Raw genomic sequence first — 72089 nt, 5'->3', positions numbered from 1 at the left:
GGAGTCCATTGACAGTATGGATCCCATTGATCCACGGGATATGGGTCTATTACTTGACAAGAGTGGAAAGAGATGTTGAGACATACAGAGATCTAGATGGGGCGGATGTCTATCCACATCTGCTCCTGAATTTCATAGATGTCGACATGTAAGGCAAACATAGTGATCAGGTTCATTCATACTCCTTGCTGTTTGTGCATAATAAAGCGTTTCCATATGATGGTTTATGATGGTGATTACCTAATGCTACAATTGGATGGGTTCCAGAGGGTGTTGTGGTTCATCAATCTTCAATATGTGCCTCAGTTATTGGATCAAGCTGAAAATGTGGGAGGTAAGTCGGCACACGGCTCACGTGGATGTATTATATGGCGGATGATAGTTACGTGATATTATATATAAGAAGGGCATACAAGGCCTATGTCATGGTAGATTTTGTAAAGAAGGATGAAGATCAACCAGAAGACCAAGTAGGCAACAACATGCATCTCGATACAGAAGCTACATATTGGTGTGAGAGATATTGTCTGGGAATTGGGACTAATGATGCCAATAAGATGACAGTACATTACCCAAAAAGCCAAAGACGCATCACATATGGTTGTCTACCATGGGGTCAATTAATAATTCTGGTGAGGATGGAATGAATGACCAGAGAGCACTAATAATTCACTTGATGAAGCTATTAAACGAAAGGACCTCACTGAGACCTCGGGGGTCCATGGATGTGAGTCTAAATACCCATTCCGCCTCTTTCTGTAGAAGCCTTTTGTCTACATCCCCTCGTCTCCCATGGGTTTTTATCCGTTCTAGGCCCTGGAACTTCAGATCCTTGATGTTGCCCCCGTGTACAAGCCACATGTGATGGGAGAGTGGAGTGGCCTCTTTTCTGTTACTATTGCCTAGGTGACCTTGTATCCGTCTTCACAGCTGTTGGGTGGTCTTCCAGACATAGTTTTTGGGACAAGTACAGGTGGCCATGTAGATCACGTTGTTTGTGACTGCCCTTGTGAAAGACGAGCTCCTCCGGATGGAGTCACAGGCTGACCGTCTCCACACGTAAACATCCCTTTAATCTCCATTTCTTCAGCCACATTTTGTCGGGCTGGCGTGGGACCAAATGACTCCGGACTAGCCTGTCCCTCAGATTTCTGCCTCGACGTGATAGACGCTGAATCAGGGATGAAATCGCGGATATCTTCGTCGTCCCTTAAGATGTCCCAGTATTGCTGGAGTACAGTCCTAATAGACCTAGCACCGGTGTCATAGGTGCCGATTATCCGAATGATATCTGTGGACTCTTTCTTACGAGGGACCAATAGTGTTGCTCTATTTTGACCTTGTGCGTGACGGAAAGCATCATCTACCACTTCCTTCGGGTAATTCCTTTGGGGGAATCTGTTGCCAAGTTCTCGGCTTTCTTCCATAAAGTCTGTCTCGTTGGATCAGCTCCTTTTAACCCTGAGGAACTGGCCTTGAGGTACACCTCATCGAAGGGGTGCCGGGTGGAAGCTCTCCCACCACAATAGACTGTTTGTGGCGGTCTTTTTTCTGTATAGGGTGGTACGGAGTCTGCCATCCTCCATTTTTTTTATGCCAATGTCAAGGAATGATATTTCCTCCTTTTGTATTTCAGATGTGACTTTCAATCCAAGGTCATTAATGTTCAGGGAGTCTACGAATCTGTTGAAGGAGATCTCATCAGTCCATAGAATGAGGATGTCATTGATGTATCTTAACCACAGCAAGATCTTATCTGTCCGTAGATGATTGGCCTCGGAAAATACCAATTTTTGCTCCCACCAGCCCAGGTACAGGTTGGCATAGGTGGGGGCACAAGGGGTCCACATCGCTGTACCCCTGAGCTGGTGGAAGTATTGGCCATTGAACAGAAAGAAGTTGTGTCAAGATAAACCTCAGCAGTTTCACCACAAAGATGTTGTGTTCCTCAAGTTTGTCCCGCGCTGCTGGAGATAGAATGCCACCGCCTGGATCCCCTCCTCATGGGGGATCGAACCATACAAGGCCTCTACGTCCAGACCAGCCAGATGTACGTGAGGGTCCACCTGGAGTCCGGCCAGAAGTCTCAGGACATCCATGTTACAAAGTGTCGTAAGATTTGATCCAGATATACGCTTGTGTTCTGCCTTTAATGGGGTGAAGTCCTTCATGATATGTGGGCAGGGCATAACAGCTAGCGATCCGGGGATGGCGAGGGGACATAGACTTACACTCTTTCTCATCGCTGACCTTCGCTGGTAGACCGTCCCTCACAATACTCTCCAGTCTTCTCTGATAGTGACGGGTCGTATCCCAGAGTCTGACAGGAGTTTCTATCCTCCAACAGATCCACATAATCTCTGTGCCTCAGAATAACGATACCCCCCCCCCCCCTTATCGGAGGGTTGTATGATGATGTCTGGGTCAGACTCAGGTGAGTGGAGAGGCGGACATGTTGGAGCGTTTGGAGACTCTTGGGGATGCTTTTCCAGTTCTGCTAACATCATTTTTTTTGTTTGTTTTATTATTTAGATTTTTATTGTAAATATGGCAAAAGGTTGTTTTTTTTAACTTTTATTACTTAAAAAAAATAATAATAAAACTTTATTGTTCTAATTTTTTTTATTTAAATTCTTTATTTATGGTAATAACTTGGGTACAAAAAGGAAAGAGGGGAGGGGGTGCAGAAAGTACAGCAGCTTGTCTTCATATAGTATTAGCCATAGCAGTTTGGAGAGATGAAACCAGATACAAGGTGAAGGAAAAGGGAAGCATTTAGAGATGAGCGAGCGTACTCGGATAAAGCCAATTACTCGAGCAAGTAGTGCTTTTCCGAGTACGCTCGCTCATCCCTAGTAGCATTACATTCTCTCAGGAGGAAAGCCAAATTATTTTATATAATTCACATTCTAGCTCATTTTCAGTAAAATACCAAGAATTGAATTACAAAATAATTTCCAGGTGGTACAAGACCCCAGAGTTGCTTCACAGAATTGACCCGAAATATCCCTCGACCAGCTGGAGATGCTCCAATGCAGTGGGATCGCTCTCACATATCTTATTCTCATGCCCATCTTTAACCCTTTCCAATCCAATTAGTATCCTGGTTTTCCTAGGGGACTTACTCTTTTTCTGCCATTATACGACAGCGCTATCTGCTGGCTAAAGCCAGTACTGCATGAGGTGACACGTTGGATAGGCTCCGACAGCAGAGAGGCTGGCAATATACAGTAAGAGAACCCCGACGGACGTCTTCCAACATCGGAGCTGTACAGTCTTAAATCATAAGGTCTTCAGAGGTCACACAGTGGATTGGAAAGGGTTAACCCCCTTCTGGCACGAAATACAGAAGATTCTAACATAATTTTTTTTAAAACGTCGATAAGTGGGGCGTGTACGGGGGGGGGGGGGGGGGGAGTACTAGGGGGGGGGGCGTGTACGGGGGGGGGGGGGGGGAGTACTAGGGGGGGGCGTGTACGGAGGGGGGGGGGGGAGTACTAGGGGGTCTCACATCTGTAAGTGGGGCGTGTACGGAGGGGGGAGTACTAGGGGGTCTCACATCTGTAAGTGGGGCGTGTACGGAGGGGGGGGGGGTACTAGGGGGTCTCACATCTGTAAGTGGGGCGTGTACGGAGGGGGGAGTACTAGGGGGTCTCACATCTGTAAGTGGGCCTACCCCCCCGTTTACCCTGGCTTTCAGATTCCAGGCTTCCAGTAGTTCGAGGCCAGGGAGCGCACTGACTTTGAGGCCAAGTTCTGTGGCCTTCTTTTTGTTTTTCCATCGTAGTTTGTGTAGGAAGAGGGAGATGTCCGCCCGAATGGATTGTATCTGGTCAGGGGACAACGGACAGCCTGCTCTCCAAAACAGCAGTCTCATCATCCGTCAGGATGCGTCGTCACAAGTTCACAATCTGCATCTTATTGTTATCGGAGGAGACTAACATCCCTCCCCTACATACAGTCCCATGTAACTAACATGCCTCCCCTACATACAGTCCCATGTAACTAACATCCCTCCCCCACGTACAGTCCCATGTAACTAACATCCCTCCACATACAGTCCCATGTAACTAACATCCCCCCACATACAGTCCCATGTAACTAACATCCCTCCCCCACGTACAGTCCCATGTAACTAACATCCCTCCCCTACATACAGCCCCATGTAACTAACATCCCTCCCCCACGTACAGTCCCATGTAACTAACATCCCTCCACATACAGTCCCATGTAACTAACATCCCCCCACATACAGTCCCATGTAACTACCATCCCTCCCCTACATACAGTCCCATGTAACTAACATCCCTCCCCTACATACAGTCCCATGTAACTAACATCCCTCCACATACAGTCCCATGTAACTAACATCCCTCCCCTACATACAGTCCCATGTAACTAACATCCCTACCCCACGTACAGTCCCATGTAACTAACATCCCTCCCCTACATACCCCATGTAACTAGCATCCCTCCACATAAAGTCCCATGTAACTAGCATCCCTCAACATACAGCCCCATGTAACTAGCATCCCTCCCCCACATATTGTCCTGTGTAACTACCATCCCTCCACATACAGTCCCATGTAACTAACATCCCTCCCCTACATACAGTCCCATGTAACTAACATCCCTCCCCTACATACAGTCCCATGTAACTAACATCCCTCCCCCTCATACAGTCCCATGTAACTAACATCCCTTCCCTACATACAGTCCCATGTAACTAACATCCCTCCACATACAGTCCCATGTAACTAGCATCCCTCCCCTACATACAGTCCCATGTAACTAACATCCCTCCCCTACATACAGTCCCATGTAACTAACATCCCTCCACATACAGTCCCATGTAACTAGCATCCCTCCACATACAGTCCCATGTAACTAAAATCCCCCACTTACAGTCCCATGTAACTATCATCCCTCCACATACAGTCCCATGTAACTAGCATCCCCCCCACATACAGTCCCATGTAACTAACATCCCTCCCCTACATACAGTCCCAAGTAACTAGCATCCCTCCACATACAGTCCCATGTAACTAGCATCCCTCCACATACAGCCCCATGTAACTAACATCCCTCAACATACAGTCCCATGTAACTAGCATCCCTCAACATACAGCCCCACGTAACTACCATCCCTCCCCCACATACAGTCCCATGTAACTACCATCCCTCTCCCACATACAGTCCCATGTAATCAACATCCCTCAATATACAGTCCCATGTAACTAGCATCCCTCAACATACAGCCCCATGTAACTACCATCCCTCCCCCACATACAGTCCGATGTAACTAACATCCCTCCCCTACATACAGTCCCATGTAACTAACATCCCTCCACATACAGTCCCATGTAACTAGCATCCCTCCACATACAGTCCCATGTAACTAGCATCCCTCCACATACAGTCCCATGTAACTAGCATCCCTCCACATACAGTCCCATGTAACTAGCATCCCTCCACATACAGTCCCATGTAACCAACATCCCTCAACATACAGCCCCATGTAACTAACATCCCTCCCCTACATACAGTCCCATGTAACTAGCATCCCTCCACATACAGTCCCATGTAACCAACATCCCCACTTACAGTCCCATGTAACTAACATCCCTCCCCTACATACAGTCCCATGTAACTAGCATCCCTCCCCTACATACAGTCCCATGTAACTAACATCCCTCCACATACAGTCCCATGTAACCAGCATCCCCCACTTACAGTCCCATGTAACTACCATCCCTCCCCAAATAAAGTCCCATGTAACTAACATCCCTCCACATACAGTCCCATGTAACTAACATCCCTCCCCCACATACAGTCCCATGTAACTAACATCCCTCCACATACAGTCCCATGTAACCAACATCCCCCACTTACAGTCCCATGTAACCAACATCCCCCACTTACAGTCCCATGTAACCAACATCCCCCACTTACAGTCCCATGTAACCAACATCCCCCACTTACAGTCTCATGTAACCAACATCCCCCACATACAGTCCCATGTAACCAGCATCCCTCCACATACAGTCCCATGTAACTAGCATCCCTCCACATACAGTCCCATGTAACTAGCATCCCTCCACATACAGTCCCATGTAACTAACATCCCTCCCCTACATACAGTCCCATGTAACTAACATCCCTCCCTTACATACAGTCCCATGTAACTAACATCCCTCCCCTACATACAGTCCCATGTAACTAACATCCCTCCCCTACATACAGTCCCATGTAACCAGCATCCCCCACTTACAGTCCCATGTAACTAACATCCCTCCCCAAATAAAGTCCCATGTAACTAACATCCCTCCACATACAGTCCCATGTAACTAACATCCCTCCCCCACATACAGTCCCATGTAACTAACATCCCTCCACATACAGTCCCATGTAACCAACATCCCCCACTTACAGTCCCATGTAACCAACATCCCCCACTTACAGTCCCATGTAACCAACATCCCCCACTTACAGTCCCATGTAACCAACATCCCCCACTTACAGTCCCATGTAACCAACATCCCCCACTTACAGTCCCATGTAACCAACATCCCCCCACTTACAGTCCCATGTAACCAACATCCCCCACTTACAGTCCCATGTAACCAACATCCCCCACTTACAGTCCCATGTAACCAGCATCCCTCCACATACAGTCCCATGTAACTAGCATCCCTCCACATACAGTCCCATGTAACTAGCATCCCTCCACATACAGTCCCATGTAACTAACATCCCTCCCCTACATACAGTCCCATGTAACTAACATCCCTCCCCTACATACAGTCCCATGTAACTAACATCCCTCCCCTACATACAGTCCCATGTAACTAACATCCCTCCCCTACATACAGTCCCATATAACTGACATCCCTCCCCTACATACAGTCCCATGTAACTAACATCCCTCCCCTACATACAGTCCCATGTAACTAACATCCCTCCACATACAGTCCCATGTAACTAACATCCCTCCACATACAGTCCCATGTAACTAGCATCCCTCAACATACAGCCCCATGTAACTAATATCCCTCCCCCACATACAGTCCCATGTAACTACCATCCCTCTCCCACATACAGTCCCATGTAACCAACATCCCTCAATATACAGTCCCATGTAACCAACATCCCCCACTTACAGTCCCATGTAACCAACATCCCCCACATACAGTCCCATGTAACCAACATCCCTCCACATACAGTCCCATGTAACTAGCACCCCTCCACATACAGTCCCATGTAACCAACATCCCCCACTTACAGTCCCATGTAACCAACATCCCCCACTTACAGTCCCATGTAACCAACATCCCCCACTTACAGTCCCATGTAACCAACATCCCCCACATACAGTCCCATGTAACCAGCATCCCTCCACATACAGTCCCATGTAACTAGCATCCCTCCACATACAGTCCCATGTAACTAGCATCCCTCCACATACAGTCCCATGTAACTAGCATCCCTCCACATACAGTCCCATGTAACTAACATCCCTCCCCTACACAGTCCCATGTAACTAACATCCCTCCCCTACATACAGTCCCATGTAACTAACATCCCTCCACATACAGTCCCATGTACTTAAACATCCCTCAACATACAGTCCCATGTAACTAGCATCCCTCAACATACAGCCCCATGTAACTACCATCCCTCCCCCACATACAGTCCCATGTAACTACCATCCCTCTCCCACATACAGTCCCATGTAACCAACATCCCTCAATATACAGTCCCATGTAACCAACATCCCCCACTTACAGTCCCATGTAACCAACATCCCCCACATACAGTCCCATGTAACCAACATCCCCCACATACAGTCCCATGTAACCAACGTCCCTCCACATACAGTCCCATGTAACTAGCACCCCTCCACATACAGTCCCATGTAACCAACATCCCCCACTTACAGTCCCATGTAACCAACATCCCCCACTTACAGTCCCATGTAACCAACATCCCCCACTTACAGTCCCATGTAACCAACATCCCCCACTTACAGTCCCATGTAACCAACATCCCCCACTTACAGTCCCATGTAACCAACATCCCCCACTTACAGTCCCATGTAACCAACATCCCCCACTTACAGTCCCATGTAACCAACATCCCCCCACTTACAGTCCCATGTAACCAACATCCCCCACTTACAGTCCCATGTAACCAACATCCCCCACTTACAGTCCCATGTAACCAGCATCCCTCCACATACAGTCCCATGTAACTAGCATCCCTCCACATACAGTCCCATGTAACTAGCATCCCTCCACATACAGTCCCATGTAACTAACATCCCTCCCCTACATACAGTCCCATGTAACTAACATCCCTCCCCTACATACAGTCCCATGTAACTAACATCCCTCCCCTACATACAGTCCCATGTAACTAACATCCCTCCCCTACATACAGTCCCATATAACTGACATCCCTCCCCTACATACAGTCCCATGTAACTAACATCCCTCCCCTACATACAGTCCCATGTAACTAACATCCCTCCACATACAGTCCCATGTAACTAACATCCCTCCACATACAGTCCCATGTAACTAGCATCCCTCAACATACAGCCCCATGTAACTAATATCCCTCCCCCACATACAGTCCCATGTAACTACCATCCCTCTCCCACATACAGTCCCATGTAACCAACATCCCTCAATATACAGTCCCATGTAACCAACATCCCCCACTTACAGTCCCATGTAACCAACATCCCCCACATACAGTCCCATGTAACCAACATCCCTCCACATACAGTCCCATGTAACTAGCACCCCTCCACATACAGTCCCATGTAACCAACATCCCCCACTTACAGTCCCATGTAACCAACATCCCCCACTTACAGTCCCATGTAACCAACATCCCCCACTTACAGTCCCATGTAACCAACATCCCCCACATACAGTCCCATGTAACCAGCATCCCTCCACATACAGTCCCATGTAACTAGCATCCCTCCACATACAGTCCCATGTAACTAGCATCCCTCCACATACAGTCCCATGTAACTAGCATCCCTCCACATACAGTCCCATGTAACTAACATCCCTCCCCTACACAGTCCCATGTAACTAACATCCCTCCCCTACATACAGTCCCATGTAACTAACATCCCTCCACATACAGTCCCATGTACTTAAACATCCCTCAACATACAGTCCCATGTAACTAGCATCCCTCAACATACAGCCCCATGTAACTACCATCCCTCCCCCACATACAGTCCCATGTAACTACCATCCCTCTCCCACATACAGTCCCATGTAACTAGCATCCCTCAACATACAGCCCCATGTAACTACCATCCCTCCCCCACATACAGTCCCATGTAACTACCATCCCTCTCCCACATACAGTCCCATGTAACCAACATCCCTCAATATACAGTCCCATGTAACCAACATCCCCCACTTACAGTCCCATGTAACCAACATCCCCCACATACAGTCCCATGTAACCAACATCCCCCACATACAGTCCCATGTAACCAACGTCCCTCCACATACAGTCCCATGTAACTAGCACCCCTCCACATACAGTCCCATGTAACCAACATCCCCCACTTACAGTCCCATGTAACCAACATCCCCCACTTACAGTCCCATGTAACCAACATCCCCCACTTACAGTCCCATGTAACCAACATCCCCCACTTACAGTCCCATGTAACCAACATCCCCCACATACAGTCCCATGTAACCAACATCCCCCACATACAGTCCCATGTAACCAACATCCCTCCACATACAGTCCCATGTAACTAGCATCCCTCCACATACAGTCCCATGTAACTAGCATCCCTCCACATACAGTCCCATGTAACTAACATCCCTCCCCTACATACAGTCCCATGTAACATCCCTCCCCTACATACAGTCCCATGTAACTAACATCCCTCCCCTACATACAGTCCCATGTAACTAACATCCCTCCCCTACATACAGTCCCATATAACTAACATCCCTCCCCTACATACAGTCCCATATAACTAACATCCCTCCCCTACATACAGTCCCATGTAACTAACATCCCTCAACATACAGTCCCATGTAACTAGCATCCCTCAACATACAGCCCCATGTAACTAGCATCCCTCCCCCACATACAGTCCCATGTAACTAACATCCCTCTCCCACATACAGTCCCATGTAACTAACATCCCTCCCCTACATACAGTCCCATGTAACTAACATCCCTCCCCTACATACAGTCCCATATAACTAACATCCCTCCCCTACATACAGTCCCATATAACTAACATCCCTCCCCTACATACAGTCCCATGTAACTAACATCCCTCAACATACAGTCCCATGTAACTAGCATCCCTCAACATACAGCCCCATGTAACTAGCATCCCTCCCCCACATACAGTCCCATGTAACTAACATCCCTCTCCCACATACAGTCCCATGTAACCAACATCCCTCCCCTACATACAGTCCCATGTAACTAACATCCCTACCCCACGTACAGTCCCATGTAACTAACATCCCTCCCCTACATACCCCATGTAACTAGCATCCCTCCACATAAAGTCCCATGTAACTAGCATCCCTCAACATACAGCCCCATGTAACTAGCATCCCTCCCCCACATACAGTCCTGTGTAACTACCATCCCTCCACATACAGTCCCATGTAACTAACATCCCTCCCCTACATACAGTCCCATGTAACTAACATCCCTCCCCTACATACAGTCCCATGTAACTAACATCCCTCCCCCTCATACAGTCCCATGTAACTAACATCCCTTCCCTACATACAGTCCCATGTAACTAACATCCCTCCACATACAGTCCCATGTAACTAGCATCCCTCCCCTACATACAGTCCCATGTAACTAACATCCCTCCCCTACATACAGTCCCATGTAACTAACATCCCTCCACATACAGTCCCATGTAACTAGCATCCCTCCACATACAGTCCCATGTAACTAAAATCACCCACTTACAGTCCCATGTAACTAACATCCCTCCACATACAGTCCCATGTAACTAGCATCCCCCCACATACAGTCCCATGTAACTAACATCCCTCCCCTACATACAGTCCCAAGTAACTAGCATCCCTCCACATACAGTCCCATGTAACTAGCATCCCTCCACATACAGCCCCATGTAACTAACATCCCTCAACATACAGTCCCATGTAACTAGCATCCCTCAACATACAGCCCCACGTAACTACCATCCCTCCCCCACATACAGTCCCATGTAACTACCATCCCTCTCCCACATACAGTCCCATGTAACCAACATCCCCCACTTACAGTCCCATGTAACCAACATCCCCCACTTACAGTCCCATGTAACCAACATCCCCCACTTACAGTCTCATGTAACCAACATCCCCCACATACAGTCCCATGTAACCAGCATCCCTCCACATACAGTCCCATGTAACTAGCATCCCTCCACATACAGTCCCATGTAACTAGCATCCCTCCACATACAGTCCCATGTAACTAACATCCCTCCCCTACATACAGTCCCATGTAACTAACATCCCTCCCCTACATACAGTCCCATGTAACCAGCATCCCCCACTTACAGTCCCATGTAACTAACATCCCTCCCCAAATAAAGTCCCATGTAACTAACATCCCTCCACATACAGTCCCATGTAACTAACATCCCTCCCCCACATACAGTCCCATGTAACTAACATCCCTCCACATACAGTCCCATGTAACCAACATCCCCCACTTACAGTCCCATGTAACCAACATCCCCCACTTACAGTCCCATGTAACCAACATCCCCCACTTACAGTCCCATGTAACCAACATCCCCCACTTACAGTCCCATGTAACCAACATCCCCCACTTACAGTCCCATGTAACCAACATCCCCCCACTTACAGTCCCATGTAACCAACATCCCCCACTTACAGTCCCATGTAACCAACATCCCCCACTTACAGTCCTATGTAACCAGCATCCCTCCACATACAGTCCCATGTAACTAGCATCCCTCCACATACAGTCCCATGTAACTAGCATCCCTCCACATACAGTCCCATGTAACTAACATCCCTCCCCTACATACAGTCCCATGTAACTAACATCCCTCCCCTACATACAGTCCCATGTAACTAACATCCCTCCCCTACATACAGTCCCATGTAACTAACATCCCTCCCCTACATACAGTCCCATGTAACTAACATCCCTCCCCTACATACAGTCCCATGTAACTAACATCCCTCCCCTACATACAGTCCCATGTAACTAACATCCCTCCCCTACATACAGTCCCATGTAACCAGCATCCCCCACTTACAGTCCCATGTAACTAACATCCCTCCCCAAATAAAGTCCCATGTAACTAACATCCCTCCACATACAGTCCCATGTAACTAACATCCCTCCCCCACATACAGTCCCATGTAACTAACATCCCTCCACATACAGTCCCATGTAACCAACATCCCCCACTTACAGTCCCATGTAACCAACATCCCCCACTTACAGTCCCATGTAACCAACATCCCCCACTTACAGTCCCATGTAACCAACATCCCCCACTTACAGTCCCATGTAACCAACATCCCCCACTTACAGTCCCATGTAACCAACATCCCCCCACTTACAGTCCCATGTAACCAACATCCCCCACTTACAGTCCCATGTAACCAACATCCCCCACTTACAGTCCCATGTAACCAGCATCCCTCCACATACAGTCCCATGTAACTAGCATCCCTCCACATACAGTCCCATGTAACTAGCATCCCTCCACATACAGTCCCATGTAACTAACATCCCTCCCCTACATACAGTCCCATGTAACTAACATCCCTCCCCTACATACAGTCCCATGTAACTAACATCCCTCCCCTACATACAGTCCCATGTAACTAACATCCCTCCCCTACATACAGTCCCATGTAACTAACATCCCTCCCCCACATACAGTCCCATGTAACTACCATCCCTCTCCCACATACAGTCCCATGTAACCAACATCCCTCAATATACAGTCCCATGTAACCAACATCCCCCACTTACAGTCCCATGTAACCAACATCCCCCACATACAGTCCCATGTAACCAACATCCCTCCACATACAGTCCCATGTAACTAGCACCCCTCCACATACAGTCCCATATAACCAACATCCCCCACTTACAGTCCCATGTAACCAACATCCCCCACTTACAGTCCCATGTAACCAACATCCCCCACTTACAGTCCCATGTAACCAACATCCCCCACATACAGTCCCATGTAACCAGCATCCCTCCACATACAGTCCCATGTAACTAGCATCCCTCCACATACAGTCCCATGTAACTAGCATCCCTCCACATACAGTCCCATGTAACTAGCATCCCTCCACATACAGTCCCATGTAACTAACATCCCTCCCCTACACAGTCCCATGTAACTAACATCCCTCCCCTACATACAGTCCCATGTAACTAACATCCCTCCACATACAGTCCCATGTACTTAAACATCCCTCAACATACAGTCCCATGTAACTAGCATCCCTCAACATACAGCCCCATGTAACTACCATCCCTCCCCCACATACAGTCCCATGTAACTACCATCCCTCTCCCACATACAGTCCCATGTAACCAACATCCCTCAATATACAGTCCCATGTAACCAACATCCCCCACTTACAGTCCCATGTAACCAACATCCCCCACATACAGTCCCATGTAACCAACATCCCCCACATACAGTCCCATGTAACCAACGTCCCTCCACATACAGTCCCATGTAACTAGCACCCCTCCACATACAGTCCCATGTAACCAACATCCCCCACTTACAGTCCCATGTAACCAACATCCCCCACTTACAGTCCCATGTAACCAACATCCCCCACTTACAGTCCCATGTAACCAACATCCCCCACTTACAGTCCCATGTAACCAACATCCCCCACATACAGTCCCATGTAACCAACATCCCCCACATACAGTCCCATGTAACCAACATCCCTCCACATACAGTCCCATGTAACTAGCATCCCTCCACATACAGTCCCATGTAACTAGCATCCCTCCACATACAGTCCCATGTAACTAACATCCCTCCCCTACATACAGTCCCATGTAACATCCCTCCCCTACATACAGTCCCATGTAACTAACATCCCTCCCCTACATACAGTCCCATGTAACTAACATCCCTCCCCTACATACAGTCCCATATAACTAACATCCCTCCCCTACATACAGTCCCATATAACTAACATCCCTCCCCTACATACAGTCCCATGTAACTAACATCCCTCAACATACAGTCCCATGTAACTAGCATCCCTCAACATACAGCCCCATGTAACTAGCATCCCTCCCCCACATACAGTCCCATGTAACTACCATCCCTCTCCCACATACAGTCCCATGTAACCAACATCCCTCAATATGCAGTCCCATGTAACTAGCATCCCTCAACATACAGCCCCATGTAACTACCATCCCTCCCCCACATACAGTCCTATGTAACAACCATCCCTCTCCCACATACAGTCCCATGTAACTACCATCCCTCCCCACATACAGTCCCATGTAACCAACATCCCTCAATATACAGTCCCATGTAACTAGCATCCCTCAACATACAGCCCCATGCAACTAACATCCCTCCCCTACTTACAGTCCCATGTAACCAACATCCCCCACTTAGAGTCCCATGTAACCAACATCCCCAACTTACAGTCCCATGTAACCAACATCCCCCACATACAGTCCCATGTAACCAACATCCCCCACATACAGTCCCATGTAACTGTCACCCCCTCCCCCACACAGTCCCATGTAACTAACATCCCTCTCCCACATACAGTCCCATGTAACCAACACCCCCCACTTACAGTCCCATGTAACTGTCACCCCCTCCCCCACACAGTCCCATGTAACTAACATCCCTCCCCCACATACAGTCCCATGTAACTAACATCCCTCCCCCACATACAGTCCCATCAACCTAACATCCGTCTCCCACATACAGTCCCATGTAACCAACATCCCCCACTTACAGTCCCATGTAACCAACATCCCCAACTTACAGTCCCATGTAACCAACATCCCCCACATACAGTCCCATGTAACCAACATCCCCCACTTACAGTCCCATGTAACCAACATCCCCAACTTACAGTCCCATGTAACCAACATCCCCCACATACAGTCCCATGTAACCAACATCCCCCACATACAGTCCCATGTAACTGTCACCCCCTCCCCCACACAGTCCCATGTAACTAACATCCCTCCCCCACATACAGTCCCATGTAACCAACACCCCCCACTTACAGTCCCATGTAACCAACATCCTCCACATACAGTCCCATGTAACCAACATCCCCCACATACAGTCCCATGTAACTGTCACCCCCTCCCCCACACAGTCCCATGTAACTAACATCCCTCCCACACATACAGTCCCATCAACCTAACATCCCTCTCCCACATACAGTCCCATGTAACCAACACCCCCCACCTACAGTCCCATGTAACTGTCACCCCCCTCCCCCACACAGTCCCATGTAACTAACATCCCTCCCCCACATACAGTCCCATGTAACTAACATCCCTCCCCCACATACAGTCCCATCAACCTAACATCCGTCTCCCACATACAGTCCCATGTAACCAACATCCCCCACTTACAGTCCCATGTAACCAACATCCCCCACATACAGTCCCATGTAACCAACATCCCCCACTTACAGTCTCATGTAACCAACATCCTCCACATACAGTCCCATGTAACCAACATCCCCCACATACAGTCCCATGTAACTCACACCCCTCCCCCATATACAGTCCCATGTACCTGTCACCCCTCCCCCATATACAGTCCCATGTACCTGTCACCCCTCCCTCACATACAGTCCTATGTAAATCCCCCTGTACAGATGTGATGCTTCTTGTATGGGCGGAGCTGTGCAGAGGCCCCACCCTTTCCGGTGACGTCACGCTGCTGGATGAGGGACGGCAGGACTGCTGTGAGCGGTGAGTGAGGCGGCTCTACTAGATCTCCCATCATGCAGCGGGGTGGACAGACCCAGCTATCGTTACCATGACGACAGCTCGAAGAGCTCCGTGTCTGCAGCAGCTGAGTGTATGGGAGACACAGGGTTAATGTGTAGCTCCGCCCCTCAGGAGGGCCCTGAAGGTCCTATAGTCAGTAACACATCCCTCTATAGTCACATGACTGTGATGTCACCAAAGGTCCTATAGTCCCTAGCATATCCGGCTATGATCACATGACTGTGATGTCACCAAAGGTCCTATAGTCCCTAACATATCTGGCTATGATCACATGACTGTGATGTCACCAAAGGTCCTATAGTCCCTAACATATCCGGCTATGAACACATAACTGTGATGTCACCATAGGTCCTATAGTCCCTAACATAAGCGGTTATGATCACATGACTGATGTCTCCAAAGCTACAACAACCTTAGGATGAAAGGAGTCTGCGCGAGCAGTATGGGTGGGACCGGTGCCGGGGGGCTCAATCACTGGCACCGCTGTCAGGGGGGCGACACGAGCCGTATCGGTGGGACCGGTGCCGGGGGGCTCAATCACTGGCACCGCTGTAAGGGGGGCGACACGAGCCGTATGGGTGGGACCGGTGCTGGGGGGCTCAATCACTGGCACCGCTGTAAGGGGGGGCGACACGAGCCGGACCGGTGCCGGGGGGCTCAATCACTGGCACCGCTGTAAGGGGGGCGACACGAGCCGTATCGGTGGGACCGGTGCCGGGGGGCTCAATCACTGGCACCGCTGTAAGGGGGGCGACACGAGCCGTATCGGTGGGACCGGTGCCGGGGGGCTCAATCACTGGCACCGCTGTCGGGGGGGCGGCGCTAACAGTATCGGTGGGACCGGTGCCGGGGGGCTCAATCACTGGCACCGCTGTCGGGGGGGGCGGCGCTAACAGTATCGGTGGGACCGGTGCCGGGGGGCTCAATCACTGGCACCGCTGTAAGGGGGGCGACACGAGCCGTATCGGTGGGACCGGTGCCGGGGGGCTCAATCACTGGCACCGCTGTCAGGGGGGCGACACGAGCCGTATGGGTGGGACCGGTGTCGGGGGCTTAATCACTGGCACCGCTGTAAGGGGGGCGACACGAGCCGTATCGGTGGGACCGGTGCCGGGGGGCTCAATCACTGGCACCGCTGTAAGGGGGGCGACACGAGCCGTATGGGTGGGACCGGTGTCGGGGGCTTAATCACTGGCACCGCTGTAAGGGGGGCGGCGCTAACAGTATCGGTGGGACCGGTGCCGGGGGGCTCAATCACTGGCACCGCTGTCAGGGGGGCGACACGAGCCGTATCGGTGGGACCGGTGCCGGGTGGCTCAATCACTGGCACCGCTGTCGGGGGGGGCGGCGCTAACAGTATCGCCGGGGCTGCGCGAGCCGTGTTGGTCCATCATACATATACAGAGGCGGCCGCGGTGATATTTCTTCCAGTTAGCATCCCTTATTCTCCGCAGGTGATACCAGCCACGTTTCGCCCCGACGTACGGGGCTTTCTCCAGCCGGTTTAAACATATCCTGTCATTAGCACATATAGCCCACAGACCCCGCCCCCAGCCGCTGTACCACATACCGTCAGGTCTGTCATAGGGCGGCTCGTGTTTGTATCTCCCAGAGCTCCATGCCGTTCATTCGGTATCCGGGCGTATGCGCGGCGGTCTCATCGACTGCACAAGGCTCGCACTAACCATCCCGAACCCGATGTGCCAGTTGTGCCATCAGTGCACCGAGGACAAATGGCCCGCCCTGACCGCACTCACACATTGCCCACTGGCTGACACCCTGCCAAACGACATCCAAGGCACGACGAATCACAGTGCAATCATCACAGCGCCGTTACCATGCCAACAGCGTTACCGCGCACCACCAACATGGATACCCATGTAACTGATATCAGCTGCTGATACATTGTTATTTCATGGGTGATCTATATGTAGGGGTGAGCTATTGTAGCAGCTAATAACGATGCCTCTTGGTCTCACACCGCTGCAACCCCACCACTAGATATCTCATATCGCCAGGTCTGCTGAACCAGCCGCACTTTAAAGCTAATTCACTGCACAGAAACCAGAATATGGTTCACAGCCCGTAAATATGTCAGGTCCCGGCAATATGACTTAGGAATCTTAAATATCCCATTTTGGTATATCCATATAAAACTTCTAGGGGTTCCACAGTTATGACCCCTCCTCATCCCGTCACCAAAGTTTTTCCTCACCTCCAGGGATTCCACAGATATGACACCTCCTCATCCCGTCACCAAAGTTTTTCCTCACCTCCAGGGATTCCACAGATATGACACTGACTCTTCCCATCACCAAAGATTCCCCTCAAGGGGTTCCACAGATATGATGCCTCCTTATCCCATCACCAAAGGTTCCTCTCACCTCTAGGGCTTGCACAGATATGACACTGTCTCTTCCCATCACTAAAGGTTCATTTTGCCTCTAGGGGTTCCACAGATATGACACTGCCTCTTCCCATTATCAAAAGGTCCTCTTACCTCTAAGGTTCCCACAGATATGACACCTCTTCATCTCATCACCAAAGGGTCCTCTCACCTCTAGGAGTACCACAGATATGACAGCTCCCTATTCCATTACCAAAGGGTCCTCTCACCTCTAGGGTTTCTACATATATGACACCTCTTCATTCCCTCACCAAAGGTTCCTCTCACCTCTAGGGGTTCCACAGATATGACACCTCTTCATCACATCACCAGAGGTTCCTCTCACCTCTAGGGGTTCCACAGATATGACACCTCTTCATCACATCACCAAAGGTTCCTCTCGCCTCTAGGAGTTCCACAGATATGACACCTCTTCATCCCGTCACCAAAGCTTCCTCTCGCCTCTAGGGGCTGCACAGATATGACACTGTCTCTTCCCATCACCAAAGGTTCCTTTCGCGTCTATGGGTTCCACAGATATGGCACCACCTCTGCCTATCACCAAAGGGTCCTCTAATCTCTAGGGGTTCCACAGTTTTGACACCTCTTCCCATCTCCAAAGGTTCTTCTCACTTCTAGGGGTTCCACAGATATGACACCTATTTATCCCGTAACTAAAGGTTCCTCTCACCTCTAGGGGTTCCACAGTTTTGACACCTCCCCATCACATCACCAAAGGTTCCTCTCACCTCTAGGGGTTCCACAGATACGACAGCTCCCTATCCTATTACCAAAGGGTCCTCTTACCCCTAGGTGTTCCACAGATATGACACCTCCGCATCCCATCACTAAAGGGTCCTCTCACCTCTAGGACTTCCACATTTATGGCACCTCCTCATCCTGTCACCAAAGGTTCCTCTCACCTCTGGGGGTTCCACAGTTTTGATACCTCCTCATCCTATCTCCAAAGGTTCCTCTCACTTCTCGGGGTTCGACAGACACTACACCTCTTCATTCCATCACTAAAGGTTCCTCTCGCCTCTAGGAGTTCCACAGATATGACACCTCTTCATCCCGTCACCAAAGCTTCCTCTCGCCTCTAGGGGCTGCACAGATATGACACTGTCTCTTCCCATCACCAAAGGTTCCTTTCGCGTCTATGGGTTCCACAGATATGGCACCACCTCTGCCTATCACCAAAGGGTCCTCTAATCTCTAGGGGTTCCACAGTTTTGACACCTCTTCCCATCTCCAAAGGTTCTTCTCACTTCTAGGGGTTCCACAGATATGACACCTATTTATCCCGTAACTAAAGGTTCCTCTCACCTCTAGGGGTTCCACAGTTTTGACACCTCCCCATCACATCACCAAAGGTTCCTCTCACCTCTAGGGGTTCCACAGATACGACAGCTCCCTATCCTATTACCAAAGGGTCCTCTTACCCCTAGGTGTTCCACAGATATGACACCTCCGCATCCCATCACTAAAGGGTCCTCTCACCTCTAGGACTTCCACATTTATGGCACCTCCTCATCCTGTCACCAAAGGTTCCTCTCACCTCTGGGGGTTCCACAGTTTTGATACCTCCTCATCCTATCTCCAAAGGTTCCTCTCACTTCTCGGGGTTCGACAGACACTACACCTCTTCATTCCATCACTAAAGGTTCCTCTCGCCTCTAGGGGTTCCACTGATATGACACCTCTTCATCCCGTCACCAAAGGTTCCTCTCGCCTCTAGGGGCTGCACAGAAATGACACTTCCTCTTCCCATCATCAAAAGGTCCTCTCACCTCTAGGGCTTCCACATTTATGACATCTCCTCATTCCATCACCAAAGGTTCCTCTCACCTCTGGGGGTTCCACAGTTTTGACACCTCCTCTTCCTATCTCCAAAGGTTCCTCTCACTTCTAGGGGTTCAACAGTTTTGACACCTCCTCTTCCTATCCCCAAAGGTTTCTCTCACTTCTAAGGGTTGCACAGATATGACACCTCTTCATCCCCTCACTAAAGGTTCCTCTCGCCTCAAGGGGTTCCACAGATATGACACCTCTTCATCCTATCACCAAAGGTTCCTCTCGCCTCTAGGGGTTGCACAGATATGACACCTTCTCATCCTGTCACCAAAGTTTTTTTCTCACCTCTAGGGGTTCCACAGATATGACAATTCCTCATCCCAGCACCAAAGTTCCTCTCGCCTCTAGGAGTTCCACAGTTGTGACACCTCTTCATCTCATCACCAAAGGGTCCTCTAATTTCTAGGGGTTCCACAGATAGGACACCTCATCCCGTCACCAAAGTTTTTCCTCACCTCCAGGGGTTACACAGATATGATACTGACTCTTCCCATCACCAAAGATTCCTCTCGCTTCAAGGGGTTCCACAGATATGACACCTACCCATCCCGTCACCAAAGGTTCCTCTCGCCTCTAGGAGTTCCATAGATATGACACCTCTTCTTCCCATCACCAAAGGCTCCTCCCACCTCTAGGTGTTCCACAGATATGTAACCTCTTCATCCCATCACCAAACATTTCTCTATTGTCTAGGGGTTCCACAGATATTACACCACCTCTTCCCATCACGAAAGGTTCCTTTCGCCTCTAGGGGTTCCACCTATTCCCATCACCAAAGGGTCCTCTAATCACTAGGGGTGCCACAGATATGACACCTCTTCATCCCATCACCAAAGGTTCCTCTCGCCTCTAGGGGTTCCACAGATATCACACTGCCTCTTCCCATCACCAAAGGGTCCTCTCACCTCTATGGATTCCACAGTTATGACACCTCTTCATCACATCACCAAAGGTTCCTCTCACCTCTAGGGGTTCCACAGTTATGACATCTCTTCATCTCATCACCAAAGGGTCCTCTAATTTCTAGGGGTTCCACATATATGACACCCCTTCATCCTATCGCCAAAGTCTCCTCTCACCTCTAGGGGTTCCACAGTTATGACACCTCATCCCATCTCCAAAGGTTCCTCTCACTTCTAGAGGTTCCACAGATATGAAACCTCCTCAGCCCCTTCACCAAAGTTTCTTCTCACCTCTAGGGCTTGCACAGATATGATACTGTCTCCTCCCATCACCAAAGGTTTCTTTCGCCTCTAGGGGTTCCACAGGTATGACACCTTTACCGTCAGCAAAGGTTCCTCTCACCTTTAGGGGTTCCACAGTTATGACACTTCCTTATTCCATATCCAAAGGTTCCTCTCACCTCTGGGGGTTCCACAGATATGACACCTCTTCATCCCATCACCAAAGTTTTTCCTCATCTCTAGGGGTTCCACAGATATGACACCTCTTCATCCCATCACCAACGTTTTTCCTCATCTCTAGGGGTTCCACAGATATGACACTGCCTCTTCCCATCACCAAAGGTTCCTCTCGCCTCTAGGGGTTCCACAGATATGACATCTCCTCATCCCGTCACCAAACATTCCTCTAACCTCTAGGGGTTCCACAGATATGAAACATCTTCAGCCCCTCAGCAAAGTTACTTCTCACCTCTAGGGGTTGCACAGATATGACACTGCCTCTTCCCATCACCAAAGGTTCCTCTCACCTCTAGGGGTTCCACAGATATGACACCTCAGCCCATCACTAAAGGTTCCTCTCACCTCTAGGGGTTCGACAGATATGGCACCTCGTCTTCCAATCACCAAAGGTTCCTCTCGCCTCTAGGTGTTCCACAGATATGACACCCCATCGTTCTGTCTCCAAAACTTCCAATTTGACTGGAGTAAACTGGACCTTTTATGTTATTCTAATAAGGATGACCACATGTCCTTATTCCAAAGTCTTCTAAACAGAAAAGGTACCAGCACGCTCCTGTTGGAAGTGGAGGTCAGCCTCAGATCACCATAAATGTTGACTCCTTTTTGTCTATATGCAAAATTAAAATGCCTCTTCCCAGAAATAAACATGACTTCCTGCACAAGATTAGATGTATCTCCAACAGTCCACCATGTTGATTTCTCTTTTTTGGGATGCAGATTTGATTTTGATTAGACACAAACCTGTTTACTTGTCTCTCTGTCCAGAGCAAAGATGGTCAGATGTCATGTCTGAAATAATAAGCTACTCAATATATTCCTGACTGCAGGAATTAGAATTAGATAAAATCTAAATAATCATACATTCCGTATTTTCCTAACAAGTGCCTCCTGAGAGACCCACCCTTCTCTTACCGAACCCTCTCTCAGGGGTCTCATAATTGGGCCAATTAGCTGGTTCTAATGCAGAGAAAACCCCTTCTACACAGACTGCATAAAATGTCTGCACTAAAAACCCCTAGTGGTCACCTCAGTATCTGCACTGCTACAATTTATAATCTCATCTCCATTACACGCTATCAGTAGTCCTCTATAATGCCCAGATTGTGACTAGACGTCATGGGTGATGTCCTTCCAAATGTGGTTTTACAGGTGCCGGAGGGGCTGGACTCTCACAGCTCAGGTCTCTTTTGAGATGGTCTTTTCCATCAAAGACCCACCAGGAATGGACGAAGACAGAAATGACATGGCTGCAGGGATATTGGACCTCATCCTAAACGTGATTGACTTGTTAACTTGGGAGGTGAGAGCTTCACATGATATCACTCTTCTCTGCTAGTAAAGCAGGTAATGACTGGAAGGGGAAGGATTCTTGGCCTCTATGTTGTGATTCGTGTCTCATCATCCACAGGAGTACACAGTAGTGAAGACAGCGGCTGTGACTCCCATTATCCATCCCCAGGAGTCAGGAGGGTGGAGCCCCATCACAGCTCCTCCCCCTCACCCCCTGATCCAGAAGATCCTAGAATTCACCAACAAGATGATGGAGCTCCTGACAGGAGAGGTGACGCTGCAGGGAATGTTGGGGGACATTATACCGGGGGGCTCTGACTGATGACTGGATATTGTGTTGTCAGGTTCCTATAAGGTGTCAGGAGGTGGCCGTCTATTTCTCCATTGAGGAGTGGGAGTATTTAGAGGGACATCGGGATCTGTACAAGGATATCATGATGGAGGACCACCGGCCTTGTACATCTCTGGGTAAGGAGACCTTCCTGATTATAGAGGAAAGTGGGTATGAGTGTCACCTAGACTCGCCCATCATCACATATACAATGTATTCAGTCTGAGGTTATTTCCTATAGATGGATCCAGGAGGAGATCCCCACCAGAGAGATGTCCCAGCCATCTGTATTCCCAGGACCGTCCAGAGGAAGATGTCCCAGAGAACCAGCAGGTAGATGACGCTGATATTCTACAAATCCTCTAAAGGTTGATGTAATGCAGCTTTCTACAAGACTCCTCCGGCCGCCTGCAGTAGACGCTCTAGTCCATCTTGTTTTCTTGATAGATGATGATGCTGCTCATCGATGACCCACCAGGGATGGACAAGGACAGAAGGAACATGGCTGCGAGGTTATTGGACCTCACCCTAGACATGATTGACCTGATAACTGGAGAGGTGAGAGCTCCACATGATATCACTCCTCTCTGCTAGTAAAGCAGGTAATGACTGGAAGGTGAAGGATTCTTGGCCTCCATGTAGTGATCAGTGTCTCATCATCCACAGGAGTACACAGTAGTGAAGACAGCGGCTGTGACTCCCATCATCCATCTCCAGGAGTCAGGAGGGTGGAGCCCCATCACAGCTCCTCCCCCTCATTTCCTGATCCAGAAGGTCCTAGACCTCACCAACAAGATGACGGAGCTGCTGACAGGAGAGGTGACTGCGGGGAATGTGAGGGGACATTATACCGGGGGGCTCTGGCTGATGACAGGATATTGTGTTGTCAGGTTCCTGTAAGGTGTCAGGATGTGGCCGTCTATTTCTCCATGGAGGAGTGGGAGTATTTAGAGGGATACCAGGATCTGTACAAGGACATCATGATGGAGGACCACCGGCCTCGTACATTTCGTACATCGTATTCCCAGGACCGCCCAGAGGAAGATGTCCCAGAGAACCAGCAGGTAGATGACGCTGAGATTCTACAAATCCTCTAAAGGTTGATGTAATGTAGCTTTCTACTAGACTCCTCCGGCCGCCTGCAGTAGACGCTCTAGTCCATCTTGTTGGCTGTGGTCGGTTGGGGTTACAAACGGTTTCTGGTTTCATAAAACATAGTGTTCATCTTCCATCTGTTTTGATATCCAGTTGAGATTCAGTGTGCAAGAAATGCAAATATCAGCAGTCTAAATAGACTATCTGCACAATGTCAATCAGCGACTGCTAAAGCTAACAGAATATTGCCATGTAATAAGTCATTTACTCAGTTGTTATAGTCATACAGTTTCAATCAAAATTCTTCACCCTCCATTGCAGATTAGGTTTATATGCCAAATTTACAAATTATCAGTTGTTTGTTTTTTGAAGTGAAACAATAAAAATTTTAATAACTCAATGCAACTAATATAACAATTGATTCTTCAAACTCCTCACAAAATGCCGCGTTTACGGACTACTGCAGTCTCCGAACTATTCAACACTCTGCACAAGTGTTGCCTCAAGCAATTGCCTGATGCAATTAATGAAGCCCTTGATTAGTTACATCAGGTGTGCTTGAAGTAAGACACATCAAATACCTGGACTGCCGAGGGCTTTGTTGACTGTCACGTTTGATTGCATGTTGGAAATAAGTCATGAAGTCAAACGTTGTAAGAAGATATCATTGTCTTGTACAAAGAAGGAAGGCGCTGAATGTTTCCAGAGATACAACTGTAAGCAGTTCACAAGTACGAAGTTACAGAACACTGGCTACACTACCCGAACATGGCATAAAGAGGGCTCAGTTACCAGCTGCCTCCAGATTCCTGAGGGGGCAGGAGATCAAAAACCCTCCAGTGACGGCAGAAGACCAGCAGCAACATGTGGTGGCAGCACTGGGGTTTCCATTTGCACAGGGGAGAGCATTCCAAATGCTGAAGGTCTTCATCCCTGAACTCCAAAACATAACTTATACTAACCCAAAAGCAGAAGGAAAGTTGCCTCCAATATGCCCAGAACATTATAAATAAGCGGCAGAGGTTCTGGGATTCTGTTCTGGGGAGCGATGAAACAAAACTGGAACTTTTTGTTGTCCTGGAGGAGGAAGAATGAAGTATACTCTGAAGATAACCCCCTGCCTACAGTGAAGCATGGCGGTGGCTCGCTGATGCTACAGTGAAGCATGGCAGTGGCTCGCTGATGCTACAGTGAAGCATGGCGGTGGCTCGCTGATGCTACAGTGAAGCATGGCGGTGGCTCACTGATGGTCTGGGGCTGGAGACCTGCAGCGTGTGGAGGGGAAGATGGCTTCTATCAAGTATAAGGAAATCCTAGGAGAAAACGTCATATGAGAAAGCTGAAGTTCGGGCATCATTGGACCTTTCAACAGGACAATGATCCCAAGCAGACATCAAAGTCCTCCAAGGCTTGACTGCAGAAGTCTTGGAAGATCCTGGAGTCGCCATCAGTCACCTGATTAGAACCCCAGCACACAAACCCCAGAATATTAGTGACCTGTAAGCCGTTGTCCATGAGGACCGGGTAAGACTCCTCAGGACCGCTGTCAGGAGCTGCTGACCGGCCGTACATCAGAAGGGTCTGCGCTATGTACTAAAGATGCCGGTCATCCCCCCAATAATTCTGAGACTGCGGCAGCCATTAAAGTGACATTTTGTGGTGACTTTGGGGAAAGCGCTTGTTCTGGTGGTTGTGTTGGGCCGCCTGAAGGGAATCTGTCAACTAGTTTTTTTCCCTACAAGCTAAGTTTATGGGCTGGAGGTAAGTGTCCTGCTGAGTCCGGAGATGTAAGTGTCCTGCTGAGTCCGGAGATGTAAGTGTCCTGCTGAGTCCGGAGATGTAAGGGTCATACTTGCCTCCCCCGTTGTTACCCCGATGTCACCATTCACTGCTAAATAGTCCTAATATAATGGGCGCACTACTTGGCAGTGCCACTCGATGCAATGAGGGGCGCTGACAGCAGGGGAGCGATGGGGGAGGTAAGTATAACCCTTACATCCCCGAACTCAGGAGCTCACCTATTTTCAGCCCACAGGCTTAGCTGACAGGGCCAAAAGTCGGTGACTGAGTCTCATTAAATGCTTCTTGTTTAATTGTTTTCTGCAAACAGCTGAAAGTATGTAAATGTGGTAAATAACCCTAATTTCTAATGGGGTGCGGGGGTAATTCTGACTACAAGTGATATCTCCGGGCTTTATATTCGTACGGCCTCCTCTAGAATGTGCCGCTGCGGCCACCAGAGTCGTCTTAGGGCGGACATGATGCATTGGTACAGATAGATACAAGAACACTGTGTGCAGTGAGCTGACCACAAAGGAGAAGAGCGACCGCTCTGGAGGAAAGAAGGTTCAGTCTGCAGCGCTGATAGAAGGTCTTTACTGTAAAAGCTGTGAGGTCACTGACTGACCTGAGATCTGGGGTTACTGAGCCGTCGTCACCTCTAGATAGATGGAGCTCATTTCATGTAGGAAGACAGAAACCTGGCCATGTGTAGAATCCATGGCTGGATGTTGGCCCCGTCTGGTGGCCACTTAGGGGGATCCTTTAGATTGCTTCATGTCGTTTAGGGCTTTTTGACCTCCATCTGGATAATCTTGTCTTCCTTTGTCTTTCTCCTCGTGTCCTGTGGGATCCTTGTAGGAAAGTTATGGTGGAAGAGCGGATGGACTGGAAGAGCCCATAATGGTGGTGGTGAACGGTAAGAGCCGTCTGTGAATCTGCTGGTTATTCTGTCCTAAATTGTAGACTGAGATGTAAAATGTTCTACCTGCCGCCCAATGGAGGCGACGGATGTCATGTAGACACCTGCTGGTCTCCTGCTCCTCCAGTCAGGTGGATCAGTGGGTATTAACAGGTTTACTGGAAGCCTGGGAATAGGATTTGATGGTTTGATGGTGATGCTTCACCTCAGATATGGGGTACGATTGAAGTGTTCCAGTTATCCATGCCTCATTCCAAGATGGATGGTTAGAAACTGATTTACAAACAATCGGCGATGTCCCAGATAAAACAGTCATGGATTCTGGTCCGGCCTTATTAATGAGCAGATCAGCATGGGGAATCGTTAGAAAATAAATCAGAAAAGACTCCGTAAGTCACTGTGTGGGCGAATGCTCAGAAGGGGTGCGAGCCGGGCACTACGAGGCGACAATGTATTGTGTGTCCAGTAGGAGGACAAGAGGGATGTCCTTATACTGAGTACAGAGAGCCCCGAGCCGGACACAATGGGTACACAGGAGGGGTTAATCTGTCAGATCAACTACTTGGGCCGTACGACGCGGCAAACAAGGGTGTGGTAGAAAACAGTCTGTGCGCATCCTAGAGGTGGCGCTGTATAATGTCTGCGGGCCACGTCCATGTGTACCTTCTGGACTTCCAGGAGGATGTCATCAAAGCCCTAATATTTGGGGAGCAGGAAGGGGGAAGCCCAGTACTTCTGGAGGTGAGGGTACATGTATAGTGTTAGGGTAACCCTTTCCGAGTGACATTCCACCCACTGGTAAGAAGGGACGGACCCAATAAGGAGCAGAGTCCGTTACAGACCAGGAAGGACACCGGTTCTCACTGTGAAGCCCCAGACACCCCGCCGGTGCATGAAAGATGGCGCCCCAATATCCCGCACGTCCCGGGAATACTCATGCCATTATTTGGTTGGACCGCCGCTATATGATTTCCCTCACAGCTTCTACATAAAGCCACATGCCGCTCCTTCCCTTCTGAGCCCGGCCGAGTGCCCACCTTACCTCCACATATGGGGCATTTCCATGCTCGGGGGACACTGGGTAACAGACCGTGGGGTGATTTATTTACTTTGCCCCTCGCAAACATTGCAGATTTGGGGCTAAACCAACATATTACTGGAAAACTTGGAATTCTTTATTTTCAAATCAAAATGTTAAAAAAAATATATATATAAATCACCTGTGGGGTGAAACCAGTCAGTGCGCCCCGCGAATTCCCTGAGGGGTCCTGTTCCCAAGATGGGGTCACTTCTTGGGGGTCTCACCTGTACCTGACACCTCAGGGGCTGCAAACACGGCGGCTGAAAAACATTCCAGCAGATTCTGCATCCCAAAAGCCAGAGAGCGCCCCTTCCCCTGCGAGCCCCCGTGTGCCCACCAGCAGTTTGTGCCCACAGACGGGGCATCTCTAAAAACTGTGGAATCCGGGTCATAAATCCTGCGTTTTCCTGCAGTTATAGAGAACGCGGTTTAAATAGAAAGTCTGCAAACAAGGACGGGCTCTGATTTGTGATGCGCGTCCCTTTAATTCCTGTGAAACATCTAAATGGTTAATAAACCTCCTCAATGACCTTTAGAATACTTTGGGGTTGCAGTATTTATAATGGGGTGATTCTTGGGGGTTTATGACACACAGGGCCTTACAGCCCATGTCAGAACTGGATTGGCCCCTGGGATAACACCGGGGCCACCATTTCCGTTGACTTAGCTCTTACACTTGCTTTTTACCGCAGTTTTTCTCTCACATCAGCTTTTTAAGATCCAGGATCCCCCCATTTATCACACAAACTATACACCATGTACAAAACCCAACGGAAAATCAGAAACTGACCTGACTGTAATTACTGGACGTCACATTGTGTGCAAGTAGCAGCAGTTACGGTAAAACGTCCGCTATCCTGGAGCGCTCAATGCCCCCCGATGCTCCAGCAGTAGTCGGCCGTCCTATGTGTATCCCATCTGCTCTGGTACCATCCCTCCATGACCTTCACACCTTGGTGGACCCACCTTGCTCATCGCTGACCGCACCAAGGTTGTCCGGGAAGTTATCAAGATGATTATGTAGAAAATGCCCCTTATTGTTTGATGCTGATGTTGCGACCAAGCTTGTTGTCGCTCTCCCAGGGTTCTTCACTCGCTTATTTCCACGAAAGTCCTTGACAAGGTCTACGAATGATAACCAAGCGTTCTCTTGGCGTTCTGACATTGTCCCGATGAAAGGTTCATCTTTGATGAGTTGCCGAATTTGTGGCCCATCAAACACACCAACAGGGTAGGCAATGCCAAGATGAGGTACTTGAAACAGTCTCAGTTGGCAAAGCTTTAAGGAATTGTTTCATGACACCCAGGTTCATGAGGCGGGGATATAATCGGTTCATACACGTCATGGAATTTTCTAATTTGCCATGGAATTATTTTGGAGTCTTGCTAAGAGCCGATTCAGCACTTCCCCCCCCCCCCCCCCCCCCCCCCGTATCACTGAGATCACTTTTTCCTGTAGTTAAAGGGGTTGTCCCGAGGCAAAACATCAAAATTTTACCTTAACCCATTCCCCCTGTCACCCCCCCGGCATAACATAGCATTTTAAAGCGGTTTTTAAACTGCTTGCTACTCACCGATGTGATGAAAGATGAACTTATAAAATTCTTCTCCCATGATGGCCGCCGGTCTTTTCCCAGGGATGCACTGCGGTTTTCTCCCATGGTGCACCGCGGGTCTTCTCCCATGGTGCACCATGGGCTCTGTGCGTTCCATTGCCGATTCCAGCCTCCTGATTGGCTGGAATCGGCACACGGGATGGGGCAGAGCTACGTGATGACGCGTAGAAGGGGGCAGAGCCAGAACGCCACTCGTGCCCGGACCGACCAGAAGGGAGAAGACCCTTCTGCGCAAGCGCGTCTAAAAAAGCAAGAAGACATCAGAATTAGACGGATCCATGGCGACGGGGACGCCAGCAACGGAGCAGGTAAGTGAATAACTTCTGTATGGCTCATAATTAATGCACAATGTACATTACAAAGTGCATTAATATGGCCATACAGAAGTGTATAGACCCACTTGCTGCCGCGAGACAACCCCTTTAAGTTAGTTGACTGCAGTTCGTGCACCAGAGATGGGGGGCGGTTGGGGGAGCGACAGAATCAGAGAAGCCGGTTTGTCAAAATATTCCAAGTTGTAAAGTCAGTTAAACAAACTTCTCTCAGCTCCTTCCTTCGGTCTGCGGTGGTGAGGGGTCTGTAATGGGACTGCTGGCAGCACCAGACTGCACTTAAAGGGGTTGTCCCGCGGCAGCAAGTGGGTCTATACACTTCTGTATGGCCATAATAATGCACTTTGTAATGTACATTGTGCATTAATTATGAGCCATACAGAAGTTATAAGAAGTTATTCACTTACCTGCTCCGTTGCTGGCGTCCTCGTCTCCATAGAGCCGACTAATTTTCGCCGTCTAATGGCCAAATTAGCCGCGCTTGCGCAGTCTGGGTCTTCTTCTTTTCTGAATGGGGCTCCGTGTAGCTCCGTGTAGCTCCGCCCCGTCACGTGCCGATTCCAGCCAATCAGGAGGCTGGAATCGGCAATGGACCGCACAGAAGCCCTGCGGTCCACCAAGGGAGAGGATCCCGGCGGCCATCTTCAGCAGGTAAGTAAGAAGTCACCGGAGCGCGGGGATTCAGGTAAGCACTCTCCGGTGTTCTTTTTTAACCCCTGCATCGGGGTTGTCTCGCGCCGAACGGGGGGGAGGGGTTGAAAAAAAAAAAAACCTGTTTCGGCGCGGGACAACCCCTTTAAGCATTGGCCCTTGTAGGACTCTGCCTCAGAGTGTATACCGTGTACAAGGGAATACATACATTGTTCTGGATAAACAGAACTAAAGACACAAGAAGCTCAACCCTCAGGCTTAACAATACCAGAAGGAGTTCAGGTTTTAGAGCGCACTGCCGTGTGGTCCTCAGCCGGCGGCTCTCGGGGGATTGTTTATAAATGATCTTACAGCCTGACGTAGCCGGGCGCCGCTGATATTTGTATATAAATCAAAGAAACCAACCAATAAACCTTCGATTCCGTGTATTTCGAGTCTCATTGAAAATCAAGATTTTGTCAGGGAAATATTATGGATTTTTCTTAAACCTGAATGAACCCTGATAATGTTCTGTCAACAAGCGGCTCGTGTAGAATGTTTGGGTCACCGGGTCTGAGGTCAGAGGTCAGATCTCGAGGCCGATTCCTTTCCACCCAATGTGTCTCACAAGCCCTGCTGTCCTAATGCACAGATAACAGCGATACTTGGTGTATCTGCGTTGTTGACCAAGAAGGGAGGATACCATTCTAAGGTCAACACAGATGATCCAATTGTGTTTGTGACATTGTAGCAACTCAATGACTCTCTGTATGGCTCCATATTCTAAGAGAAGAGAAACTGAATGGCCACTTGGGACTGCAGCAAATAAATGGCCATTGTGGAGGACCGTCTTTAAGCTCCACTTTGAGCCATCGAGGAACAGTTGGCATTCAGTTGAGTTATAGATTGGATTTCCCAATTCCTCCATTAAACCATGTATGTTATGGCAATACACAAAGCCATTGTCACTTCTAAAGGATTGCACAAATGCAATCTCTCTGGATGGAAGGTAGGACCTTCACTCCTTTTTCAAGCAAGTTTTTCTCATGCAGTCTCGATGCTTGGAGTTCTGAAGCCTTTATTGATGGTTCCAAATGCTGATCAAATCCCTAACGAACTGAGTCATCTTCAATTTCAAAATCTTCATCATTGCTGTCACTTAGTTCTTCACAATAATCATGTTCTTCAAGAGAGGCTAGTTCAACGAAAACTGGCCCTAGGATTTCAGCTGAATGAGACACCAGACGTACGGCTGCTGGTAGACTAGGACGTACGGTCGATGGTAGGCTAGGTCGTACGGCCGATGGTAGGCTAGGACGTACGGCTGCTGGTAGACTAGGACGTACGGCCGATGGTAGGCTAGGACGTACGGCCGATGGTAGGCTAGGACGTACGGCCGATGGTAGGCTAGGACGTACGGCCGATGGTAGGCTAGGACGTACGGCCGATGGTAGGCCAGGACGTACGCCGGCTGGTAGACCAGAACGTACGCCGGCTGGTAGACCAGAACGTACGGCTGCTGGTAGACCAGGACGTACGGCTGCTGGTAGACTAGGACGTACGGCTGCTGGTAGACTAGGATGTACGGCTGCTGGTAGACTAGGATGTACGGCTGCTGGTAGACTAGGATGTACGGCTGCTGGTAGACCAGGATGTACGGCTGCTGGTAGACCAGGACGTAAGGCTGCTGGTAGACCAGGACGTACGGCTGCTGGTAGACCAGGACGTACGGCTGCTGGTAGACCAGGACGTACGGCTGCTGGTAGACCAGGACGTACGGCGGCTGGTAGACCAGGACGTACGGCGGCTGGTAGACCAGGACGTACGGCGGCTGGTAGACCAGGACGTACGGCGGCTGGTAGACCAGGACGTACGGCGGCTGGTAGACCAGGACGTACGGCTGCTGGTAGACCAGGACGTACGGCGGCTGGTAGACCAGGACGTACGGCGGCTGGTAGACCAGGACGTACGGCGGCTGGTAGACCAGGACGTACGGCGGCTGGTAGACCAGGACGTACGGCGGCTGGTCGACCAGGACGTACGGCGGCTGGTAGACCAGGACGTACGGCGGCTGGTAGACCAGGACGTACGGCGGCTGGTAGACCAGGACGTACGGCGGCAGGTAGACCAGGACGTACGGCTGCTGGTGGACTAGGAGACTCTAGTTTACATTTATTATTCTTGTTATATCCCAAAGCTTTCACTATACAAAAGTAACAGTCACTGGAATGACCTCTTGGCTCCCACCAAACCATTAGTATACCAAATGGCAACTTATCACGGGTTCCCTTCGTCCACATCCGTAAACTCTCAAAACACCGCATGCGCACCTTGTGAAGGACCCAAGATTTATCTGTGACTGGGAATGGTGAAACTGACACAGATATAGCAGAAGGAATGCGGGCGGTTTAGGCGCTTACAGTGAGAAATGGCAGATGCAGACACGATCTGAAGGAATTATTATATAGAGCGGCACAGAACTGCTCATCCCAAGGCCAGACATGTAACTGAGCAGCCCAGACAATTCACAACCGCTTGCAGATCGCCAGGGTCATCCTCCACCCCTCCCCACTTGAGGGAGGTTCGCTCTCAGCCAATCGGAGAACATCAGTGCTCCCCCCAATCCAGGCATGAGATAAGTTGTATAGAAAAATCCTGACATAACAGAAAACTAACTTCATTTTTGAAATCAGCAAGCCTAATTTAGTCTAAATCAACTGAAAAACCGAAGTCAACAAAAATGACCAAAAGTCTTCCCCGGTGTAAGCCGCCTCTGAAATGTGCTAATAAATGTGAAAAATTGCTTGAAAACTTCTATACTTTGTGGAGTACTAAAAACTACAGTTATATTTCCCATCGGCCGCTTTATATTGCAACCATTGTAAGTGGTAATTAACGATTTTGTGGGTTTCACTCTCTTACAAGCAAAAAAAAAAAGAAATTCTTCACATTTCGAGTAAATATCTTTTGAATTAATAGACATTTCTGATGACCGTTCACCGCTAGCATGAAGTACAATATGTCATCGTGTGGGAAAGTAAGAGCATTCAGAGGTTATTACCGCATCAAGTCCCAATGTCAGGCTTGAAGAATTAAGGCTTGGCCATGAAGGCCAAAATAGACCATGGCTTTACGGGGTTAAAAAAGACTCCTCCCGTTGTGTTGTCACTTTGTCATTATGGGGTCCTGAGTGCAGAATGATGGGGGATACAACGTAACAACATGTATAAAAAAGTGAGGGGTGTGAAGGACTTCCCCCTGTGGCAGGGGGGACCGGGTGTTCATGCTAGGATTGACATCGTTGTGGCGGAGAGTTAAAAGAGGCAATCCTGAAAAATTGGGACTGTACCCCTCAAAATAACAGCGCCCTGCCTCTCCTAGGTCTATGCAGGGCAGAATATACTTGTGAGGGGCTTAAATGAGTTAAAGGGGTTGTGCCCAATGATAAAGCTATTCCCTATCCACAGGTTAGAGCAGGGGTCCCCAACCACCGGGGCCGGGCCACTGGGTGTTTAGCGCCGGTCTGCGGCACCGCCGGGAACTTTTGCTCTAAACACAAGGCCCGCGGGCCGAATCCGGCCCGCTGCCCTGTGCTATGTGGCCCGCGGCGTGCCGACGCCGCTGACCACTGAAGCGATAACCAGTGGGGGCGCCGCAGATCCCCGCTGGTTATCGCGCTGATCCCGGCGCACACACTGACGTCTGTGCAGCCAGGATTCTCTTCCCCAAGTCCCCTGCTCATTAGTTCCGCAGGACAGGACGCAAGGAGGAAGCGTTCCGGGCTGCACACTGATGTCAGGGCAAGCAGACAGAGAGCAACAACAGGGAGGAGGTAAGTATAAGGGTTGGGGGGCTGCCTATTACTGGGGGGGGCTACTTATTACAGGGTAAGGGGCTGCCTACTACTGGGGGGGGGGACCTGCTTATTACTGGGGTGGGGGGTACTTATTACAGGGGAAGGGGCTGCTTATTACTGGGGGGGCTGCCTATTACTGGGGGGGTACTTATTACAGGGGGGAGGGGCTACTTATTACAGGGGAAGGGGCTGCCTATTACTGGGGGGGACCTGCTTATTACTGGGGGGGGTACTTATTACAGGGGAAGGGGCTGCTTATTACTGGGGGGGTACTTATTACAGGGGAAGGGGCTGCCTATTACTGGGGGGGCTGCCTATTACAGGGGGGGGGGCTGGTTATTACTGGGGGGAGGGGCTACTTATTACAGGGGAAGGGGCTGCCTATTACTGGGGGGGGACCTGCTTATTACTGGGGGGGCTGCCTATTACTGGGGGGAGTGGCTACTTATTACAGGGGAAGGGGCTGCTTATTACAGGGGAAGGGGCTGCCTATTACAGGGGAAGGGGCTGCCTATTACCGGGGGGGGCTGCCTATTACGGGGGAGGGGGACCTGCTTATTACTGGGGGGGCTGCTTATTACTGGGGGGGGCTACTTATTACTGGGGGAGGGGCTGTCTATTACTGAGAGGTGGGGGCTGTCTTACTGAGAGGTGGGGGCTGTCTATTATTGGGGGGGGGGAGATAAATTATATGCTGCTCTGTGTGTGCTGGGGGGAAGGGGGATAGATTATATACTGCCCTATGTGTGTACTGCCAGGACATTCTAAATGTCATAATTAAATAATAATGCACTAAACTCCAACTCCCTTCATAACTCCGCCCCATATAACCAAAGCCCCACCCATGTCCCGCCCCACCCTGCCGGGCCTTGTAAAAATGGTCTTGCTTGAAGCCGGTCCCTGGTGCCAAAAAGGTTGGGGACCACTGGGTTAGAGGATACCTTTACGATCTGTGGGGGGCTGATCTTGAGACCGCTTCCTTCTCGTGGGGACCTTTTGGACTCCTGTTCTTGAGACCGTTGGGGCTCCCAGGGGTCAGACCCCCATCGATTAAAAAGTTATCCCCTATCTTGTGAATAGAGGAGAAGTTTATAACTCATTATAACCCCTCAAGCTAGAAAAATTCAGGCTGTGCCAGTCTGAGCAAATTAGGATGTTTCACGTGTCCCCTAAATGATCAGTACTCCGAGGTGGCCAATGTAACTACTTTGGTGTTGGAGAAGAGCATGAGATTGGCGTCAGGCATGGAGGGTGAAGAGAGCTTAGCTTCTCCTGAAAGCCTCCTAACGTGACTGACCTGTGGTGTTATGAGAAGGTGTCCGCTGTGTGAGGCTGATGAACCCCAGATTACTCCGTCCAATCTATTTCTGCAGGCAAGATGTGAAGTACAAAGTCTGTCTGAGGCCGGATTCACACGGGAGAACGCAATATTGGGCCAAGAAGCTCAGCCCGGTTATAGCCTTTGCCAACCTGCGATTTTCATTCACAAACAGCTGGCCTCACTTCTCTGGAATAGCAATGCTCAGGCGCGTTTCATGTGTCCGAAGATCGCACCGCGTGTGAGCGCCATGCAAGGTCTTTGCGTATTCTATATTTGGACGTTCCCTTGGAAGGCCTCGCCCATTGTCTTCAATCTTCAACCTCGCTGTGAGGGGAAACAGTTGGCCATGTGAATACCTCCATTCAGAATAATAGAGTTGGTAATCGTGCGGCTTTGGTCCATCTCACAACGCACAATAGTCGTGTGAATTTAGCCCTAGTCTGATGGATGGATAAAAGTGGTCTGTGAAGTAGGACAGTGCCTTCAGCTGCCATCTCTGCTGGTCAGGTTGGCAGCGAGCGGATGGGGGCTGCCACCAGTTTGGACTCAATAAGCTCGAATTTCACAGATCTAGATAATGGGTATAAAGCAGAACCTGATGGGCTGATTAGGGAATTAGGGAATATATCCTGTAACCCCCCAGTGTTGATCCAGAGGAAGGTAACAAAAAACGAGGTAGAAGTAAAAAAAATTTCCATCCCGACTCCAATATGGTAATCCAGAATAATCCCTGGATGACCGACCCTTCTGAAGAATGAAACATATAATATTGTAACACTCAAGAAAGGGGTCCAGGCCCCTCTTACACTCTTATCAAATTGGCCATCACCACGTCCTCAAGCAGAGAGTTGCATAGTCTCACTGCTCTTACAGTAAAGAACCCCCTTCTGTATTGTGTAGAAACCTTCTTTCCTCCAAATTCAGAGAGCGCCACCGTGTTACAGTCACAGCCCTGGGTGTAAGTAGATGATGGGAGAGATCTCTGTAATAGGCCTGATGCGCATGGGCATATTTGCTTTGCGGAATCCGGAGCGGGTGTGCGCCATCAGATTCCGCTGCAAATACTGCTCATAACATGCTATGGAAAATCCATGTCCAGGAGCAGAAATCAATTGCGATTTTCCAGCAGACAGCTTCCATTGAAGTCAATGGACGGAAGCCGTCCGATCCACGGTCTGTCCACAGCTATCATTTCAGGCAGAAAGCAGAATCAATGTCATCACCCACCAATGGAGTTCCATCATAATAATAATCATCTTTATTTGTATGGCGCCAACTTATTCCGCAGCTTTCAGGCATGGATAAATGCAAAACAATACAACAATTACAATATGAGGTACATTGGGTTAGACACAAATGGGTTGGGGGCGGTACAGGAGGTGCAGGGGGGGGGGGGAACACAGGCAATAGGGGATTTTATGTACAGATCATTTATCAGAAGGCAAACAGGTTGGGGCACCATAGGGAGGGGCGAGGGACTAGGTCAGGAGATTTGGTATGCTTCCCTGAAGAGGTGCGTTTTTAAGGCACGTCTGAAGTTTCGTGCATCGGGAATTGTCGGGATGCCTTGGGGTAGAGCGTTCCAGAGGATGGGTGCTGCTCTAGTGAAGTCCTGGAGGCGAGCATGAGAGGTTCGTATTACAGGGGTGTTTAGTCTGAGTGTGTTAGCCGATCGGAGTGAGCGGGCTGGGTGGTGTACTGACAGTAGGGAGGCGATGTATGGTGGTGTACTGACAGTAGGGAGGCGATGTATGGTGGTGTACTGACAGGAGGGAGGCGATGTATGGTGATGTACTGACAGGAGGGAGGCGATGTATGGTGGTGTACTGACAGTAGGGAGGCGATGTATGGTGGTGTACTGACAGTAGGGAGGCGATGTATGGTGGTGTACTGACAGGAGGGAGGCGATGTATGGTGGTGTACTGACAGTAGGGAGGCGATGTATGGTGGTGTACTGACAGGAGGGAGGCGATGTATGGTGGTGTACTGACAGTAGGGAGGCGATGTATGGTGGTGTACTGACAGGAGGGAGGCGATGTATGGTGGTGTACTGACAGTAGGGAGGCGATGTATGGTGGTGTACTGACAGTAGGGAGGCGATGTATGGTGGTGTACTGACAGTAGGGAGGCGATGTATGGTGGTATACTGACAGTAGGGAGGCGCTGTATGGTGGTGTACTGACAGTAGGGAGGCGATGTATGGTGGTGTACTGACAGGAGGGAGGCGATGTATGGTGATATACTGACAGGAGGGAGGCGATGTATGGTGGTGTACTGACAGTAGGGAGGCGATGTATGGTGGTGTACTGACAGTAGGGAGGTGATGTATGGTGGTGTACTGACAGTAGGGAGGCGATGTATGGTGGTGTACTGACAGGAGGGAGGCGATGTATGGTGGTGTACTGACAGTAGGGAGGCGATGTATGGTGGTGTACTGACAGTAGGGAGGCGATGTATGGTGGTGTACGGACAGGAGGGAGGCGATGTATGGTGGTGTACTGACAGTAGGGAGGCGATGTATGGTGGTGTACTGACAGTAGGGAGGCGATGTATGGTGGTGTACTGACAGTAGGGAGGCGATGTATGGTGGTGTACTGACAGTAGGGAGGCGATGTATGGTGGTGTACTGACAGGAGGGAGGCGATGTATGGTGGTATACTGACAGGAGGGAGGCGATGTATGGTGGTGTACTGACAGTAGGGAGGCGATGTATGGTGGCGCAGCGCCATGCAGAGCTTTGTGAGTGAGGTAGAGGAGTTTACATTTAGTTCTGCAGTGGATGGGCAGCCAATGCAGCGACTGGCATAATGCAGAGGCGTCTGAGTAACGACTGGATAGAAAAATGAGTCTAGCTGCAGCATTTAGTATGGATTGGAGCGGAGCGAGTCTAGTGAGGGGGAGGCCAATGAGTAGCGAGTTGCAGTAGTCAAGCCGGGAGTGGATGAGGGCGACCACGAGCGTCTTTAGCGAGCCGGCCGGCCCATTCGCAGCAGAGATTAAAAAAAACAGCGAACAGGTACACAGGGGGCACCGGCTGGGCACCGGGTCTGATAACACTGCGAAATCCATGTACATTCGGCCATAACTGTATAGAAATATCATAGAGCGCCCCCTTGTTACAGTCCTGGGTATAATAAATGATGGGGTAGATCTCTGTAATGACCCCTGACATATCTATACATAGTTATTAGAGCGCCCCCTTGTTACAGTCCTGGGTATAATAAATGATGGGGTAGATCTCTGTAATGACCCCTGACATATCTATACATAGTTATTAGAGCGCCCCCTTGTTACAGTCCTGGGTATAATATATGATGGGAGAGATCTCTGTACTGACCCCTGATATATCTATACATAGTTATTAGAGCGCCCCCTTGTTACAGTCCTGGGTATAATAGATGATGGGAGAGATATCTGTACTGACCCCTGATATATTATACATAGTTATTAGAGTGCCCCCTTGTTACAGTCCTGGGTATAATAGATGATGGGAGCGATATCTGTACTGACCCCAGATATATTATACATAGTTATTAGAGTGCCCCCTTGTTACAGTCCTGGGTATAATAGATGATGGGAGAGATCTCTGTACTGACCCCTGATATATTATACATAGTTATTAGAGTGCCCCCTTGTTACAGTCCTGGGTATAATAGATGATGGGAGCGATATCTGTACTGACCCCAGATATATTATACATAGTTATTAGAGTGCCCCCTTGTTACAGTCCTGGGTATAATAGATGATGGGAGAGATCTCTGTACTGACCCCTGATATATTATACATAGTTATTAGAGCGCCCCCTTGTTACAGTCCTGGATATAATAGATGATGGGTGAGATCTCTGTACTGACCCCTGATATATCTATACATAGTTATTAGAGCACCCCCTTGTTACAGTCCTGGGTATAATAGATGATGGGTAGAGATCTCTGTACTGACCCCTGATATTTCTATACATAGTTATTAGAGCGCCCCCTTGTTACAGTCCTGGGTATAATAGATGATGGGTAGAGATCTCTGTACTGACCCCTGATATTTCTATACATAGTTATTAGAGCGCCCCCTTGTTACAGTCCTGGGTATAACAGATGATGGGGGAGATCTCTGTACTGACCCCTGATATATCTATACATAGTTATTAGAGCGCCCCCTTTGTTACAGTCCAGGGTATAACAGATGATGGGGGAGATCTCTGTACTGACCCCTGATATATCTATGCATAGTTATTAGAGCGCCCCCTTGTTACAGTCCTGGGTATAATATATGATGGGGGAGATCTCTGTACTGACCCCTGATATATCTATACATAGTTATTAGAGCGCCCCCTTGTTACAGTCCTGGGTATAATATATGATAGGAGAGATCTCTGTACTGACTCCTGATATTTCTATACATAGTTATTAGAGCGCCCCCTTGTTACAGTCCTGGGTATAACAGATGATGGGGGAGATCTCTGTACTGACCCCTGATATATTATACATAGTTATTAGAGTGCCCCCTTGTTACAGTCCTGGGTATAATAGATGATGGGAGAGATCTCTGTACTGACCCCTGATATATCTATACATAGTTATTAGAGCACACCCTACTTATAGTCCTGGGTATAATATATGATGGGAGAGATCTCTGTACTGACACCTGATATATCTATACATAGTTATTAGAGTGCCCCCTTGTTACAGTCCTGGGTATAACAGATGATGGGGGAGATCTCTGTACTGACCCCTGATATATTATACATAGTTATTAGAGTGCCCCCTTGTTACAGTCCTGGGTATAATAGATGATGGGAGGGATCTCTGTACTGACCCCTGATATATCTATACATAGTTATTAGAGCACACCCTACTTATAGTCCTGGGTGTTACGTCTACCAAACAAGGAAACTCAGAAATTCAGACCTAACTCGGACAGAATACGGACACTGAGAAACAGACTTCACACTCGCCAAGCAGCGAACTCAGGAAAACTCAGACAGAACTGCAGGACCAGGAGACAGACTATTCGCGGACAGGCATAAACCAACTGACAAGTGCTCAAAATACTCACCTAAATACCTGCACACCTAGTCAGATGGAATAACTCTAGGATGTACGAGGCATTCGTTCGTATTTTGGCCAAGATACTTATGTCCGTGAGCCCCCTTCACGGGTCCTCGTCTCGCTGGTCTCTACTCTGACGGGACAACTAACCCCAGGAAATCTGCCGGCATGCGGGGTGATCGTCCCAACAGGGACGACTCCGCACTGTAACTTGGGGACCTACCTCATCCTAGATGATAAAGGATTCACATCAAGACACAGTTCACATTACACAAAAGGCAAACTGCACAAACACACAGGAACATGACGCGGATCAAATCTAAACACACACTGAACATGCCCACTCACACCTCAACTGCGGTCACATATACAGACACGCAGGAACATGAAACTGTTCACACTGAAGATACTGAAAGCTGCACATACACAGAGAAGCATGCTACCGCTCACACTGAACATCCTGAACAAACAGAGGAAAGACTAACAGCCACAAAGAGGAGCTGGTATATATGAGCAGCAGACCTGGGGGATTGGCTGACTGGGGAAATCCTCACCCAGCCAGCTCAATCAACCACACCTGTGGATCTGAGCTGTTGGGAGGCATGTAGAACAACAAATCACAGCAGAATGCTGCAAGAGTACCTCCCCCTTAAAGGAGGGGCCTCCGGAGACAACTGTACCTAAAAGGACAGACATAAGAACAGGACTGCGACTAGCACCAGGGACTACACGCCAGAACTGACAGACCACGGAACAAGACTGCGACTAGCACCAGGAGGCTAGACACCAGAACAGACCAAACAACAATTAATTGTTCACACAGACAGATCATAGGGCGGAAAACAGACATAAATCAGACTAACAAAAGGCGTATAGGACTTATCCATATGGGCCTAGCACCGCGCCGGATCTCACAGGTCCGGAGCACACCGCACAGAAGCACACAACCAATCGTACAGGAGCACACAACGAACACGAATGATAGATGAGGAGAGGGAACAGAACTAAGGCACAACCCACACACAGGGGGCAGGTGCAAACAATTGCATGCCTTCTACCGGGAATGTATATATCGATTATGTCCAGTTCACACAAGAACTCACGAATCCAAAAAAGAAATCTGAATCAGACAGAACTTGGAAACTGCGAACTGGACACATGGACAGACATACTACAGTCACAGACGAGGGGCCCAAATGACACGCATACCTCCCCACCTGAAACGTGTACATTCTGTTACATAGAACTCAGACGGAACACGGAATCAGACAGAACTTACTGACAGACGAACTCAGAAGGAAGCGCAGAGCTGAGAAACAAACTTCACGGACAGACTTTAATACTTGCCGACAGGCGAAATCTGTAAGACTCCGACAGAACCGCAGGACAGAGAGACAGACTACATACTTGTGGACAGGCATGAACGAATGACTCACAAGCGCTCAAAACACTCACCTGCATACCTGCACACTTAGCCAGATGGAATAAATATAGGAAGTTTGAGGTATTCGTTCATACTTTAGTGAATATACTTAAGCTCACGAGTCCACGTCACGGGTCCTCATTTCGTGAGTCCCAACTCTTAACGAGACAACCCCATGAAATCTGCCTGCATGCGGGTGATCGTCCTAACAGGGATGACCCTGCCCTGGAACCTAGGTATCTACCTCCGCCTAGATGATAAAGGATTCACAGCAAGACACGAAAGGCAAACTGCACAGACATGCGGGAACATGACGCTGATCAAATCAAAACCTGCACTGAACATGCCCGCTCACACCTCATGTCCGGCTACATACACAGACACGCAGGAACATGACACTTTTCACACTGAAGATAATGAAAGCTGCACACCCACACAGGAGCATGACACCAAGCATTCTCATTTTATATACCAACCTTTTATGCAGCACAGTGTCAAAAGCTTTGGAAAAGTCCAGGTACTCAAGATCCAGTGACTCTCCTCGGTCCAGTCTAGAACTTACCTCCTCATAGAAGCTGATCAGATTGGTTTGACATGAGCGATTGCTCACAAACTCATGCTGATACGGAGTTATACAGCTATTTACCTAGAGGTCCTCCAGGATAGCATCTCTTAGAAAGCCTTCAAACATTTTACCCACAATAGAAGTCAGACTTACCGGCCTGTAGTTTAAAATTGGAATTTGGGGTGAGAATAGGTGGCAGAACATCAACAATCTCCGCTATGCAGATGATACAACTCTGTTTGCAGAAACAGAAGCCGGTCTGAAGCAGCTGATATGTAATATTAAAGCTGAAAGTGAAAAAATGGGCCTCTACCTGAATCTTAAAGAAGACAAAAATTATGACAACTGCAAAAAATGGCCAAATTCAAATCAAAATCAACAATGAGCCCGTAGAATGTGGCGAGACTTCATCTTCGTTGGTTCAAAAATTGACCAGGATGGAGAATCTATGCCAGAGATAAAACGCAATGCTAAACATGGACAAAATCTGGAAAAATAGGGATATCGGCATAGCAACTAAATGCAGGATAGTGTAAACCACTGGTTTCCCCAGAGCCATGTATGAATGTGAAAGCTGGACTGCGAAAAAAGCTGATAGAAGGAGGATTGATGCGTTTGAGCTGTGGTGCTGGCGAAAGCTGCTGCTAATACCCTGGACAGCGAGAGTAATAATCAGAGAAGTCCTGAATCGTATAAGACCTAATAGATCACTTGAGGACAAGATGACCAGACTCAGACTCACGGAGGACAAGATGACCGGACTTAGACTTACAGAGGACAAGATGACCAGGCTCGGACTCACGGATTTTGGTCATGTAATGCGAGCAGAGTTGCTGGAAAAATCTATAATGCTTTGACAGATCAGTGGCAAGAGAAGATCGGGCCACCAAAGAACACAATGGCTTGATACTGTCAGAGCTAATACTGGCATGGATATCACACAACTGAAAGAAGCAGTGCAAAACTGAAAAACATGGACAGAACTCAAATTTAGGGTCGCTGAGGGATGTGAGCGACTAAATGGTTAACAACAACAACAGTTTCCAGGTTCGCTTTTTGACCGCTTTTTAAATTTTAGCACCACATTTGCTATGCTCCAAAACAGTGGCAAATACCCCATCACTATAGAGTCCATAAAAATGAATAAAAACTGTCTATCGCGCCACTTAATACCCTTACAACCTGCGGGTGTATACCATGAGGACCCTGCAATTTTGTCTGTTTTAATCTATTTAAGGCGGCTCTGCACTTCTTCCTGGGTCAGACTGCTGACATTTAGTGGAGAGTTTACTTTATCACTCTGCATCTCATCTGACATTTCATTTTCCTCTGTGAATACACTGTCAAAAAAACTATTTGCTTTCTCCTCATCGCCCTCTACAATTTTCCTACATCATTTATTAAAGGGCCAACACTTTCAGTATTAATCTTTTTACTATTTACATAGTTGAAGAATGTTTTAGGGTAAGTTTTACTTTCTCTCTTTTTATGTTATTTATAGTTCCCTCTCATAGCTTTGTAGTGTTTCTTCACTGGCTTATTGTTTTAGCAGTTTCAATGCTTTCTTTTTGTTGTTTATTGCCCCCTTTACATCAATACAAACATGGATTGAGCGGATTAATACAGCTTTAGTTGTCAATCAAGGTCTAGTATCCTGAATCAAAGCAAGGCTTTCCTAGAAGTAGTGATATCTTCAGGTAGCTGGCATCCCGTAGAGCTCGGCTGCTGTTGATTTAGATCAGTTTCGTGTTTGCAAATGAAGGATGGACACAGATTTCAATAGTTTTTGCTTGGATCTATAGAACAGTGTGTGTGGCTCCTCCAGATGCTGTGAACTTAATAGCACAGTGTACCATCATAGGCTTGGGAGTACATTGATGGAAGTTATCCCAGTAGAGGGTACACTGAGAAACCATGTAAAATGTAAGATTGCTAAGGTTGTCCATCTAGACTGGACTGAACTTAGGCTGAGGATGTCGTGGATCTAGACCAGACCAGGCAAGGGAATAGGAACATCATATGTATCAACTGTTTGGGACCCATTTCTATGAGTCAGAATTGAGAGCTGCTTTTTAGGTGCTGCTCCCACTATGACAGGTTGAAGCCATCCATGTATTACAGGGATAGCAGCCATTTATTCATTTTCATATCACACCATTTGCCCTGCGGGACCTGCAGAGGGAATATGAGTGCATGTTTCCCCATCAAACTCAACTGTTTGATAGGGGTCTTTAATGCGCCTCAAAATTGATCATTGGATGTGAGCCTCTTGCATTCTGGGAAGAAGTCGAGTTTCTATGTACTTAGGGACCTTCAAATTAGCATCCAATAGTGGCAGCTTAAAGGGGTTGTCCCGCGGCAGCAAGTGGGTCTATACACTTCTGTATGGCCATATTAATGCACTTTGTAATGTACATTGTGCATTAATTATGAGCCATACAGAAGTTATAAAAAGTTTTTCACTTACCTGCTCCGTTGCTGGCGTCCTCGTCTCCATGGTTGCCATCTAATTTTCGCCGTCTAATGGCCAAATTAGACGCGCTTGCGCAGTCCGGGTCTTCTTCTCTTCTCAATGGGGCTCGGTGTAGCTCCGTGTAGCTCCGCCCCGTCACGTGCCGATTCCAGCCAATCAGGAGGCTGGAATCGGCAATGGACCGCACAGAAGAGCTGCGGTCCACGGAGGTAGAAGATCCCGGCAGCCATCTTCACCGGGTAAGTAAGAAGTCACCGGAGCGCGGGGATTAAGGTAAGCGCTGTCCGGTGTTCTTTTTTAACCCCTGCATCGGGGTTGTCTCGCGCCGAACGGGGGGGGGGGGGGTTTCAAACGCGTTTCGGCGCGGGACAACCCCTTTAATGTATTGAATAGATTCGGGTGGTTGCTTTCTTTCAATCAGCATTCATGTCTTTATTTTGATTTCTGACTGGATTGCTCATTGTATGATAAAATATCAATTATGTGATTTGATAAAATGTAGAGATGAGCGAACGTACTCGGATAGGCACTACTCGTCCGAGTAATGTGCCTTATCCGAGTACCGCTGTACTCGTGCTGAAAGATTCGGGACGCGCTGCGGAGCGGGGAGCTGCAGGGGAGAGCGGGGAGGAACGGAGGGGAGATCTTTCTCTCCTTCTCTCCCGGCCGCTCTGCCCCGCTCCCCGCTGCGACTCACCTGTCAGCAGCGGAGCGCCCCAAATCTTTCAGCACGAGTACAGCGGTACTCGGATAAGGCACATTACTCGGACGAGTAGTGCCTATCCGAGTACGTTCGCTCATCTCTAATAAAATGTTTCTTCTTCCAGATAAAGACTGCATGAGAGGTTCTCTTGGCCATCACCTTGTATCTCCCAATTATGAAGTGGAATATCATCAATCATGGACTGACAAAAAAAGAAGTGGATGTGGACTGAGCAAAATGTTTGCGTGTTCTGAGTGTGGGAAACATTTTAAAAAGAAATTAACTCTTTCCATCCACAAGAGAATTCACATCAATGAAAGGCCATTTTCATGTTCAGAGTGCAGCAAATGCTTTACTATGAAAGCCCTTCTCGCTAAACATCAAACCATTCACACCGAGGAGAAGCTGTATTCATGTTCAGAATTTGAAAGATATTTTACCAATAAATCAAATCTTGTTGAACATCAGAGAAGTCACACTGAAGAGAAACAATTTTCATGTTCAGAATGTGGGAAACGATTTAGACAGAAATCACATCTTGTTAAACATCAGAGAACTCACACAGGAGAGAAGCCATATTCATGCTCAGAATGTGGAAGGTGTTTTACATTTAAATCAACTCTTGTTACACATCAGAGAGTTCATACAGGAGAAAAGCCATATTCATGTACAGAATGTGGGAAATGCTTTACAGAAAGATCAACTCTTGTTACACATCAGAGAGTTCACACAAGAGAGAAGCCATATTCATGTCCAGAATGTGGGAAATGTTTTCAATATAAATCCTATCTTGAAACACACAAGCGAAGTCACACAGGAGAGAAGCCATATTCATGTTCAGAATGTGAAAAATGCTTTATAGATGCATCAAGTCTTGTTAAACATAAGAGAATTCACACAGGAGAGAAGCCATTTCCGTGTTCAGAATGTGACAAATGCTTTATAGATGCATCCAGTCGAGCTAAACATAGGAGAATTCACACTGGAGTGAAGCCTTTTGCATGTTCAGAATGTGGGAAATGTTTTATTACAAAACCCAGTCTAAAAGAGCATCAGAGAATTCACACAGGAGAGAAGCCATATTCATGTTCAGAATGTGGGAAAAGTTTTAGACAGAAATCATACCTTGTTCAACATCAAAAAACTCACACAGGAGAGAAGCCATATTCATGCTCAGAATGTGGGAAATGTTTTATTCATAAGCTATCTCTTCTGGTCCATCTGAGAACTCACACTGAAGAGAGTTCATTTTCATGTCCTGAATGTGAGAAATGTTTTACCCATAAAGCAAAATTTGCAGAACATCTAAGAAGTCACACAGGAGAGAAGACCTTTCCATGTTCAGAATGTGGGAAGTGTTTTACATCAAAATCAAATCTTGTCATACATGAGAGGAGTCACACAGGAGAAAAGCCGTATTCATGTTCAGAATGTGAAAAATGCTTTACAGATGCATCAAGTCTAGCTAAACATAAGAGAATTCACACAGGACTGAAGCCTTTTTCATGTTCAGAATGTGGGAAATGTTTTATTACAAGACCCAGGCTAAAAGCGCATCAGATAATTCACACAGGAGAGAAACTATATTCATGTTCAGAATGTGGGAAAAGTTTTAAACAGAAATCATGTCTTGTTAAACATCAGAAAACTCACACAGGAGTGAAGCCGTATTCCTGCTCAGAATGTGGGAAATGCTTTATAGATGCATCAAATCTAGCTAAGCATAAGAGAATTCACACAGGAGTGAAGCCATTTTTATGTTCAGAATGTGGAAAATGTTTTTTTACTAAAGCCAAACTACAGGAGCATCAAAGAATTCACACAGGAGAGAAGCCGTACTCATGTTCAGAATGTGGGAAAAGTTTTAAACAAAGATCATGTCTTCTTAAACATCAGAAAACTCATACAGGAGAGAAGCCGTATTCATGTTCAGAATGTGGGAAAAGTTTTAGACAGAAATCACATCTTGTTAAACATCAGAACTCTCACACAGAAAAGCCATATTCATGCTCAGAATGTGGAAGATGTTTTTCCATTAATTTATCTCTTGTGGAACATGTGAGAACTCACTCTGTGGAGAAGCCATTTTCATGTCCTGAATGTGAGAAAATTTTTACCCATAAAGCAAGATTTTCAGAACATCTAAGAAGTCACACAGAAGAGAAGACTTTTTCATGTTCAGAATATGGGAAAAGCTTCATATCAAAATCAAATCTTGTTATACATGAGAGGAGTCAGACAGGAGGGAAGCCGTATTCATGTTTAGAATGTGGGAAATGCTTTACCCAGAAATCAGATCTCTGTAAACATCAGAGACTTCACACAATAGATGAACCACTTCATACCAGAGAACAAACTTTTTCATGCCCTAAATGTGGGAAATGTTTTGACCATAAAACACATCTTGTTAGACATGAAAGAAGTCACAGAGAGGAGGAGCCATATTCATGTTCACAATGTGGGAAATGCATGAGCAAGAAATCTGCTCTTGTTATGCATGAGAGACGTCACAGAGAAGAGAAGCCATATTCTTGTTCAGAGTGTGAGAAATGCTTTAGTCAGAAATGTGCTCTTGTTATACATGAGAGAAGTCACAGAGAGAAGAAGATGTATTCATGTTCGGAATGTGGGAAATGCGTGAGCAAGAAATCTGCTCTTGTTATGCACAAGAAAAGTCACAGAGAAGAGAAGCCATATTCTTGTTCAGAGTGTGAGAAATGCTTTAGTCAGAAATGTGCTCTCGTTATGCACAAAATAATTCACACAGGAGAGAAACCGTATTCATGTTCAGAATGTGAGAAAAGCTTTAGCCAGAAAGCTGCTCTTGCTATACACGAGAGAAGTCACAGAGAAGAGAAGCCGTATTCATGTTCAGAATGTAAAAAATGCTTTAGTCATAAATCTGCTCTTGTTATACATGAGAGAAGTCACACAGGAGAGAAACCATATTCATGTTTGGAATGTGGGAAATGCTTTAGCCAGAAATGTGCTCTTGTTATGCACAAAAAAATTCACACAGGAGAGAAACCGTATTCATGTTCGGAATGTGAGAAATGCTTTAGCCAAAAAGCTGCTCTTGTTTTACACAAGAGAACTCACAAAGAAGAGAAGCCATATTCATGTTTGGACTGTGGGAAATGTTTTATCCACAAAGATTCTCTTGTGGAACATCTAAGATCTCATACTCTAGAGGAGTCATTTTTATGTTCAGAATGTGGGGAACGTTTTATGCTTAAAGGTCATCTTGAGAGACATCAGAGAATTCACACAGGGGAGAAGCTATTTTCATGCTTAGAATGTGGAAGCTCCTTTACCCATAAATCAGATCTTGTTGAGCATCTCAGAAGTCACACAGGGGAGTAGCCGTTCAGGATGTAGGAAATGTGTTTACCAGAATCCAGGTTTTGTTAAACCTCAGAGAAATCATACAAGGGAGATGCCATTTTTATGTACAGAATGTGGAAAATGTTGCAAGTGTAGAGCTGCACTGTCGGACTGGCTGTTTCAGGATACCTTACAATGAGATTTTTTTGTATGATTTTAATGATGGCTATTGTGTGTTATTGGTCCGAGTCATCATCAATAACTATCATGAGGATTATGGAGGCTTTATTGTGAAAGAATAAGAATTTTCCCTGGTAAACTGTTGTCAATAAATTAACACTGCATTTACTTAAAGGGGTTGTCCAGGGGTGCCAAATACTTACATTGATCCACTGTTTTGGAACTTGCACCTCTTCCCTGGTTACAGCATCGGGTTGTGTCGTATAACTCTTCTCTCTGTGCACATCATCAGTGGCGCTGGTTGTTTGACTGATCTATATAACCAAGCCAACCCCCTTCTCTCTTATGATTGGTACAGAGAGGGGGCTTAGTTATTGAGTTGAACAGCTGGTCCCCTTGATGAAGTAACAGACACAGAGGGAGGGGCCATACCATGCAGCAAAGTGCCAGAGCCAGGCTGGAAGTGAAGTTTCTTTCAAAGCATCAGAATATTGTAAAAAATGAAATACATTTTTAAAAAAATCTGTCATCCTTGCCTCACATTTCCTTGCTTCTCCCATCCCAATTATTCACTGCTCTTCCTCTACTTTCTGGACCCAAAGTCTAAGTAAATTACACACCATAAACTCATCCTAACCCTATAGGTGAGTGACATGAAGACAAGTATAAATATACCTTTCTTTCTCTTCAAACTGCTGCAAAGACCCTGAGATTGACTTTTTTTTCCAGGAGTGCAGTATGTGCAAAATCATCTCCAGAGCATGTCTAGCAGCCAAATAGAGCAGATGTGTTTCTGAATACCCCTGCTATTCCCTTTGGATATCTGGATACTGTTGTATCTGACTCTAGGCTGACCCAATATTACATCAGAACCCCGCCCAGACTTCCACCAGTCTAATTTGCATGTCTTGAAGTTGGCAGACAGTCAAGCTTGATAATCAAGATCTGCGGCTTGGGTTGCTCCAGGAGGGTTTACATGTAATCTTCAGACCCCTATTGCTAAACATCTGTATTGAACAACTCCAGAACATCAAAACCACCTGCTTATCAGTCTTCATCTGTGGCAGGCTCCATACATCTGAACAGGGACCACAGTTCTCTTTCTATCCAGGAGCCTTAGGAGTGCTTCTGGAAGCCGTGCACCTCCTACACTCTCGACAGTATTTTCTGTGGAGTGCCAGTGTGCAGATACAGCAGCGTAGCCCTGGTCTTACTTGCGCTGTCCACAGTTGAGGAAGCACAGACTTTCCTTCTTATCCCCTTCGGGCTGTACAGATATCTCACTCGCAGGGGGCTCTGCATTCATGGTAAGCAGCTGCATCCTCTCTGCCCTGGATTGCCTTGAGAGGCGGCACACTACCTAAACGCCATGTGGTCCAGACCCTATAGTAGGCCTCACACAATCCCTCCAGCAGAATGCAACCCCAGACGTACATGAGGCTAAACTGGCTGTGTCCACCTGCGGCTCACTTGCAGCTAGTAGCCTGCATATGGTGGTGGACATCTTTGCAAATTGTAAGTCTCAGATGTGAGTCAACCCATCAATCGGGACTTCAGCATGCTCCAGTGGCACGACCTAACGGCTCATTTCTGCTCTCAGCACTTGACGGCCGCCTATGTAAAGACCCTGAGGCAGCATAGAAATCCCTGACCACTTAACCTACATAGCTGCAACTCTGGGAATACTAACAGTGGCATGGTGCGCTAGTAGCTAGTTTCTGGTGCTTATGGCAGTGCAGGTGAGCTCTCATCCCCTCTATACCTGTTACCTGGCTATTTTCAGATGCTGCACCGCACCTGCCAGTAGCTGTATTAAAACATTTACTAGTGCCTGCTGCGGACCACGTTCTCACTGCTGAGAAAGTTAATAGATGTCTCAACAAATAGAGCTATTCACAAAACAAAATGTGGCACGGTATACAAGGTCTCATTACATTAAACTTCAAATTGCCATAAGGCTATAGTGACTACAGCCCCACATCATTGCCCTGATGAAGCCAGTAATGGAGAAACATGCTGGGGGGCAATATGTTCATGTTTTTAGTTCAGGAGTTTCGTTTGGTCCATAAAATGACTCTACTGTGATAGCTAGAATGCTTCATATGGAGGTGGATTCATCTACCGCTCTGCTATTACTAAGATGGCCAGGCAGGCTTGCTTAGCTTTAGCCAGCTTGGTCTGACTATGGTACCACCTTCAAAGTGCTACATTGGCTTAGTGTATTTGAACCACCTGCTCCTGTATTTGTAATTGTCTTTGGTCTTAGTGCTTTGGCATACATATTATAAAAGATTTATTGTATTTTCATTTTGAGTAGACATGACAAATAGGTCATTTTTTGCCTCTGGCAATTAGAAGTTTAATTCCACAAATAAAGCAGCACTAGTTTGTGAGAACTGCTTATAGGAAACCTGTCACTTTCCCACAGCTCTATATATTAAGTTATGGTGCTGTTAGAGGACCTGATAGGGAGCCGCATGAGGTATTTTTTCGTACTCACTGCTCCCTGGATACAGTGGTGCCCCACTCTAAAGATCATGCTGACACTGTAAATGCAGCTCTTCACGTGTTCTATACAAGTCAATGAGAGAGCACATGCACAGCACTGTGAAGAGTCCCAGAAGATTAGAGAAAGGAAAATATTCCTATCTTCAAATATGGTGGATTCAGGAAACTACAGGCCTGTTAGCCTGACTTCTTTACCACTTTTGTTAATTTTTTTCTTGAAGATGGGGTGACCAAAAAAGTGCAACTGTGAGGTTGTGTATTTTTTTCTAAAGATGTTCCCTGTGCAAGATAATTAAAGCGTCACTTTGATAGATCGGATTTTTAGGAACGCAGCAATTCCTAAGTATGTTTTGGGGTTTATTATGATTTTTTTAAATAATAAATATGGGAAAAGGTTTTTTTAATAAGTAATACAACTTTTTAAAGTGATTGTTACATTTTTTTTTTAATCCACATAGGGAACATGAACTTGCAATGATTGGATCGCTCCTGCAGTATGATGTATTACATTGTACCGTGATCTGACAGGCGTGGCTTGATAGGCAATCTACGATGCAAGCCCTTGGGCCTTTCAGAAGGACCCTGCAATCTCACTGCAGGGGGCTGTTTGGGACTCACGAACTCCGATTGTGGCATTTAGGTGCCTCTATCGTTATTGATGGCTGCATTAAAGGGTTAACAGCCACGATTAGTGAGAGTGCTGATTGCATCTGTTGCGGGCGGGTGTCAACTGCCAGAAACAGCGGGCACCTGCATTGTATGGAGCAGGATCAGCATACAAACACCGAACCTCCATGACATAACTGTACAGCCTGTGGTGTTAAGGGGTTAAAGCAATTAGTGGAGCTGAGTTTGTTTGCTTTTTCAGCCCCTCAGGTGGGGGCTTTGATGTTTCTCCCTAAAATCATCTTTAAATACTTCCACTCTCTTATCTTGTATGTTCGTGTAGTTGGGTATCAAATGAAACCAATACCTAAAAACATACCATTTGTCGGATTCTTTGACATGGATCTCAAAGCGCAACAGTAGTGCTCTCCTTGGCCAGTGAAGAGGGATAATCACAACCTCAGGAAAGGACAGATGATTTTGTAAGAAATAAGGTTTCTTACCTTTTGTTTATAGAGCGCTGTCTGTCCTTCCCAGAGAAGAGAAAAATCACTGAATTCTTCGCTGGGATCTGGAGTGAAATTCCCGTTACGCCTCATGTTGGGATGCCAAATTTGTTAGCGAAATATATTTGCTAATTGGTATGTTTTCAGGTGGCCAAATTAAGTGTTAATGCTCGAGCATGAGGAAGCTTACAAAGCATTGAATGTGGTAGGAAATCATCTGCTTTATTAGTCAATCCAAAGAAATATTTGGACAAAGACATTTGAAACAAGGCGAGAAGATGCCTGAGCCGTACTAATTATAATTTATTATCATTGATGATTAGAAACTCAACAAGTGGCCCACATTGGGGTGATGTCTCTTTTAGTTTCAACAGATTTTATTAAAGTTCAGAAAGTTAAACCAGTGGTCATTCATGCTTTCTTATTTCCCCACGCAGGGGGCGATGAGACTAATAGAAGGAATGACAAAGGTTTATTTTCAGACATTTTTGTACGTTTCTTACATAACCTTTCTTTTAACGAGCTGAATTCTATTGTATCGCCTGTTTCTGACATTTTCGGTGAATTCTGGGTATTCAGGCTTCAGCAATTACAAAATTATAAAGGAAACATAAAAACATGAAAGAACATGGAAAAGTAGGTCTTCACTTCTTGTTTTCCATTCGCTACCAACTTTATGTAATTCTTTTGCTTAGCTCTTCTAGGATTTATGTGGTTGTCGGGGGGATTTAGGTTGAGAGCGAGTTATGGCCTCCTTCCCACGAACGGATTTCCGCCGCGTAATTCGCGGCGAAAATCCGCTGCGTTGCCCGCAGCTATTAGGTTCTATTGAACCTAATAGCACAATGCTCACGATGCGTAATTCCAGCGCGGAATTACGCACCGCGATTTCTCCCGTCCTCACCCGCAGCATGCTCTATTTTCTGCGGGTGAGGACGGGCTGTACGCACTGACGGCTTCCATTGCAGTCAATGGAAGCCGTCCGTTCACGCTATCTCCCGCTGTAACCAGCGGGAGATAGCGTGAAAAAACGCTTTCCCGCCCACCGCCGCGCGTCATCTGACGCCAAATGACGCGGCCGGCCGCGTCACGTGACACGCTCGGTGACGCGGCGGTGACGGGCGGTGACGCGGCGGTGGTGGGCGGGGAAGCGATTTCACGCTATCTCCCGCAGGTAAGTATAGGGGCTCTGGGGGGCGCCGTGACGGGCTTCACTGCGTAATATTACGCGGCGGACCCCGTCACGCTCGTGGGAAGGAGGCCTATGTCTGAGGCCTGGGATGTCGGGGTGATGTCTCTTTAGAGACAGGACTTCTCTCAGACTGATTGAAGCCGTTTCTCAGACCTCAGTAAATGGCCCTGGAAAACATTCCTTTGGAACACGATCATTAAAGTTACATAATGTCTGCAATTGTTCGCTACGCCTGAATAGTCACAAACCGTTAGAAGTTAGAACAAAAAAAAAAGTCTGGTGTTGGCCTCGTATTATGGTACCCATGTCACCTACCACCTACCGTGACGTGTCATTGTAAGTTGTGGTAATGAACAGTCTCATATGTCTTGATGCTTTTTTGGATACACTATTTCTACTAAGAAATGTAACCGAGAAACAGTACAGATGATGCAAATATCATGGTTCACTTAGTGTAACCGAAGTTAAGTAGAAGTGCCACAGTGACCGCTATCTAGCATTCAGGATTCCTTTCTCTTGCATGAATTTTCTGGAGTTCAGTTCAGGTTTTAAATGTAGAATGTAAAGCTTTGGGCAAAATATACAACCAAACACTCCGGCACATGAGGTCAGGATGGCGAATATCTCAACCGCCACCATGTATTTTCCTCTGGTGCTCATATACGCCGGGATCATGGAAATCCAGACACTGCAGAAAAGCAGCATGCTGAAGGTGATGTACTTGGCTTCGTTAAAACTGTCCGGTAATGTCCTCACCATGAAAGCCAGAACGAAGCTCACTGCTGCCAGGAACCCCAGATATCCCAACATGGAATAGAAGGCGATGACTGATCCTTCATTACACTGAATGATGATCTTCCCAGAATAAGACTGGGTGTCCACGTCCTGGAAGGGGGGACAAACGGACAACCAAATAACACCAATCAGAACTTGGATGGAGGAACATGTTACTATTACAGAATTTGACAGTTTAACTCCCATCCACTTTCGCCAAGAAATATTCGGTTTGGTTGCCTTGAAAGCAATGTATACCATGATGGTCTTGGCCAGAACAGAAGAAACAGCAATAGTAAAGAAGATCCCAAATAAGATTTGTCTCAGCATGCAGGTGATGTCCACTGGCCGACCGAGGAAAAGAAATATGGTGAGGAAGCTGAGGAAGAGCGACAGCAGGAGGATGAAGCTCACCGTACGGTTATTGGCCTTCACAAGTGGAGTGTCCCGGTAAGTAATAAAGTTTCCCACTGTGAATAATGTGACAACGGAACAAAATAAAGTACCTATCGAGAAAAAAATGACCATCCCATCAGTGTTGTAGGACAGAAACTCATACGTTTTGGGTATGCACTTGATTTTTTTGTCATCAGGCCATTGGTCTTCAGGACATTTTTGACAGTTTTGCCCATCTATAAAGAAACAAACACAATAAATCTCAATTTGCTGTGGATATAAAGTGCGGGGCTCTGTGACAGAATTTGTGTTACAGGTGCAGCATTCATAGAATCCTTAAATGGTAGAGTTGGAAGGGACCTCCAGGGTCATCGGGTCCAGCCCCCTGCTCAGTGCAGGATCACTAAATCATCCCAGACAGATGTCTGTCCAGCCTCTGAAGACTTCCATTGTAGGAGAACTCCCCACCTCCCGTGGCAACCTGTTCCACTCATTGATCCCCCTCACTGTCTAATATCTAATCTGTGTCTCCTCCCTTTCAGTTTCATCCCATTGCTTCTAGTCTTTCCTTGTGCAGATGAGAATAGGGCTGATCCCTCTGCACTGTAACGGCCCTTCAGATATTTGTAGACAGCTATTAAGTCTCCTCTCAGCCTTCTCTTCTGCTAAACATTCCCAGATCCTTTAACCGCTCCTTATAGGACATGATTTGCAGACCGCTCACCATCCTGGTAGATCTACTCTGAACATGTTGTGTGCTTTAGGTCGTTATCTTGATGCATCACCCATCGTCTCTTTTGCTTGAGGTCCTGGATGGTCCCAGGATGTCCTCCATTTGTACATATAACCAGGTAGTGATGTACACCCGGAGCTTTAGCTCTCGTAGCCTTTTACAGCTTCATGCATCTCTATAACACTTCTGAGGCCTTCTGAAAGTTGAGGTGCAGTTCACACTCATGAGTTATTGAGAAGAACAGATTAGTCAGTAACCAGGCTCTGTGTGCCTTTATTTAATGGATAACGCCTCTATGAGACCTGCACTGCCATCTCCTCTATATAATACCAACACCTTTAACCGTTCCTCATAGGACATGATTTGCAGACCGCTCACCATCTTGGTAACTCTTCTCTGAACTTGCTCCAGTTTGTCTATGTCTTGTATAAAGTGGGGTTCCCAGAACTGGACCTAGTATTCCGGATGAGGTCTGACTAAGGAAGAGTAGAGGGGGATAATGACCTCACATGATCTAGACTCTATGCTTCTCTTCATACATCCCAGAATTGTGTTTGCCTTTTTGGCTGCTGCATCACATTGTTGACTCATGTTCAGTCTATGATCTATTAGTATACCCAAGTCTTTTTCACATGTGCTGCTGCTTAGTCCAATTTCTCCCATTCTGTATGCGCTTTCTTCATTTTTCTTGCCCAGATGTAGGACTTTGCATTTCTGCTTGTTAAATACCATTCTGTGAGTCATTAAAATATACAATATTATATGTTACAATCATTAATAACTTCAGAAGGGTCTGTGATTCGGGGATTATTCCAAATGTCATATTGGAGCTGAGAAGGAATTTTTGGCTTCTACCTCCATTGGAGGTTTTTTTGCCTTCTTCAGGATCAACATTGGGGGTAATAGGCTGAACTGGATGGACATATGTCTAGTTTTGACCTTATACACTAGTAATGTAGCACACCTACATTATTTGTATACCACACTGTGCATTTAATTTGCATTACTATGGCTACAGGATGCAGATAACATTTGCTCATTTACTGCACGCTCATTTGGTGACTACCACACTTTCAATAAAAATTGAACCCTTGGAAATTCCCAGGGTTTTGTATTGATTACTAATACAATGTGGTCTGGTTGAATGTAAGTCACAATTACAGACAAACATGGTAGCTGATAACACACAGACAACTGTACCACTCATCCACAGAGCAGGGAGGAAAACTAAGTGAACCTCTGTTATTGACTCTTCCAAGAGCTAATTGGCGAAGGGTATTGGTATTAAATAGAGGAGATGGCAGTGCAGGTCTCATAGAGGCGTTATCTATTAAATAAAGGCACACAGAGCCTGGTTACTGACTAATCTGTTCTTCTCAATAACTCATCAGTGTGAACTGCATCCAGGACCTCAAGCTAAAGAGACGATGGGTGATGCATCAAGACAACGACCTAAAGCACACAACATGTTCAGAGTAGATCTACCAGGATGGTGAGCGGTCTGCAAATCATGTCCTATGAGGAACGGTTAAAGGATCTGGGAATGTTTAGCAGAAGAGAAGGCTGAGAGGAGACTTAAAGGGGTTGTCCCGCGCCGAAACGGGTTTTTTTTTTGTTTTTTTTTAACACCTGTGTTCTTCACATGTCTGGGCTGTGGGGGTTGGCGCAAGACAGAAGCTTTGTCTAACAAAGAACATACAAGCCCGGCTTGTGGGGGACGTGTCCTGTCTGTGGGGGACGTGTCCTGTCAGTGGGGGACCTGCCCTGTCTGTGGGGGACGTGCCCTGTCTGTGGGGGACCTGCCCTGTCTGTGGGGGACGTGCCCTGTCTGTGGGGGACCTGCCCTGTCTGTGGGGGACCTGCCCTGTCTGTGGGGGACGTGCCCTGTCTGTGGGGGACGTGTTCTGCCTGTGGGGGACGTGTTCTGCCTGTGGGGGACGTGCCCTGTCTGTGAGGGACGTGCCCTGTCTGTGGGGGACGTGCCCTGTCTGTGGGGGACGTGCCCTGTCTGTGGGGGACCTGCCCTGTCTGTGGGGGACGTGTCCTGTCTGTGGGGGAAGTGCCCTGTCTGTGGGGGACCTGCCCTGTCTGTGGGGGACCTGCCCTGTCTGTGGGGGACCTGCCCTGTCTGTGGGGGACGTGCCCTGTCTGTGGGGGACGTGTCCTGTCTGTGGGGGACCTGCCCTGTCTGTGGGGGACGTGTCCTGTCTGTGGGGGACGTGCCCTGTCTGTGGGGGACGTGCCCTGTCTGTGGGGGACGTGTCCTGTCTGTGGGGGACCTGCCCTGTCTGTGGGGGACGTGTCCCGTCTGTGGGGGACGTGTCCCGTCTGTGGGGGACGTGTCCCGTCTGTGGGGGACATGTCCTGTCTGTGGGGGCGTGTTCTGTCTGTGGGGGATGTGTTCTGTCTGATGAGACCGAGGGGGAAGTTTTTGCCAGAGTTCCAGAAGGGTTGTTTGGTGTGAAGCCAATACAAATAACAGTGTAGGAAAATTGTTTGATTTAAAAGGAAAAGTGTCCGGCCTCATTACACTTGTTTACTAAAACGGGACACTTTACCTTTAAAATCAAACAATTTTCCTACACTGTTATTTGTATTTGCTGGAACCGCCAGGAGCGGGCGGGTGAAGTCTGATCCGGGACAGTGATGGGTAACCTTTTGAGCTCGGTGTGTCAAAATTCACAAAAAAACAAGCATAACTCGGCTGGTGTGTCACTTCGAGAAAAAAAACATAACTTTGCGATATTTATAGTTTAAATAATAAAAATGTCTAATTGTAATGTATACCTGTATTTAATAAACCTCAAACCCCCACAGCACAGGCCCACGCCTCTCCCAGCCTCCCCCTCACTTATCTCAGTAATGATGAGCCCCCAGCAGTGATAGTGCCCCCTGAGACCCAGATACTTCCCCCCTCCACCTCATGGGAGCGCTGCTGCTCCTCTGCCTGGCACGCCGCTAGCAGCAATGATCTCCGGCACACACTGTGATGTCAGCGTGCTGCCGGACGCCTCCTTCCCCAGACGCTCTCGCGGAACCAAGTAGTAGTAGACATCAGGGGAGGGGGAAGCATGATCCCAGCTGCACACTGACATCACGGTGTGTGCCGGGATCAGCGCTACTAGTAGTACTGGTTAGTGAATACCGGCAGGGGCGCAGTATTTACTACTAACGGGGTGAACGGCCGACGGCGGCCGCGTGTCAGCGACTATGGCTGCGCGTGTCAGTGCTGACACACGTGTCATAGGTTCGCCATCACGGATCTAGGAAGTGTATCAGCGGGAGCGGGTCAGTGCAAGTTCTCTGGAAAGGGGAGCTTCTCCATTTTATTTTTGTGTAAAGCCAACCCTGCCGTCATCAGAAGACCCCCAGACCGCAGTGAGGACGGGGGGGCAGCATTATGTGGGGCTGTTCTGCTGCAGGTACTGGGGCTTTAGGCCGCTTTCACATGGGTGACAAATCGTGCGATTTTGCCTCGATACGATAGAGCGAGAAAACACAAATATGTGAAGCCTGCGCTTTCCAATGGGTTTCCTCACATTAGCGCTGCTTTCTCTGATGCGGCACGCTCTAGATTGCCGCTGTTTGGGAGTTTTCTGTAGCCCATGATCCCCTATGGAGCCTTTCATTTTTGTTGCATCAAAACACTTAAAATCGTGGTTTTTGTGCAATGCCATGCAGCATTAACACAAGAAAATAAGCCCTACCCCTAAACTAAGCCCTAGCTACGCTCGATGGCTCTGATTGGTTCATCCAGCGAGGCATTGATTGGCTGAGCAGCCTTGGACGAAGCAATCAGAGCCATCGTTTCCTGGAGGCGGGATTTATGAATCCAGTAACCAGGAAGTGATGTTCTATGGGCGAACGAGGACTGCAGGACGTCCGGCGGAGCTCCGGAGAGCAGCGGGAGGAGCGGACCGCGCCGGCCAGGTAAGTATTCCCTTTTTTCTGGAGTGCAGCTAGGGCTTAGTTTTTTCACAAGAAAATCCTGCGATTTTATCGCAGACAGCAACAATGCGCAATTTTCACAAAAAAACACATCGCTGACACTACGAAATCACGGGGGCAAAGCTGCGATATCAGCGCAATTTATTGCTGTCGCCCGTGTGAAAGGCGTTAGTCATGGGGGGGGGAAATTATGAGCGGTTGTGAATATCAGTCCATGTTGGCACAAAACCTTCCGTCCGCGGCTGAGAAGATGAAGAGGGGTTTCATCCAACACCACAAAGCAGAGCGCCAAATCACCAAGACAGCGGCTTGCCAGAAGAAGACCAGAGTTTTGGAATGTCCCGAGCCCAACCCTGAACCCCACTGAAGATCTCTGAAGGGGGGCGCCACACTCCAGATGCCCTCACAATCTGACAGATATGGAAGAGCGCCAAGTGAGGATATGCCGTGTGATAGATGGCTGTCTGTACATCCATGCTCTGGGGTGACACCTACGAAGAGGTTGGATATTGGCTCACAGGATAGCTACGTTCCAGTAGGTGGCGCTGTGGATCAGCATTCCATTACAGATGTGTCCATTCTTATCTCTAATTTCATTAAGGGCTCCGATTTCTCAGAATGCAAGTTGAATTTGTGACATGCTAGTAAAGGCCTCCATCGGCTGTACTTCCCATCACCACCACTGGAGGGCCACAGTACACACACATAGGATAGAGAACCCCTAAGAGAGTATCACAAAACCCCCGTTACATATCAGGATATATGGAGCTAGTGAGAAATGGAAGATATCTGTACACGATTAGAAGGCGAGTTCTGCCAATTACCCATCAGGTTGGACGCTTCTCCTTCAGAACACGGGACACAGGTGTAGCAGCAGGCGTCGGGTCTTGTGCCAGATGCCTTCCTGTATCCAGGAGAACACCTTTCAGTGCACCGCGATGGTGGAATCTACAAGGAGAAAAACGATCCATATCAATCACAGAAAGCTCAGATAAGAGCAGATCCGGTGCCTGAGATCCGGTGCCTGAGATCCGCGGCTCTGTGCCCCCCGCAGAGACGGAATTAGGGAACTCCCACAGCAGAACGCAGATTTCAATGGCTTCATCCTCACTTCTGTTTTTTGTGGGTGCAACAAAGTAGGACCTGCTCTATTTTGTGCACATTTGCAGATCAAAGAGCCCCTAAGAGGTCTACGAGAGGCGCAAACACGTAAATCAGCATGCGCAGGTATGTGCTACATGCAGGTGAACCCTGGGACACGGGGGATTACTGCGTCTGCACTGCAGCGTGGACAGGAGTGGATCTGATAAACCACAAGGCCAAAAGCTTCAGCTTGCTGCCCCATCCCGGAATCTAAGTAGCCCAGCCAAGGTTAATTGGCGTGTTGGCAGCAGCCCGGTCGCCTGGAGCGCGTGGTCTCAGCTGGCTACGTCCCTCGGCTGGGAGGCGACACAACAGACTAAGGCCTCCTTCCCACGAACGGATTTCCGCCGCGTAATTCGCGGCGAAAATCCGCTGCGTTGCCCGCAGCTATTAGGTTCTATTGAACCTAATAGCACAATGCTCACGATGCGTAATTCCACCGCGGAATTACGCACCGCGATTTCTCCCGTCCTCACCCGCAGCATGCTCTATTTTCTGCGGGTGAGGACGGGCTGTACGCACTGACGGCTTCCATTGCAGTCAATGGAAGCCGTCCATTCACGCTATCTCCCGCTGTAACCAGCGGGAGATAGCGTGAAAAAACGCTTTCCCGCCCACCGCCGAGCGTCATATGACGCCAAATGACGCGGCCGGCCGCGTCACGTGACACGGCCGGCCGCGTCACGTGACACGGCCGGTGACGCGGCGGCGGTGGGCGGTGACGGGCGGTGACGCGCGGCGGTGGGCGGGGAAGCGATTTCACGCTATCTCCCGCAGGTAAGTATAGGGGCTCTGGGGGGCGCCGTGACGGGCTTCGCAGCGGAATATTACGCTGCGGAGCCCGTCACGCTCGTGGGAAGGAGGCCTTAGACTTGAGGTTTTGCTGTTTGTTATGTTAGACGTGTTCCAATATACTGGGAGGCGATCCCAATAAAGGATCAACCCTTTGTAATTTATACCCCCTTTACTACTCTTTGTTTGTGGCCTTGTGTCCCCCTCATTCTGCACTCCGGACCCCATAATGTTAAAGAGACAACAGAACCGGAGAAATGCTTGTACATGATTAAACATGAAAGTGCAGTTTTGCATTGACATAAGTATTCACGCCCCTTGGTGACACTTTACATTTAGCTCTGGGTGCCTCTCATTTCTCAGGAATACTACCTGCACCATCAGTCACACCAGACAGGCAGCAGGATCTTAGGGAGGTAAGCAAGTGGCTCCGGAGTTGGTGTAAGAAGGAGGGCTTCGGGTTCCTGGAGAACTGGGCTGACTTTGCTGTCGGCTACAGGCTCTACCGTAGGGACGGGCTGCATCTTAATGGGGAGGGTGCAGCGGTGCTGGGGAGAAGATGGCTAGAAGGCTGGAGGAGTGTTTAAACTAGGGAATGGGGGGCAACCAGAGACATAGCCGGGAAGACAGTACTGGGATTAAGGAATGAAAGTGGGGGTTGAGCGGGGGGAGGCGTTAGTACAGTTAGAACTGACAGAACAGCTAATAGAATAATGAATACAAATAATAACCACAACCGTATGAATTGTATGGTAACAAGTCCGATCAGTGAAGTGGGCGTTGTCCTGCTTCCTGATTCTGCTTCACTTTGTTCCAGCATTCGCAGGGTTACTGTGTGGCTTCTCCATCCAGCTGCAGGTGATTTGCAATCATCCTCCTATTAAACTCCCCAGACCTTTCCCAGGGTGCTTGGTGTTGCTGTGTACTTCCTTTCATGACTGCATGTTAGCTGCTGGCTCTTCTGTCTCATCCAGCTCCTTGTGTGTGTTTATGCTGGATGGCATTCTGCTCCTGTGTGCATCCAGCTTTCTGGGTGTTCTGCTGCTGGTTCCTGCAGCTTGTTTGCTATCTTTCACCTATGTCTCTTACTCCTTTATAGGTCCGTGTCCTGTACTTTCCTCACACTCACTCCTCCATATCTGCTTGGCTCAGTACACCTGCCTCTGGCTTCCATTCCTCACCAGGTAGGTAGGGAAGACTAGGGTTTAGGGATAGGAAAGGCGGCCTGGACCTCTCCACCTTCAGAGGTACCTCCAGATAAGGAACATTTAACCCTTCCCAGTTCAGGGTCAGGTACATTCTCATCCCAGCTTTTGCGCAGTTTCCACCTCGGAGTCAGCTGTCCATCCTGCCAGGTCGTTTCACTTGGCAGTACGACACACTGGATCCACAACCGCATGTTACAATTATGCACATGGACAGGAGAAACGGATGTCTCCAATATACACTAAATAGGGTACTGCTAGGGAAAAGACCTGGGGGTACAAGTGGGCTATAGACTTAACTGGAGCAATCAATGCCAGTCAGCTGCTGCAAAGGCTAATAAAGTATTGGGGTGCAGTAAAAGAGGTATAGGGGCGAGAACATTATTACTCCACTTTGCTGCCTGGCTCCCCCACTTCCTCTCCTGCGAAATTCCAACCCTCATCTTAGGTGATTTTACCACCCCCACCAATGACCCCGTCTCTCCGACTGCCTCTCAGCTTCTTTCGCTCACCTCCTCCCTCGGTCTCTCCCACTCACAGGGATGGAAACACACTTGATCTGGTTTTCCTCCCTCTCTGCTCTGCTTCCAACTTCACTAATTCCCCTCTTCCGCTCTCGGACCATAACCTCCTCTCTTTCTCTGTCACACTCCCTAACATCTCTTCAGACCCGCCTACCTACCGTAGCAACAGGAACCTTAAGGCCATTCACACCCAGGACTTTGCTGAGTCCCTACAGTCCTCTCTGTCCCCTATCTCTCTCCTCTCCTAACCTGGCTGCCGCTCACTACAACACCGCTCTCAAACATGCCCTGGATGAAGCGGCGCCCCCTATGACCCGAGCCATCTGATGCAGACTGCGCCAACCCTGGCTCACGCCTCAAACGCGCTTCATCCGGCTGTGCTCTAGAAGTGCTGAACGACTGTGGAGGAAATCGCAAATGTCCGTGGACTTTCTCCCTTACAAATTCATGCTCAGAACCTACAACGTCGCCCTCCACCGCGCCAAACAAGTCTACTTCACCTCTCTAGTCTCCTCACTATCGCACAACCCTAAACGTCTCTGACACTTTTCACTCTCTTCTCAGCCCTAAACCGCAGCCCCCGGTGACGGATCTCAGTGCTGAAGAGTTGACAGCTTACTTCAAATAGAATATTGATGACATCCGTCAGGAAATAACTTCCCAATCCGAGACTGGCCCTGACCATAGTCTTGTCAGTACTGCATCTAGCTCCTGCTCACTGTCTGTACTCAGACCAGCGACAGAGGAAGAAGTCTCCAAATTGCTCTTCTCTGCTCGCCCCACCACCTGCGTTAGCGACCCCCTCCCCTCACACCTCCTTCGATCCCTCTCCCCACTGTTCATCCCCCATCTTACCACTATATTCAACCTCTCTCTGACCTCTGGCATCTTTCCCTCTTCTTTCAAACACGCCATCATATCCCCACTGCTAAAGAAGCCTACTCTGGATGCAACTGATGCTGCCAACTACCGACCCACCTCAAACCTCCCCTTCATCTCCAAACTACTAGAAAGCCTGGTTTACTCCCGCCTTGTAAGCTATCTATCAGAGAACTCTCTCCTCGACCCCCTACAGTCTGGCTTCTGACCCCAACACTCAACAGAAACTGCCCTTACAAGGGTATCCAATGACCTACTGACAGCCAAATCGAGGGGCCATTACTCCGTACTGATCCTCCTCGATCTCTCCACAGCATTTGACACTGTTGACCACAAACTCCTCCTCAGTATGCTCTGCTCCATTGGCCTAAAGGACATCGCTCTCTCCTGGTTCTCCTCCTACCTATCTGACCGCTCTTTCAGCGTCTCCTTTGCTGGCTCTACCTCTCCTCCTCTTCCCCTTGCTTTTGGGGTCCCCCAGGTCTCGGTCCTTGGCCCCCTCCTTTTCTCTATCTACACAGCCCCTATTGGACAAACCATCAGATTTGGCCTCCAATACCACCTCTATGCTGATGGCACCCAGCTATACACCTCCTCCCATGACATCTCTGCACCTTTCCTCCAAAACATCACCGACTGTCTGTCCGCTGTCTCTAACACTATGTCCTCTCTCTACCTAAAAATTAAACCTCTCTAAAACTGACCTGCTGGTGTTTCCACCTAACCAACCTCCTCCTGACATCTCCATCTCAGTGTGTGGCACCATAACTCCCAGCACGCCCGCTGCCTTGGGGTCATATTCGACTCCGATCTCTCATTTACCCCCTACATCCAATCTCTTGCCCGAACATCTCAGCTGCACCTCAAGAACATCGCAAGAATCCGCTCTTTTTTCACCGTGGACACCCTAAAAACGCTTACTGTTGCCCTCATCCACTCTCGGCTCGATTATTACAACTCGTTGCTAATCAACCTCCCCTGCACCAGACTCTACCCCCTCTAATCCATGCTGAATGCAGCAGCCAGGCTCATCTTCCTGTCCAGCCTCTACTCGGACGCCTCTGCCCTGTGCCGGTCACTGCCAGGCTGCCCGGCAAATACAGAATTCAATTTAAACTCGCTACCTTCATCCACAAAGCCCTCCACAGCGCAGCACCCCACCAATATAGCCTCCCTCATCTCAATCCATCACCCAGCCCGGGCTCTCCGCTCTGCTAACAAAACAAGACTGCGCGCCCCTTTAATTCGAACTTCTCATTCCCGCCTCCAAGACTTCTCCAGAGCAGCACCGGTCCTCTGGAACGCGCTACCAAAGGCTACCCGAGTAATCCACTACTCACAGAACTTCTCGCGTGCTCTAAAAACGCACCTCTTCAGGGAGGCATACCGCAGATCTGGAGAAGCTACAAAAACATTTCTGCTGCACTGAAAGTTCCCAAAACTAAGGGGGAGAAGGACCTCGGTAAGAGAGATGACCAAGAACCCAATTGTCACTCTGGCTGAGCTCCAAAGACCCTGTATGCAGATGGGAGAAACTTCCATAAGGTCAACCATCACTACAGCCTCCACCAATCTGGGCCAGATAGAAGCCCTCTCAGTAAGACACATGAAAGCCGCCTGGAGTTACCAAAAAGACCCTAAAAGCGCCACAGACTGCGAGAAACAAGATTATCTGCTCTGATGACACCAAGATGGAACTTTATGGCCTCTAAGCGTTCTGTCTGGAGGAAACCAGGTGCCACTCATCACCTGCCCAATACCATTCCTACAGTGAAGCCTGGTGGTGGAGCATCATGCTGGGGGAGACGGGTCAGGGGCAATGGAAACCCGGCACCGCTCATCACCTGCCCAATACCATTTCTACAATGAAGCATGGTGGTGGAGTATCATACTGGGGGAGGGAAGACCAGTCAGGGTGGATGGAAACCAGGCGCTGCTCATCACCGGCCCAATACCATCCCTACAGTGAAGCCTGATGATAGAACATCATGCTGGGGGAGGGAAGACCGGTCAGGGTGGAGGAAACCAGGCGCCGCTCATCACCAGCCCAATACCATCTCTACAGTGAAGCCAGCGATGGAGCATCATGCTGGCGGAGGGGAGACCGGTCAGGTTGGAGAAAACCAGGTGCCCCTCATTACCCGCCCAATGCCATCCATACAATGAAGCCTGGTGGTGGAACATTATGCTGGGGGAGGGGAGACTGGTCAGGTTGGAGGAAACCAAGTGCCGCTCATTACCTGCCCAATACCATCCCTACAATGAAGCCTGGTGGTTGAGCATCATACTGGGGGAGGGGAGACCGGTCGGGGTGGATGGAAAGCTGAATGGGGAGAGTACAGAGATAATGACAACCTGATTCAGAGCACAAGGGACCTCAGAACAGGCGAAAGGGTCACAATCCAACAAGACAATGACCCTAAGATCCCAGCCAAGACAACACAGGAGGAGCCGAGGGACAACTCTGTGAATGTCTTTAGGCGACCCTGTAAGACACTCTTCTAAGGAGTTGAGGGGTTGCCATGGCATGGGACCAGAATTGGACCAGGAGTGGGTGTGAAGCATTGGGGAATAGCCACAGTAATCATGTGTGTATCACATGATTGCATACCCCGGAAAGAGCGACAGCTGGAAAATCTAGTACAGAGTTTGCTACAAGAGGTAAGAGCAAGTTGGAGCCTTCCCACCAGTCTACAGATTCAGCTCTGCCAATGTTTATTAAAAGGTTTGTCAGCCATTAGTACAGTTCAATAGATATCTAGAGCTTTGTAAGTGAGGTCAGTCCTTGCCAAAAACTGTATGTGTGCACACCAATAGCGGCTAGCCTCATACAATGTCTTAATAATGAAAGCAAATAGGGGGAGCTAAAAGCAAGATATTCGCTGGTATAAGAGTGACTTCCTGAGGAAAATAACAAATCCTTCCCGGCCGCTATTAGGGCTGCAGGCTTTCTGTTATTTTTGTTCTGAACGGGCTATTGTTACTACAGGCTCTTCATCGTAGCTTCATGCGCTCCTGCTGATCAAGCACTACGAGAGAAACGCTGAGCAGAGCTGTAACATTGGTCTGAATACAATCAGTCATGAAGAAGAGCAGGAGTGTATCAGCGGTATTCTCTACTTACTGCATTATCTCTTCTGTACAGAGACTTTCAGCACTTCTTCCTCACTGGGAGTTTAGATTCATGCGCTGGGGTAGATATTCTGCATCTGTCTTTTTCCACCAGCCCCGGGCTATCTTCTCCGAATCCCTTGTTTCTTGATCACATGCAAGTGGCATTGGACAGCTGAGTCCTCCCTCACTCGCAGATCATTTGTACACGTGTGCATTTGGTAGAAGATTCCCAAATCCAGGGGTGCAAACCTTGTGGCATCACCAAGAAGCCTGGAGGCTGGAATCACTGCCAGAGGAGCGCCGACTAATACTGAGTACAGGGTGGGAATACTTATGTCACTGCGGAATGGGGGGAGGGGGTCATTTAAAAAAATGTACAAAGATTTCTGCCGTTCTGTTGTTACTTTGCCATTATGGAGTGCAGAATGAGGGGGACACAAGGACAGAGCATAAGATATAAAAAAGGGAGAGGATGTAAAGACTTTCTGGCCCCCTGTCTGCAGACCAATTATGATTAAGGTTTTAAGATTGATGACCTATCTTCAGAAGAGGTCATCAATAGCTGATCAGCCGACCATCGGGGCCAGTGTTCTAATGTTCAGAGCTCCTTTGCTGCCAAAAGCAGACAGCCCCATGCACTCTTCAGTGGTCCAGAATGGTACTGCAAGCTAGTTGAGTCCCTTTGAAGAAAAATGCTTAAAGGGCCTTTGACATGGGCTAATGGTCTGCCCATTATAACGGGTGCTGATGCACAAACAGCTTGTCTATTGGTGTTTGTTGCCGACGCGATGCAGGATCACTAGCGCCATAGTTTGTTCATTTGGGGGGGGGGGGTGCTGACGACATTTTTTGTAGACACTGAGATGCGTCTTACCTCGCCTCCTTTCCATGTGATCTTCTCAGGTGTTATATAGAGCTGTGTATCATTTAGTGACTCCTTAAATTTACCAACATTGCGACTGTAAAGTTTCTCTCCTGCGTCCTTGAAGACATAGTTATCCAGAAACAGCGCAGACGGCACCTCGCCTCGCCTATTAAAGAAGACGTCTTCACCAAAGAGATTTACAAAACGGATCTCTCTGAAATAGGGGAGCAGCTGCAAAGGAAGAAACCCCGAGAGTCATGGAGCTACTACTGAATACTGAGCCCAAACAACCCCTGGGGCAACCCAAGAGTGCAGCAGGTAAGTGCCCTGGACCACCACTAACCCCTTCACACGATGGTATTATCTGGCTGTTGACTGTTATTACGTGGGTACTATGTGGCAGCATTGTGGCGGTACTACAAAAAGTAAATGTGTTTACTGTTATTAAAATGTGTGTGTACCTTTATATTGTATATTTGTTGCTGGTTATTTATTCTGCCAGACAACCTGCAGCCTTCCTGATTGGCTGTGAGGAGTCCTAATCTGATTGGACATTTCACCACCTACCAGCAGGCCTGTGATTGGTGGAAAGATTCCAGTCAGAGCAATTTCAGTTATCACTAGGGAGTAGAAGAGAGAGGAAGCAAAGAGTAGAGCAGGAGTGAAAGACCTTCAGTGCAGTAAGAAGGCAGTGGTGCGAGTACCAAGAAACATGATCCGAGCACAGATGTGCTTCCTGCACTTACATGTCCGGAGGTAAATTATTTTATATATATAGACTAGATTGAAGGCGGCTCCAAAAGAAATAAACTGTTGTTTTACCGTTTATTCCAGTCTCTTGGAGTCCCTTCCTGCCACAGTAACAGCTGCACTACAAGTACCACACTAACACCATCCTCCAAGGGAAGGACTGTCCCCAATTTTTATTTTATTTTTTTCTTTTTATTTAGTTTTTGCCTGGAGCCGGTTGAGGGCGGGCGTCACAAACTGATCTGTTACCATCACACCCTGCCCGACCGACGGGTAGCATCATACTTAATTAGTACCGCCAAACTAGAGACTAGCCTGTTATTGGTGTCGTAATTTCTGCAGGCCTCAGGGCCCCGAGCCGGCCCGCCGCAGAGTACGACAGCATTGTCAGGACATACATATATTCCTGTATTTAAATAATGGAATTCCACATAATATAATAAGGGGGGGGGGTGAAATTTATATACAAGGCTCTACGTATTTATATAATGAGGCTCCTCTTATAGAAGTATATGGAGCCCTATTATAAAAATAGGTGAAGTCCCATCTAATATAAAGAAGCCTACCGGCTTTTTCTTGCCCCCTTTGGGTGACCTCGGTGTTTTTAGATTTGTTACATTCCCACCACCGCCGTAAAATCATACATTTTAGTTTGATGCATGCAGTGACCTGTCAGGCCGGGCCAAAGTTCCTATGTTGGCGCAGGGAGAGTGAAGCGCTGCTAAGTGAACACAAGACGAGAGTGGTGAGGGGAGAGAGTGAGCTACGGGTAGAGAGAGGGCAAGCGCGGGGGGAGAGAAGAGAGAGAGAGACTCAGCTCTGCTACCTGCAGCTATATATACTCAGCTTTGCTAAACACAGGTAAATATACTCAGCTCTGATATATGCAGCTTTATGCACTTGCCCCTGCTACCCGCAGCTACAGACACCCGGCTCTGCTACCCGCAGCTACAGACACTCGGCTCTGCTACACGCAACTATACACACTTAGCTCTGCTACACACAACTATAGACACGCAGTTTTATACACTTTATATATAAATATGTACAGCCCCATTATATAAATCGGTTATTTAGGCAAGTTTCTTACTTTTTGTCTCAGGACGTATTTGCGAGAGTCGATCTTATGCAGGTTCATGTAATGTAAGGCTTTAGCCATCGCCATGACGGCGGTGTACACATTGTAGTCATTAGAACTGTTTATGTAACGATGCTTCTCGCCTAAACTTCTTGTCATTGTGCAGTTTTTAGAGCGATTCCCCCAAAATTTGCCAAATATGCTATTTTTCACAGAGTTTGAGGACATGCAGCCATAGTTCACCATCCAGATATCCTCCAGGATGGGGTCCTGAGGGCGCTTGGCCCAGCTTATAGCATTTACGAAGCTCTGTAAGCCCAGCACATAACGTTCGGGTTGAACCAGTACTAAGCTGCAGTTGACTGACTGGTGGAAGTTTCTGTGGCTCATGTAACGGATTACTTTCCACGTGTTGCTGAGAATAAATGTCATATTTTGGAGAATCTCATGGGAATTCTGAAACAAGTCCATGTAATTAGTGGAAAACTCCCCGCATACGATAATGACCCTGGCCGTGGAAGTCTCCACAACCTTCATCTTCTGTCTATTAGAATTCCGGTCATCAGAGAGATCAATGACAAACGCCATGCAGATCCCGTCGCCGGCCATCATTTGGCGCAGCTCTTCTATTTCGGTTATCCTGCTGCCATCCTTGCATCTAATAATTCCAACCCAGTTCCATCCAAAATGCCGCAGACATGCAATAATGGCTTTATTCAGCATCCGATCATCCTGGACAGTGCGGTAAAATGTTGGGTAAAGCGATCGGTCACTCAGGAGGACGTCTGTGGTGCTGTAAGCAACCTAGAGAAGATGCAGAAAGATTTACACACAAGGACAATACCTGGGATCACGACCTGGCACGCTCAGTCTGCCGAGTGTGGGCATGGAGGAATGGCACCTGATCCGCTACATCGCTCCTCCTCCTCGGCGAGGGTACTATGATGGAACTGTAGCTGTGGTCTCCCAGTGTTAGGGATACATCGCAAGCTGAGCCGCAGGATTGAAGCCTGGCCATAGGAGTTTACATCAAAGGTTAGCCACCTTAAATTCTTGTATGGAAGTGTAAGGGAGTAGAGGGTCTCCCATGTGAAGAGCCGCGCGAAGACCCCTTAATGAGACAAACTGTCACTCATGAAGCCACAACCCATTAGTAATATGGCTGTGGCATCACTACTGACAACAGATGAGGGGGGCCTGGACAGAACAGTTCTGGAAGGTGACATTTTGGGAGAGTCAAGCGGCATATGCCACATGGAGTGGACTCACCCCCACGCTGGGAGTTACTGCAGGCTGGGGCTATGGCTGCTGCGGTAGGACGCACCTGCCTGTTGGGAAGGTCCCCTGCATGACATAAAGAGTAGCTGCACTTTCCAGCTGGAGC

At 48.2% G+C, this 72089-nt stretch overlaps 2 protein-coding genes across 8 annotated transcripts; one reads left to right on the top strand and one right to left on the bottom strand.

The window, feature by feature from the left end:
• The first annotated feature begins 15987 nt into the window (after positions 1–15987).
• LOC136572336 (zinc finger protein 585A-like) lies at positions 15988–49866 on the top strand. Of its 7 annotated transcripts, none has more exons than XM_066572834.1 (10): positions 15988–16023; positions 22876–23026; positions 23135–23287; positions 23361–23484; positions 23589–23680; positions 23795–23905; positions 24014–24166; positions 24238–24411; positions 27083–27140; positions 46313–49866. In XM_066572834.1, exons 2-10 carry the CDS (start codon positions 22919–22921, stop codon positions 49549–49551), a joined length of 4212 nt encoding a protein of 1403 aa, XP_066428931.1. In that variant the 5' UTR covers positions 15988–16023; positions 22876–22918; the 3' UTR covers positions 49552–49866. The 7 variants fall into 7 exon arrangements, with proteins under 7 accessions (XP_066428931.1, XP_066428933.1, XP_066428932.1 ...); XM_066572836.1 differs by lacking the exon at positions 15988–16023 and adding an exon at positions 17313–17330; XM_066572835.1 differs by lacking the exon at positions 15988–16023 and adding an exon at positions 21874–22294.
• Positions 49867–54501: 4635 nt separating this feature from the next.
• LOC136573276 (vomeronasal type-2 receptor 26-like) lies at positions 54502–64095 on the bottom strand. The gene is made up of 3 exons (XM_066574572.1): positions 64008–64095; positions 61180–61303; positions 54502–55910 (listed from the first exon to the last, which is right to left on the bottom strand). The coding sequence occupies exons 2-3, from the start codon at positions 61181–61183 to the stop codon at positions 54994–54996; spliced, it is 921 nt and encodes a 306-aa protein (XP_066430669.1). The 5' UTR covers positions 61184–61303; positions 64008–64095; the 3' UTR covers positions 54502–54993.
• Between the last annotated feature and the right edge of the window lie 7994 nt (positions 64096–72089).

This window comes from Eleutherodactylus coqui, chromosome 7 (assembly GCF_035609145.1).
Source record: "Eleutherodactylus coqui strain aEleCoq1 chromosome 7, aEleCoq1.hap1, whole genome shotgun sequence".
Classification (NCBI taxonomy): Eukaryota; Metazoa; Chordata; class Amphibia; order Anura; family Eleutherodactylidae; genus Eleutherodactylus; species Eleutherodactylus coqui.
This window is presented reverse-complemented; position numbering and strand designations above follow the sequence as displayed.

Excerpts from the sequence above, each read along its gene's own strand:
- LOC136572336 (XM_066572833.1), top strand. The coding sequence starts at position 22,850 with ATGTCCTTCCAAATGTGGTTTTACAGGTGCCGGAGGGGCTGGACTCTC. Across the intron at positions 23,288-23,360 it reads TGGAGCTCCTGACAGGAGAG|GTTCCTATAAGGTGTCAGGA; the intron begins GTGACGCTGCAG and ends TTGTGTTGTCAG. Across the intron at positions 24,412-27,082 it reads ATGTCCCAGAGAACCAGCAG|GAAAGTTATGGTGGAAGAGC; the intron begins GTAGATGACGCT and ends GGATCCTTGTAG.